The 72089-nt window shown below is 35.4% G+C and overlaps 1 protein-coding gene across 1 annotated transcript; it reads right to left on the reverse strand.

Moving 5' to 3' along the window:
* Nucleotides 1-32515: 32515 nt before the first annotated feature.
* LOC108466504 (cyclin-D4-1-like) lies at nt 32516-35533 on the reverse strand. Its single transcript, XM_017766872.2, has 6 exons — nt 34853-35533; nt 34279-34365; nt 34054-34152; nt 33727-33928; nt 33493-33614; nt 32516-33340 (listed from the first exon to the last, which is right to left on the reverse strand). Exons 1-6 carry the CDS (start codon nt 35201-35203, stop codon nt 33062-33064), a joined length of 1140 nt encoding a protein of 379 aa, XP_017622361.1. The 5' UTR covers nt 35204-35533; the 3' UTR covers nt 32516-33061.
* Nucleotides 35534-72089: the final 36556 nt, after the last annotated feature.

Consider the following 72089-nt stretch of genomic DNA (forward strand, 5'->3'; position numbering starts at 1 on the left):
TAATCACACAAATTAAGCATGCACCTTTCAATTATAGTGTCCAATAATTGTCATCTGGCTAGGATTGGTCAACTAATTCTAGTGCATTCAATCACATTTTCATGAATGAAATACATGCATGATTTTAATTGAAAACATGATTGATTTAAGCACAGAACATCATGAACATAAATCAAATGAAATTCATCAAATTAATGTAATCATTTTAGTTAAACAAAATTAGGCTGTCATTATTAGTGAAAACATAACAAAGAAAATTGCAAACATGTTGAAAACAATAAAGATTAAGGAAGAAGAAACTCTAAAATAATTTTAGCAATCCCCCAGAATTTGATTGTATGACTGTAGTGGCTTCTTTTGATCCTTGTAATTGCTCCTTCAAAAGATGCTCCTCAAGATGGCCAGCCAAGAGAATTTTCTCAAGGAATTACTAGCTAAAATGGAAGGGAAATGGATGGTTTATGCGTGAGAGGGAAAGGAAAGATGTAAGAGAGGGATGAAGAGATTATAGAATGATGAGGGATGAATGAATGGGGAGTAAAGGGTGGTATTTATAGTAGAGGGATGGCTAGGGAGTTTACTAAAAATAGCTTGAATATCCCTTAGGTTTCTCCTTTGTTTTGGTCGGCTATGAATTTTAGAGATCGGAGGTTGTTGGTTGCTTAATTCATGCTTGATTTCATGCATGAATCAAGCGAGGAGGTGGACGGTTTCTTGGGTAAAAGTTGAGTGTTGCTTTTTAATTATTTTAAAAATGAAAGGACCTATAAATAAATCTCCCAAAAGCTGATTTTGGCCTGCTCATATGCCCTTGCTGAATTGGGCTTCTTTCCTCTTTACTTGGACGGTTTTGTGACTCAATTACTTCTCAGACTTGTTTTTCAATTAAACCAACTTTAACTGGAACAAAGTAACCTTCTCTTGACCCAATTTGCTTACCTTTTGTCATTTATCTAAGGTAGAATAAAGCTCATGTCCATATATTATTAAAATAAGCTTCACAAATTATTAACTCCATATCCTACTGCAACAATTAAATACAAGAAATTATTATGTAGCATGAAATAATTAAATTATGTACAAATTTAATACATAAAATTGCATACTTTACTAAATCATGCCCATTATCTCAATATAAACAAAATTCACCCCATTAACTATCAAATATTTGGGATTAACATAATTTTTTAAGTAAAAAGGTGCTATAAACAACTATAAAAACTCTATATAATTTAGAGTTTACAAAGATGCCCTAACTTAGATGTTTGTATTATTTTTTAAGTAGTTGTGTTTGTAGAATAATCTGCAGTTTCGTCATTTGAATTTCTATGCATAGTTGAATGATCCACCATCTATTAGTCTTCAACATATTAGCCATGCATGTTAAAAGTATGTCAATGTTTTGAGTTTCACATGGTAACCTCCTGTAGCTCAAGTCCGACGACCAGGCCGTGCAAGGGGTGTTACATTTAGTGGAATCATAGCTATGATTCAGTCAATTCTAGGACTGAAACATAGTGTGTATGAGTCTGGAAATACATGCCACTTGTAACCAGTGATAGTGTGGTTAAAGATGTATACTAAATTTAATCATGCTACACCACATAAAGTAGAAAGTAATGTTTCAGCTCCTAAGTAAGGAGCTACTCAAGGTGCGCCCGCAGCTCAAGGGTCTAAAAGTAAGGCACGTTGTGTCTTCTTTCAAATGATGAACGAATGGAATTCTGAGTTCTGACGAACTCATCTAGTGGCTCCGCAACCTCCACCCCTTAATATGCCTCTCCTAGAAACGTCACACCTTCAAGCCTAAAACATGATAAATGTTCATAGACCTTTGATCGATAAAATTTGAAAATGTGAAGTTGAAAAATTTTGAGGGAAACGAGATGATCCAACTAAAGCTGAGTATTGGCTAGAAAATACGCAACGGGTTCTTGATGAGTGATGTGTCCATCAAATTATTGTTTAAGGTGTGCCATCTCATTTAAAAGAAGAGGCATATCAATGGTGGACTATGCTAACCACAGTGGTTTCAAAGGAAAGAGTAGATTGAGAATTCTTCCAAACTAGATTTAGGAATAAATATATTAGTTTGTGGTATCTAGAAAAGAAGAAAAGAGAGTTTCTCAAAATAAAAAATAAAAAAACATGTCAATGCAAAGTATGAGAGGGAATTTGTTTGACTCGATAAATATGCTAGAGAGATAGTTCCCACAAAAGCTGAAATGTGCACTCGCTTTGAATGGGGATTGAATGAAGAAATTCAGAAATTAGTTGGAGCTTCTGAAACTAAGTTGTTTGTTACTTTAGCAGATAGAGCACAAAAAATGGAGAATATATGTAATACCTAGAATTGAGTTGAAATGAAACAACGAGATTTAGGCAAGTAAAGAAAATCTAAATCCTTTCCCCCTCCACCAAAAAAGGTCAAATATGTTTCGAATAGGTTCACGCCTCATTCTGGATATTCGAGGAGAGATCAATCTCAACATAAAATTTCAAGACCCCAGGCTACATCAGTTTCTAGTGCGAGTAGTGTTCGTAACTTGAATAAGTCAATATGTTATCATTGCGATAAAATCCATTTTGGTGAATGTCGACTAAATAGTTGAGTCTATTTTTTATGTGGATTAGCAGAGCATTTTCTAAATGATTGTCCACATAAAATTGAAATTAGCTTCGAGCATATCACTAAACCATCAACCACCCTACAGAGGCGTAGAAAACAAGGATCTGGAAGTAACGCAGGAATTAGCCACAACACCATACATGAGGTGACTATGAAGTCTGAAGGTCAAGCACCGGCCAGAGCATATGCTATCTTGGCTAGAGAAGAGGTCACTTCCCCTGATGTGATTATTGGTACATTCTCTCTTTTTGATGTTAGTTTTTATGCTTTAATCGATCTTGGATCAACACATTTGTATATATGCACTGTATTAGTAATTGAGAAAAATATGCTAACCGAATTTGATGTTAGAGTATCGAACCCTCTAGAACAGTGTGTTGTGGTTAATAAGATATGTAGGAACCATTTGATGAGTTTGATGTCATTCTTAGTATGGATTGGTTGACCGTAGATGATGCCATTGTTAACTGTAGACAGAAGAGGATTGTGTTTAAGTGTTCAAATGGTGAGTTAGTTGATGTTAAAGCTAAACGGGTAGATTTATTACCAATGTGATAACAACTTTGACAACTCAAAAATTGATCAAAAAAGGATGTAAACCATATTTAGATTATGTGTTGGACACAAGAGTAACATATTAGTAATTCAAAACGTTTTGACTAAGCAAGAATTTGTAGATGTATTTCCAAAAGAATTACTAAGGTTGTCGTCGAAAACAAAAGTGGAATTTACAATTGAATTAGTGTCTAGAACTGCTCCAATTTCAATTACTCCGTACAAAATGGCTTTGACAGAATTGAAAGAGTTGAAAGCTCAGTTGAAAGAACTAATTAATCGCGGATTCATCAGACCAAGTTTATCATCATGGAGTGTACAAATTTTATTTGTTAAAAAGGAGGATGGGTTGATGAGATTATGTATCAATTACCGACAGTTGAACAAGGTCACCATAAAGAATAAATACATGTTGCTGCACATTGATGACTTATTTAATCAATTGAAAATGGATCATAGTATTCTTGAAAATTAATCTCCAATCGAGATATTATTAGTTGCGAGTCAAAGGATCAGATGTATCACAAACTGCTTTTCGAACTCAGTATGGACACTATAAATTCTTGGTAATGCCACTTGGTTTTACTAATACCCCTGCAGTGTTTATGGATCTCATGAACAGGGTGTTTCAGTCATACTTAGATCAATTTGTGGCTGTGTTTATTGATGATATTTTAATTTATTCTAGAAATGAAGCTAAACACGTCCAACACCCGCGAACTGTGTTGCAAACAGAACCAAGTTCGGCAAATGTGAATTTTGGCTCTGCGAAGTAGGATTTATTGATCATGTAATCTTTGCGAATGGTATCTACATCAATCCAAGCAAGATTTCCACAATATTGTCTTGGAAATCACCGAGAAATGTTTCTGAGGTGCGTAATTTTCTAGGCTTGGTAGGGTATTACAGAAGATCTATTAAAAGCTTCTCGATGATTGCTTTGCCTTTGATATAAATCTTATAGAAAAACGTGCTTTTGAATTGTTAGAATAGTGTCAACAGAATTTTGATCTATTCAAATTAATGCTAATTGAAGCCCCAATGTTGATGCAACCAAAATTTGAAAAAAAAAATTCATTGTGTACAGTGATGCTTCGCTTAGTGGTCTAGGTAAGTAGATTGGTTGAAATATATATATATATAGAAGAAATATCGAATTATGTATGAAGGAATGTGAACGAAATTACAGAATGCAGTGTCCCAGTGAACTTAGTAAAAGACTAATACGCATGATTACATGTTATTTCCTTATGATTTCGAGATTCAGCATTTCTTGCGAAGTCGAAGATACATGTGACACAAATTTAGTCTGAACTAGTAACTTTACATGTATATATAATATTGGCTAGGCTTTCATTGTGCCGATAAAGGTTTAGCCTGGACAAATAACATGACACCTATATATGTAGCTTGAATGAGCCTCTGATGTGAAGTGTACCATGTGTTTTAAGTTCTTTTACAATGTTCATGAGGTAATATAAAGTGTAACAGCCCGATTTTGGGCCTAGTCAAAACAGTGGTTTTAAAACCACTAACCTGAGGTCAGAGAAAGTATTTTTAATATAATTTTATACGTTATAGCATGTTTATATGAGTGCATGAAAATTTTGGTGAAATAATTTTAGCGATTGCATGCTTAATTGCAAAAAAGGACTAAATCGCATAAAGAGCCAAAGTTTTGTTTTTCTAGAAAATGGAGAGAATCATAATTAGGGGTCTTTAAAGGGCAAATAGACCCATTTCAATAGGGTGGTAGGCCATAGTGACAAGAGGAGTCAAAAAGTCAAAAATTTAGTAGGGTTGGTATTTGATGACATTAGCTAATTGAAAAAAAAATCAAAAGGGGTCATCTTTCTTCTCCATCTTTTCCACCGAAAATTGAAGTGAAAAAAAAACCCCATGGGAGCTTGAAAATTTTTAGCACAATAAACCCTTACATGTAAGTCATTTTGAAGGTTATTTTTGTTGATTTTTGTACTTTGAGACTCTTATAGCTTAATTTAGCTAATGGAGGGACTATTTTGCAAAATGGTTGAAAGTCTAGGGTTTTTTCCATGAGATTTTTCATGTTTTTTGCTGAATTTTTATGGAAGAAAATGAATCTTAGTTGCAAAACAAACAACTTTTGTGAAGTAGTTTTCATGAAAACCCTAACTAAGGACCATTTTGCATAAGTTATAAATTATGTGGTAAATGTGTGAAATAATGGGAATTGTGGGCTGCTTCTAGTGTAAAAAGAATTCAGCTAGGCTTGGTTAGTGAGAAAATTCGATAAAAATCGATTTACGAGCCTAAAGGTAAAATAGTAATTTTGTGAAAGTCTAAGGACAAATGGTCATTTTGCTAAAATATGAATTATGAAATGCATTGATTAATACGATGGTTAAATTAGTGAATTTTCATCATTTTAGATCAAGAAATACGAAATTCAGACCTAGACTGGGGAAAGGCCAAGCAAGTAGACTAAATCCAACTAGTCGCCAACTTTTTGTATACCGAGGTAAGTTGTACGTAAGTAAGGTAAATTTATCATTATTATGTGTTGAATGTTTTATTTTGCATAATATGGTTGAATATGATTATGAATAAGGCATGATGAAATTAATGCCGTAAATTCCCAGTTGAACCTAGGAAATGATTGGATATCCATGCCATGACATTTAGGTGATATGTTGTGACACCCCTAAAGTGACCCTAGTCGGAAAGTGGTTTCGGGACCACAAAACCGAGTCATAAAAAAATAATTAACCATTATATTTGATGCTTATTATATGTATATAGGCATGTGTGAAAATTTCATGTTTGAATTTTGTTAATTGTAAGTGAATTTTGCTAAATAGGATTTGTGTGAGAAAATTTAGAAATGTGCTAGGCAAATGTTAAAGTGGCCTATTGATGCATCTTAGAAAATGTTGTCCTTGCATGTCAAAATACCCAAAAGATGAACTAGTGGCCGGCCATGCTATGGGATTAACCATATTATAAACACTTGTGTTAATGTGGTATATAGGAAATAATAAAATAAAAGGTTAGTAATAAAGAAATGAAAAGGGAGGGGTGATGAAAACAAAGTTGTCTCATCCATGTTCCCCCCCCCCTCCATTGCCGTGAGTTGAAGAAAGATAACAAAAAGGAAACAAAAAAATGCATGCTCATCCTTCTTCTTGATTGCCGAATGTGGGAAAGGGAATATTGAAGAGGAAAAACCAAGGTAGTCGGCCATGGCTATCCTAGTTTAAGGTATGCATTGTGATTTTCTTTTTAATTGACTATGAGATTAGATTGACAAGTGCATAGCTTATTTAACCCATGGTTTAATTTCATGCATCAATAGACAAATGTCCATTCGGCAAGTGCTAAATTGGTGTCATTTTGATAAGTTTTTTTTTTAAAGATGTTAATTAATTGTTAAGTGGCTTAAATGATGTTTGAATGAGTAGAGTTCATGGTTGAAAAGTATAAATTGAAATTTTCCGTGTGAGTGTATATACATTTTAGAAAGAAAGATGTTGTTGTTTAGTTGAATTTTCATTTGATAAATGTTCATTCGGTCAAATGGGAGAAGAATGAGATGAATTTAAATGTTGTGGTTTATTATATTTTAGTTGCTAAATGAAGAAAAATCGGCTAACAAGGGAGTACTAAGGCCGAATATGATTTTGAATATTAGTGGTTTAGTTGCCGAATTTGAACTATGAAGTTATTGAGTAATGTGTGTGTTTTAAGTGATAGAATTGAGTGAATGCTCGGAATGTGATATGTATGAATTATGTGTTAAATTAAGGTTTGCTAAGCTAGCTATTAAGATGAAGTGCAAATGTTAGTAATTGATTGCTAGTGTATATATGTGTACTAGTCGAGCTTTGAATTTAAATAATGGTTGGAGCACCATGTGTTGTAATGAGATTATTTGAGTGAAATCATAGATATTTATATGATGAATTCGATTGTGGATATACATGCTTAAATAAGATGCACACATGAATGAATAGATAGCTTGGTGTTGCATGTATTCGGTCATAAAGGTGCACATGAGGAAATGTTAGATTAATTGTATTAAATTGCTCAATGTGATTAAAAATGCGTATGACCATTTCGTGTTTGAGCTAAAGGTGGCCATATGACCTATCAAACTCCTTGTTATACTCAGCCATAAGCTAGCATAATGAGACTTTAATAAGTTAAATTTGTTTGAATTAGCTCAAGAGCTTAGAGGACCAAAGTTGGATAAGGGAAGGGAAAAAGTGATCGAATAGCCGCCGAAATCGTTCGACCACATCCGAGGTAAGTTTTAAGTGATTAAATGTTGAGTAAATTCAATTTTAATAGGACATAATGAGTTGATTTAATAAGATATGATGTGGCCATGATATGTCTTAAACTCAAACGGTAAGTTCCTAAGTGTTTGGACTTGGATATTTAAGAGCAAATTGTAATAATTTGCTCAGGACAGCAGCAGTAACGTGATTTTAGAAAATCACTATAAATGTTTGGTGTGGAATTATAGGCTGAATAAAATATGAAATCAAAGCTTAATTAGTCTAGTTTCTTATAAAAGAGACCGTGTAAGCAAAGAAATCTCCTATAAAGAGATATTTAAAGTTGTGTGAGACAGTGTCAGGATGACTCTGAAATCCCCTGTTCTGTTTTAAAAAAATCACTATAATTTGTACAAAAATGGTTACAAGATAAAATTTATATGCTTAGACTCCTTAATGAGTGTAGTTTCAAATGAAATCAAATAGAACATACTTTGAATTCTGTACAATGAGAAGTTTGATTCATAGTGAAGACTGGTCAGATTAGTCAAACAGTGAAACAGGGGAAACTTTAAGAAAAATCTGGTATTGATTGGCCAAACCTAAAATTCTAAAAAATTTATGGATGGAAGATATACGAGTCTATATTCAGGGAAAATTAACGGCAAGTGATTTGGAGCCTTGTAGCTCCGGTTATAAATAATTTAGTGACCATTGCTCAGGAAAACAGCTCGTAGTGAATATGTGATTTTGTTGTAAACATGGATAAAACTTGTTTTAGTTGCTCATAAGCTATCGATTAAACCCATACTTGAATTCTAATTCGTGATATTGTAAAATGATATATGAGTGTTAGATGGATCTTTGATATTAAAATTTGTGAAATTGTAAGTTTATGAGTATTCGAATATGAAATGATAGTATGGCGTGAAATTGAATTATTCATTGGAAAATGATTGATGTAGATTCGGCCAAGACCAAGTCTATACATGATAGTATATGTGGTATGTGAAGTATATTTGAATAATTGTGATGTGAATACATGAAAATTTATATTTTGATTTAGGATTTTATACGATGAATGTGAATGTGTATATATATGAGATAAGGCCGAATGGCCGATGTGATGAATGTGAAAGCGTATATATATGTGATAAGGCCTAATGGCCGATGTGATGAATGTGAAAGCGTATACATATGTGATAAGGCCTAATGGCCGATGTGATGAATGTGAAAGTGTGTATATATGTGATAAGGCCTAATGGCCGATGTGATGAATGTGAAAGCGTATACATATGTGATAAGGCCTAATGGCCGATGTGATGAATGTGAAAGTGTATATATATGTGATAAGGCCTAATGGCCGATGTGATGAATGTGAAGGTGTATATATATGTGATAAGGCCTAATGGCCGATGTGATGAATGTGAAGGTGTATATATGTGATAAGGCCGAATGGCCAATGTGATGAATGTGAAAGTGTATATATGTGATAGGTAGGTGGCCAACGTGATGGATGTGAAAGTGTATAAATGTGATAAGTCCCGAAGGCATTTGTGTCAAGATTATATCCGGTTAAAACCCCGCAGCTTTATGTGAGAATATTATCATCGATTAATGACCGTGAGGCTTCGTGCTCGTATTATATCCGAGCTCTAAAGACCCGATGACTACGTGTGGAGATTTTGTCCGGGTAAGCCCCGAACTAAAGATTTTGCTGAAGATTCAAGTAAAGCGTAAGATTATGCGACTTCACAGTGACAATTGGTAATAAATACGTTCAATGCGTTAAGTTGGTCAGGTATGTATTTTGAGATTATATTTAAGTTTGATCTAGACTAAATCACAAGGTCGTTATGTGATGCACATGTGAGTAAAGCAATAAGATTGTTCTATGATTATTGTGCATTTGGTCAATGTGGAAAGTCAGGTAAAAATATGTAATGTACCTATGATCATAAGAGGTCACTATCAAATGAGAATTTATCTGCCTATTATATATGATGAGATGTGCATATTCGGAAAAGGGATGGTATGCCAGAAGGAAGAGTGAAATAAAAATACGGACAACTATGTTATAATTTGATTGTTATCTGTTGACACTGCTTAAAACTTACTAAGCATTGTAATGCTTACTCCGTGTACCTTGTTTCCTCTGTTTTATAGATCTCATTTGGAAGCTACAGGCTCGGGGATCGTCATAAACTAGTCACACTATCACTATCCACTGTTTGGTACTGCTATGTTTTGGAATATCTTATGGCATGTATAGAATAGACTAGTAGTGAGAGGATATTTTGGTTAATGTATATAAGCCATGCGAAAATGGCATCTTTTGAATGTGTACTTATAGAAGTTTAAATTGTATCCTCGATCGTCTTTAGTACTTATCTAAAGGAATGTTCAAAAAAAAATTCTATGCTCGATATGAGTTTCAAGTCCGGTAATGCCCTTTATCTATTCCTGACGGATCTTGGATTGGGGTGTTACATTTTATTGGTATCGAGCTACGGTTTAGTCGATTCTAGGACTAACGTAGCACGCGTGAGTCTATTTATACATGCCATAAAGTGATAAAATGATAGTGTGATGATTTTTGACTATTAAAATGTGGTTGTTGTATTGTAATGAATCTTGATCCCGATCGAGTCAGTAGCAAGCTTCGACTATGAGAATTTGCGATATATCTTCACTTAGATATGCCTAAATTATTAAGTTGATCAGGTACGTATCATGTATTCGTATTTGAATTTCGATTTGGATTGAATTATAAGGGTATAAGTGATGCAATTTTGAAAAAGTGTTATGACTATAAATGTGATTTTTGTATGTGGCTATGGAACTGGAAGTTGAATGGTCGATAAGCATGTTTTGTTTGTATTCAAGTAATGTAAATGATATACTAATGTGTATTGCTATATGTGTATATGTACATGAGAATTGAGAGTGATATATCCGGGCTAAATCCCGAAGAGCATTCGTGCTAGTGATGTATCCGGACTAAGTTTCGAAGAGCATTCGTGCTAGTGATGTATCCGGACTAAGTTCCGAAGAGCATTCGTGCTAGTGATGTAACCAGACTAAGTCCCGAAGAGCATTCGTGCTAGTGATGTATCCGGGCAAGGTCTCGAAGAGCAATCATGCTGGTGACGTGTATTCGGGCCTTCGTGCCTAGTAGGCTTCGTGCCGGTAATTTGAGCAAAGTTTAAGTGTTCATTACTATACGAATTCAAATTTAAATGAGATGATATGTTTAAAAGTGTACATACATGATGTTTATCGACTTGGTTAAGTCATTTCAATGTGTAATAACGAATGAATAAGAGCATTATGTGTGTGAATGATTAGAAGCACTGTGTGTGTGCGAATTCCTTTAACCGGGCACTATGAGTGCGAGATCGGTCAGTGGGCACTAAGTGTGTGAAGTGGAATTCATGTAAGACCTCGTCTGGGACGAAGGCATTGATTTGAGATAGTGTGTAAGACCATGTCTGGGACATGGCATCGGTTCGATATGTGAGAATATGTAAGACCATATCTAGGATATGGCATTGTAAGAGCTATATGTGCTTAATGAGTACCCGTAATGATTTCGAATGATTCAACGGGTATATTTAAGATGATAAATAAAGTAAGATCGTAATAAGTGATACGGGTATGTACGGAAGGTATGTGAAAATCAAATGAAAGTAAAATTTGTGAGTTCATATTATATTATGTTATGTATACTAAGTAAGTGAATACGTAAAAAAGATGGTGGATATGTTGTTAAGAAATGAATTCATGTTATAAATGTGTTACTGGATTTAGTCTATGGGATGTTTGAGTATATGTGTACTTTCGGTCAAGTTACTGACTTATACATGGATGAAAATGTGGGTTACAAATATGTGGGTTGATGATGTGAATTATACATGTTAATATGTGCTTAATATGTGTTTGAAATGCATTTGTGAATTAAATTAAGTGATTATTGCTTATGAAATCAAGAAAATGAGATATATGTGCATACTTATAGAAATGTTTATGTATTTGTTTTAAGATAAGAAAATGATTTTATAGATCGATGCGAAATCAATAATGAATTACAATTGCTATCGATGAGCTAATGTTTATATGAATATAATTCAATAAGAGGACGTTATCCTAAACTATGCATTGGTAGAAGTTTTCGGGGACGAAAATCCCTAAAGGGGGGGGAGAGTTGTGACACCCCTAAAGTGACCCTAGTCGGAAAGTGGTTTCGGGACCACAAAACCGAGTCATAAAAAAATAATTAACCATTATATTTGATGCTTATTATATGTATATAGGCATGTGTGAAAATTTCATGTTTGAATTTTGTTAATTGTAAGTGAATTTTGCTAAATAGGATTTGTGTGAGAAAATTTGGAAATGTGCTAGGCAAATGTTAAAGTGGCCTATTGATGCATCTTAGAAAATGTTGTCCTTGCATGTCAAAATACCCAAAAGATGAACTAGTGGCCGGCCATGCTATGGGATTAACCATATTATAAACACTTGTGTTAATGTAGTATGTAGGAAACAATAAAATAAAAGGTGAGTAATAAAGAAATGAAAAGGGAGGGGTGATGAAAACAAAGTTGTCTCATCCATGTCCCCCCCCCCCTCCATTGCCGTGAGTTGAAGAAAGATAACAAAAAGGAAACAAAAAAATGCCTGCTCATCCTTCTTCTTGATTGCCGAATGTGGGAAAGGGAATATTGAAGAGGAAAAACCAAGGTAGTCGGCCATGGCTATCCTAGTTTAAGGTATGCATTGTGATTTTCTTTTTAATTGACTATGAGATTAGATTGATAAGTGCATAGCTTATTTAACCCATGGTTTAATTTCATGCATCAATAGACAAATGTCCATTCGCAAGTGCTAAATTGGTGTCATTTTGATAAGTTTTTTTGAAAGATGTTAATTAATTGTTAAGTGGCTTAAATGATGTTTGAATGAGTAGAGTTCATGGTTGAAAAGTATAAATTGAAAGTTGCCGTGTGAGTGTATATACATTTTAGAAAGAAAGATGTTGTTGTTTAGTTGAATTTTCATTTGATAAATGTTCATTCGGTCAAATGGGAGAAGAATGAGATGAATTTAAATGTTGTGGTTTATTATATTTTAGTTGCTAAATGAAGAAAAATCGGCTAACAAGGGAGTACTAAGGCCGAATATGATTTTGAATATTAGTGGTTTAGTTGCCGAATTTGAACTATGAAGTTATTAAGTAATGTGTGTGTTTTAAGTGATAGAATTGAGTGAATGCTTGGAATGTGATATGTATGAATTATGTGTTAAATTAAGGTTTGCTAAGCTAGCTATTAAGATGAAGTGCAAATGTTAGTAATTGATTGCTAGTGTATATATGTGTACTAGCCGAGCTTTGAATTTAAATAATGGTTGGAGCACCATGTGTTGTAATGAGATTATTTGAGTGAAATCATAGATATTTATATGATGAATTCGATTGTGGATATACATGCTTAAATAAGATGCACACATGAATGAATAGATAGCTTGGAGTTGCATGTATTCGGTCATAAAGGTGCACATGAGGAAATGTTAGATTAATTGTATTAAATTGCTCAATGTGATTAAAAATGCGTATGACCATTTCGTGTTTGAGCTAAAGGTGGCCATACGACCTATCAAACTCCTTGTCATATTCGGCCGTAAGCTAGCATAATGAGACTTTAATAAGTTAAATTTGTTTGAATTAGCTCAAGAGCTTAGAGGACCAAAGTTGGATAAGGGAAGGAAAAAGTGATCGAATAGCCATGAAATCGCTTCGACCACATCCGAGGTAAGTTTTAAGTGATTAAATGTTGAGTAAATTCAATTATAATAGGACATAATGAGTTGATTTAATAAGATATGATGTGGCCATGATATGTCTTAAACTCAAACGGTAAGTTCCTAAGTGTTTGGACTTGATATTTAAGAGCAAATTGTAATAATTTGCTCAGACAACAGCAGTAACGTGATTTTAGAAAATCACTATAAATGTTTGTGTGGAATTATAGGCTGAATAAAATATGAAATCAAAGCTTAATTAGTCTAGTTTCTTATAAAAGAGACCGTAAGCAAAGAAATCTCCTATAAAGAGATATTTAAAGTTGTGTGAGACAGTGTCAGGATGACTCAAATCCCTGTTCTGTATTAAGAAAATCACTATAATTTGTACAAAAATGGTTACAAGATAAAATTTATATGCTTAGACTCCTTAATGAGTGTAGTTTCAAATGAAATCAAATAGAACATACTTTGAATTCTGTACAATGAGAATTTTGATTCGTAGTGAAGACTGGTCAGATTAGTCAAACAGTGAAACAGGGGAAACTTTAAGAAAAATCTGGTATTGATTGGCCAAACCTAAAATTCTGAAAAATTTATGGATGGAAGATATACGAGTCTATATTCAGGGAAAATTAACAGCAAGTGATTTGGAGCCTTGAAGCTCCGGTTATAAATAATTTAGTGACCATTGCTCAGGAAAACAGCTCGTAGTGAATATGTGATTTTGTTGTAAACATGGATAAAACTTGTTTTAGTTGCTCATAAGCTATCGATTAAACCCATACTTGAATTCTAATTGTGATATTGTAAAATGATATATGAGTGTTAGATGGATCTTTGATATTAAAATTTGTGAAATTGTAAGTTTATGAGTATTCAATATGAAATGATAGTATGGCGTGAAATTGAATTATTCATTGGAAAATGATTGATGTAGATTCGCCAAGACCAAGTCTGTACATGATAGTATATGTGGTATGTGAAGTATATTTGAATAATTGTGATGTGAATACATGAAAATTTATATTTTGATTTAGGATTTTATGCGATGAATGTGAATGTGTATATATATGAGATAAGGCCGAATGGCCGATGTGATGAATGTGAAAATGTATATATATGTGATAAGGCCTAATGGCCGATGTGATGAATGTGAAAGCGTATACATATGTGATAAGGCCTAATGGCCGATGTGATGAATGTGAAAGTGTGTATATATGTGATAACGCCTAATGGCCGATGTGATGAATGTGAAAGTGTATATATATGTGATAAGGCCTAATGGCCGATGTGATGAATGTGAAGGTGTATATATGTGATAAGGCCGAATGGCCAATGTGATGAATGTGAAAGTGTATATATGTGATAGGGCCGAGTGGCCAACGTGATGGATGTGAAAGTGTATAAATGTGATAAGTCCCGAAGGGCATTTGTGTCAGTACTATATCCGGGTTAAAACCCCGCAAGCTTTATGCGAGAATATTATCACTGATTAATGACCGTAGGCTTCGTGCTCGTACTATATCCGAGTTCTAAAGACTCGATGACTACGTGTGGAGATTTTGTCCGGGTAAGCCCCGAACTAAAGGTTTTGCTGAAGATTCAAGTAAAGCGTAAGATTATGCGACTTCACAGTGACAATTGGTAATAAATACGTTCAATGCGTTAAGTTGGTCAGGTATGTATTTTGAGATTATATTTAAGTTTGATTTAGACTAAATCACAAGGTCGTTATGTGATGCACATATGAGTAAAGCAATAAAACTGTTCTATGATTATTGTGCATTTGGTCAATGTGGAAAGTCAGGTAAAAATATGTAATGTACCTATGATCATAAGAGGTCACTATCAAATGAGAATTTATCTGCCTATTATATATGATGAGATGTGCATATTCGGAAAAGGGATGGTATGCCCGAAGGAAGAGTGAAATAAAAATACGAACAACTATGTTATAATTTGATTGTTATCTGTTGACACTCCTTAAAACTTACTAAGCATTGTAATGCTTACTCCGTGTACCTTGTTTCCTCTGTTTTATAGATCTCATTTGGAAGCTATAGGCTCGGGGATCGTCAGCAACTAGTCACATTATCACTATCCATTGTTTGGTACTGCTATGTTTTGGAATATCTTATGGCATGTATAGAATAGACTAGTAGTGAGAGGATGTTTTGGTTAATGTATATAAGCCATGCGAAAATGGCATCTTTTGAATGTGTACTTATAGAAGTTTAAATTGTATCCCTGACTGTCTTTAGTACTTATCTAAAGGAATGTTCAAAAAAAAAATTTTACTGTTCTGATATGAGTTTCAAGTCTGGTAATGCCCCTTTATCTATTCCGGCGACGGATACGGGATTGCGGTGTTACATATGTGCGCTAGTGTAAGACCATGTCTGGGACATGGCATCGGTCACAATATGAAAGCCAGTGTAAGACCATGTTTGGAACATGGCATCGACGATGTTGTGAGAGCCAGTGTAAGACCATGTTTGGGACATGGCATCGACATTGATATGTGTGCTAGTGTAAGACCATGTCTGGGACATGGCATCAGCCACGATATTAGAGCCAGTGTAAGACCATGTTTGGAACATGGCATCGACAATATTGTGAGAGCCAGTGTAAGGCCATGTCTGGGACATGGATCGGCATTGATATGTGCACTAGTGTAAGACTATGTCTAGGACATGGCATCGGCCACATTATGAGAGCCAGTATAAAACCATGTCTGGGACTTGGCATCGGCATTGATATGTGCGCTAGTGTAAGACCATGTCTGGGACATGGAATTAGCCTCGACATGTGAGCTAGTGCAAGACCATGTTTGGAACATGGCATCAGTAATTCACCCTCTTGTGTAAAGCTTGTCAGATATCCTTTAGTATTCCAAATGGTTTCACGGGTTATTTTAAAAGCTTATGACAATGATGGAATGATATAATCATGTTGTGAGTGGTACAATTTCTTATTCGAAACTCATGAGATAAGAGTCTAGTTATGTTGCCTTGATGGTAAGAATGACATGAGTAAGTTCTAACTATGAAAATGATCTTAGGACGATAATGAAATCTTTGGTTAATACTTGAGGTATATATAAGCATGTAGTGATATTTACCTATGTTCACTCAAGAATGCTGTATGGATTTATAATATGCATGGCTGATGTTGTTACTTATTTATATGCAACTTACTAAGCTTTATGCTTACTCCTTCTCCTTTCCATTTTCTTATAGTGCTACCAAGCTAGTAACAGCGATCAAGGGACATCGGAGGCATCGATCACACTATCACATGAAGCTTTGGTATAGCTAGTTTAACATTTTTTGTAACACCCCTTACCTGTATCCGATGCTAGGACAGGGTTCGAGGCATTACCAGACTTAAACATTCACAAACATGCAAAACCGGGCCACAAAATTTTGTCCAAATTAAAACTTTTCAAATACATGCATATCGTCCCTTATACGGGCCTTCGAGACCAAAAACATACATTGGGGTGGTTCGTGACTAAACAGGAACTTTCGATAAATTTTGGACAACTTAACAAATTTTCTTGCTTTGGAGAGTCACACGCCCGTGTGGGTTGAGCCGTGTATGACCACACGCCCATGTGGCTTGGGACACACTCGTGTCCTCAGCCAGTGTAACTCTCTGTTTGTAATGTCAGCAAATAATTTGAACCACATAGCTAGGTTGTAACACCCCTATAACCCGTATTCGTCACCGGAGAGGGTTATGAAGAGTTACCAATCCAAAACACTACATTTGTACATTCACATATACATAATTTCATTAGCAATTATATGCATAGTCAAACACAATCAAAGATCAAAATTCAAACTTATACCGACATTCAAAAGTTGCCATATTCGCATGGCTTATATACAACAACATCTCAAAATATCATTCACTTAAGTCTATTCTATACATGCCATACTAGCTCCAAAACATAGTAGTACCAAAATGATAGATAATGTGACGAGTTGCTGACGATCCCTCCCCGAGCAGGTAACTGAAGTCAACAATCTATAAAACAGCGAAACGTAACAAACGGAGTAAGCTTTCATAAGCTTAGTAAGTTTTAAGCAATGCAAACAAATAAACTCAATTATACATAAATTATTCAATTTCTCAAGAGGCCATTTTCTAAATATATTGTCATTTGGCCGAATATACACAAGCACATAATGCACATTTAGAATTCTTATTTCACTTAATCTGAATTCATATAGCATAAATAAATCAAATACTTTCGCATACTTTTACACCTTGACCGAATGTATCATGATCGTAGATATAGATATAACATTTATTCACATATGTATCACATTATACACTTATGATTCAATTCAAATCATACTCAGATATAAGTACATAATACGTACCTGGCCAACTTAACGTATTGAATGTATTCATTTGTCGTTCTAACACGAGGTATCTTAGTCTTAGACTTTTATCAAATCATCGGCATTCAGCCTGCTAGGTTTTAAACCCGAATTCATTCACCGACATTTCGCCTGCTAGGCTCGAAGCCCGATATCATTTCACCGGTATTATAGCCTGCTAGGCTTGAAGGCCCGAATAGTATCTCACCGGTATTATAGCCTGCTAGGCTCAAAGGTCCGAATAGTATCTCACCGGCACTATAGCCTGCTAGGCTCAAAGGCCCGAATAGTCTTGCATTTATATTCAAATCAACAAGTTTCATATAATGTAATCACACCAAATTAGGTACAAGCATCATTCAATATATCATCCTACATTTTTATTCACTTTTATTTCATTTCATCACTCACATTTATCATTTAATAGATTACACATAATATCTTACTCATATTCATCTAACACTATCATTTGATCATAAAAGCATATCACATTTTACTTCCATTACAATTGTCATTCGGCTATATACATATATGACAAGTAATACTTAATTCTCATAATCTGTCATGTCATTATCGAATATTATTTATATTTAACTACTTAAAACTTACCTCGAATATTTTCGAACAGTCTCGAATCGGCTATTCAACTACTTTCTCTTTTCCCCTGTCCAACCTTGGTTCCCTATGCTCTTGAGCTAATTCAAACAAAATTTAACTTATTAAAGTCCCATCATGCTAGCTTATGGCCGAATATGACAAGAAATTTAACAGGTCATATAGCTACTTTTAGCTCAAATACAAAATGGTCATACACATTTTTAATCACATTAAGCAATTTAATACAATTAATTTAACATTTCCTCATATACACCTTTATGACCGAATACATATATCAAATAAGTAACTTGCCTTAACACATAACTCACATAGCCAAAGTACATATAACCCTAATGATCGAATATGTACATTACCAAAATTCCTATGACTTAACCTATAACCTTCATAGCCGAATATTCATTGTATACTTAGTTCACATACACAAACACAAAACTCATATGGCTTATCATATTTTCATATACATATCTTTACCATATAGCTGACTATATATATAGCTCATCAAATAGGTATTTATTTACGTTTCCCTTTTAACACATATTAATCAACTAGTCCATGCATTAGCCTTTGGCACATTCGGTCATTAAAGCAATAACCTAATTAACATTCAAGCATTTTATACCAAAATTTCTCCTAAGGCCGGATTCATTTACAACCTTTAATACTTATACAAAGTTTATATTTTAAATAATTTAAACACACACCATTAACTTAGTATCAATTATCTAAGTACTTTAACAATTTTCTTTAACTATGAAACTCATTCGGCAATGATAAGGACAAATTTAACAAGCTTTAAATTCAACTTATAATTGTGCATATCTCATCAAAGCATCCACACCAATTTATTATCCAATCATCCATAGCCGAATACACATATTTCTTTCATTCATTCTCAACAAAATTTTATCAAGCTTAAATCTCCATTCCATCATTTTAAAACACAAGCATTACTCAAATGTTATCTAAATTCACATTTGGCAACTACACATACACACAAGCCGATTTTCCCGATCATCTAAACCACCTATATGAACATTTAACTAGCTCAAACTTCACCTATCTACCATTACTCATAAAAAGAACATGAAACAACAACCATTTCCTTCAATTCAATTCATGACCGAATGCTCAAAACGCTTAAATTTTCAAAATTTAAACATGGGTTAACTAAGCAATGCTTTAGCCATGCTAATTTCGCAAGAATATCAAGAAAATACGTGGAAAATACCTTTGAATCATGTAGTAAATGATCGAATGTTGCTTGAGCTTTTTCCTCTCCTAATTTCGGCTATGAAGAACAAAGATGAACAAGCTTTGTCCTTTTCCTCATTTTGTTATTTTATTTATCTTTATTTTATAATAATAAAGCCATTAAATTTTATAATGCTAATTTAAAATGCATATATATTGTTTATCATCATCATTATGGTCGGACACTTCAAATTAAAGTGGGAAATTTGACATGCAAGTCCACCTATTTTAAACCATAAAATATTTGGCCACTACAAATTAACCTATCATATTTTCAAAATTTCTCACATAAGTCCTATTTAATAATTTCACATACAAATGGAAAAATCAAAGCATGAAATTTTCACACATGCACTTTCACATATAATAAGCATAGAATATAACATTTAATTATTTTTGTGACTCGATTTTGTGGTCCCGAAACCACTTTCCAACTAGAGTCAAATTAGGGCTGTCACATAGGCCACACACCCGTGTACTAGGCCGTGTCCTCCACACGGCTGAGACACATGACAGTGTCTTTACCTATATGGCCAACACTTAGGCTATTTTCCAAGCCTTCTGTTACCATTAATACCTCACATATTTAAATACATTATAGACACATATATTGTAGCATCAAGTAGATAATTAAACATCCTCCATTAAGACTCAATTGTAATATTCATATGTCATCATACATATGTTTTCTTACTCATTTTATACCAAGTCTAAACATACCAATTTACAATCAATTGAACATGTCATTTTGATTATCACTTATACATTTATACCATGCTTGACATTATTTCACATTTACAAATGACATGCTTGCCTAAGTCATTCCACACCAATTTTGTTTTCCAGTATTATTGAGTTATTGCCATATCACACTTTTATTCTCTAATTATGGCCACTTCGTTTGGTCATAAGACATTCATCAAGCATACATACTGTAACACTAACCATTCATATCAAACAAATATAATCACATGAACACATCGCAAAGCATCAATACATAGCTTGGTTAAATAGGCTTACAAGCCCTCACCCATATAAGCCACATCTCATGGCTAAACACAACGAATCAATTTAAGCCAACATCTTAACCAAATCAGAAGAATACACATCATAATAACTAAGTCCCTATACATGCCACTCACTCAAATACACCTAAGGTTTATCAATACCCCAACGGTAATAGCTTGATAGTGTGATGCTGTCTCCGACGAACTCCAACCCCGAGCCGACCTGACAACACTAAAGAAATAAAAAAGAGGGAGTAAGCTTTACACTTAGTAACTCCATATGAAAATAATAAGCAATACGCCAACATGCTTCTCAAGGTAATACGACTATAATTACACATTTACTTATTTTCTAGTCATGCTGTTTTTATTGAGTCATAGTTACTAATTTATTTATATCGGGAGCTAAAGAACTCCAAATTAAAATCTACTAATTTTCCCTAAAACTAAACTCACGTATCTTCTTACCATAAAATTTTTATAATTTTTAGTCTAGCCAATAAGTACAGTTTATTCTTTAAAGTGACCCCTTTTTTGTTGTCTGATAGTTCTGACCCCTCTTCACTAAAAATTAATTATCTCATAATACGGGAATCGGATGATGTTCTCATCTATTTTTATTGAAAATAGACTCATTTAGGATAAATAATATAAATTATAACCAATAACTATTTTTTACAATTTTTAATTTTCTCAAATCATAACAGGGGATTTCGAAATCATTCTGACTTTATCTCACAATAATTTAAATATCTCATAATCTAATATTCATTTTCTTACACCATTTCTTCTATGTGAAACTAGACTCAATAAGATTTAATTTCATATTTTATTCAGCCTCAAATTCAATTTCCACAAATTTTGGTGAATTTTCAAATTTGAACTACAGCTATTATCCAAAACAGTTTTAGTACAAAAATGATGATGACTAAGTTCATCACACCTTCATTTCTTTTAAATTAGAAATCTATGCATTTATAAACATATATATTAGTCCACAAAATTAGCACAACATCATTTCATAATACTCATAGACTTACCATTCATGGATTTCATCAATTGAGTTTTTGTACATACCTGTACTTATTCGTAACATAACTCAAATTTGTTCTCACCAATGACATACCTCATTGGGACCATCATCAAATCCTTTCTTGAATTACCTGTTGAACACTAGGAGCACTAATGGATACACGGAAACTTGCACATAGTGCCATATAGGCAGCTAGAACCAACTCATAGCGCATAACGTGTGTAGCTAAAGCTACCACATATTATGTAATGCTCGCATTTGAGCTACTCACAGGTCTGTACACAAAATTAGCACTCGAACCTCAAAGCATTAACATGATATGCTTGCTCGGTGAGTTACTCACGGGCCTGATCACATAGTCAGCACCCAGACCCACATTACATATATCACTTATCTATGAACTCAGACTCAACTCATGAGTTCAGACCACTCAATTTCTCATGACTTACCTTTTGTATCCTATACTATTTATGAGGTTCAAACAGGGTTTCTTGTCTAACTCAATGTCATCACACTTGCTCATAATGTCATTTATTATTCCATCATACATTTCATACTTTCATGATAGTAATAAAACATTTAAATGTACATATTATCAAAGCATTAAAATATGCTACAACATCACATTATTTGCTTATGTACTTGTCGAATCTTCATTAAGAATATCTGTATAATCAATCATACAATTTATATAATAATAACAATGAAGCATTTAATATTCAATTATAACCTTGCATTGTTATTATCACACAAACTTACCTCGAATGAAAATTTTGGCCAATTATTTCATTTTAGTCCATAACCTCGTGCTTTCCGATTTAAGCTCAAATTTCGGTTTTCTTGATCTATAATGATAAAATCCACTATTTTAATCATCATATTAACCAATACATTTCATAATTTATACTTTGGCAAAATAACCATTTTGCCCTTAGACTTTCACAAATTTAAGATTTTACCCTAAGACTCGTAAATCGATTTTTATCGAATTTCTTCACTACCCAAGCCTAGCTGAATTATTTTTATACTAGGAGCAGCCCACAATTCTCATTATTACTCATACTTATCACTCATTTTGCCATCTTTACAAAATGGTCCATTTTAAGTGTTTTCATGAAAATCTTTTCACAAAAGTTGTTTATTACACAACCATAACTCATTTTCTTCCATAAAAATTCAGCAAACAACATAAATACTCACATGAAAAAACCCTAAACTTTTAACCATTTTGCAAAATAATCCCCCCATTAGCTAGCTTATGCTATAAGGGTCCCAAAAAACACAAAAATCAACAAAAATGACCATCAAAATGACTTACTAGTAAGGGTTGCAAGTGGCTGAAAATTTCAAGCTTCCATGGAGGTTTCTCCTTCAATATTTCGACAGAGAAAGGAAATGGAGAAGAGAAATGACCACTTGTTTTATTTTATTAGTATTTGCTTTTTTCATCAAATACCAAACCATTACCAACTTTGACTATTTTGTCAATTCTTGTCCCCTATGGCTGGCCACCACTAATTTAAAAGCTTATTTGCACTTTAAAGACCCCCCAATTATGGTTCTCTAGCTATTTAACACATTTGGCTAGCAAAACAAAACTTTTGACCCTTATGCGATTTACTCTTTTTTTGTAATTAAGCTCACAATCGCTAAAATTAATTAACCAAAATTTTTATGTACTTTTATAATCATGCTATGACACATAAAATAATATAAAAAAATAATTTCTCTGACCTCAAAATAGTCCACTGTCCCGACTAGGCCAAAAATCAGGATGTTACATTTTGATTTTGGCTTGTATAGGGACTTAAATATTTTGTTTAGTGTCTTGTTAGTTTAACCACAAGGGTTGGCTCATATGATGGATGTGATATTCATTTTGTATAGGTTATTACTGTTGGCTAATATTGATTATTGTTAAATGCATTTGATGCAAATTTCTCATGGTTGTGGTTGTTTTGGTTGTATGTGTTATGCTTGGATTGGTTTGGTTGATGTTGTGTAGGTTGGTGTAAGTAAGGGTGGCAAAAAGGCTTGGTAAATAGCCTTGTTTTTGTCCACACGGACGGACACACGAGTATGTGTCTAGACTGTGTGTGACACACGGCTTGCCCCATGGGCGTGTAGTAAGGCCGTGGGTCCCCTGCACCTCAATTTTACAAGTCAATATGTAGGATAATAAACACACGGGTAGAGACACGGCCGTGTGTCTCAACCGTGTGGAGGACACGGCCTAACACACGGGCGTGTGCCTTGGCCGTGTGCCCTTAATTGGTTGATGACGTTAGAAACAGAATGTCAACATTTTTATACACGGGCTGAGACACGGGCGTGTCATGGCTGTGTGAAGGACACGGGCCATAGACGCGGGCATGTGCTAGGCCGTGTGAAAACCCCTGTAGGTTCGAATCGAAAAATAAATCCACACGAGTTAGGGACATGAGCGTGTCCAGATTGCCCAGGCCATGTGAGCTACACGGGCATTCAGCACAATTATGTTAAAATGACAAACGGGCATGTCATTGTTCCACACAGGCGTGTGCCCTGTTTACTTTGAAATTTTTCAAAGTTTTCTAAAGTACTCAGTTAAGTCTCGAATCTTTTTCGAAGTGTGTTTTGGGCCTCGCGGGCTCGTATTAGGGACCTTATGTTCGGTTTTTAAAAATTTTTAATTTAGACAAAAATTTATGGCACGGAAATATTTGTAAGCATGTGTTTAAGTACGGTAACACCTCGTATCCTGTTCCGGCGTTAAACTCGGGTAAGGGGTGTTACATAAAGTATGTGAAATATGAAATTGGCAAATTAAGAAATAAGAAAATATGAAATAATTAACAACTACAATGGCAGTTTGCATCAATAATAGGTTTGAGATTAAATTTGGATATGAAGAATGGCATTGTGTCGTGTTGCTTACTCGATATACTTTACATAATGAAATACCAGCACTCACTTTGTTGGCGAATAGGTTAAATGTATTTGCATATTAAATTATCATAATATTATTATGTCAAGTAAGTAACTATTGAGTTTGTATGAGCTTACTAAGTATTCTAAATATTTATTCCTAGACTGCTTTTGTCTTGTAAATTTTGAAACGTTTAGAGCTCGTTGATTGGATCAACAAGAAGTTCACACTATCTGTCGGACATTGTAGTAGACTCCTAATTTTTTTGTTTGGTCTAAGTGGCATGTATATAATCATTTGGTTTATTGTAAATAATCTTGGTAAACCTTGAAGGCGATTATTTTAAGTTTCATGATGTATGGTAATAAATTGAAGTTCAATTCTATTATGTACTGCGTTTTAAGTCTGTGGAGCTCATTGCTGTGTGAGGTGTTCGTGGAATAGTCCGCCATTATTTTTTAGTGTCTGCAAGAGATGCCCTAAATTAGACGTTTGCCTTATTTTCAAAATAGTTGTATCTGCAAAATAATCTGCAGTTTCGTCATTTGAATTTCTCTGTATAGTTGAATGATCTGCCATCTATTAGTCCTCGACCTAATCCGCCATGTATGTTAAAAGTACGTAAATGTTTTGAGTTTCGCATGGTAACCTCCTGTAGCTCAGGTTTGACAACCAGATCGAGTAAGGGATGTTACAATATCCATACCACTAAATACAAAAACTCAAGTCTTTGCATTTTATAAGTAGCATAACAAAATATCACATATTCAATGAAACTTAAGCACATATTTAGTATCACCAAAACTTCAAATGTCATGAAACGCAAATCATCATAAACATCACATTCTCCCATTATATTTTTTATTTCTATTAAGCTATAACACATAAACAAATTATGGAAATAGAAGCAATGAAACAACAAATTTGGACTTAATAGTTATTGAGTTGTGCTTAGAACTCCTTTGCTTGTCAAGAATGTTTTTTGAAAACCTCACTCGCTCTCAAACTCCCTAAATATCTATCCTACAATAAGAAAAGCGTGTTATCGATGACCATTTTAATGAATTTCATAAACATTAAGTAATAGATAAAAAAAATAGCACCTCAATGTTTTTCCAGGTATTTATTGTCGATGAAGCAATATGATGTGTACAGTTAATGCGTTTTGGGGAACAACTGTCCAGCGAACCACGCACAACGGTTTGGCAAACAACAATAAGACATACAAATGCAATGAAAAAATGATGGGGAATGGGGTGGGCTCGACTATGAAGAACACGACGAGGAAGAGTGTTCAGAGATGAAGAAAATGACGGGGAAGAGGGGTTTGAAGATGAAGAAATCGATGGGGAAGGGGGTTTGACGATGAAGAAATCAACGGGAAAATGTAGGTTTAGGGCTAGGAAAATTGACAAGGAAGAGGGTTCGGGGATGGGATAACAGACGGGGAAAGGGGTTTCGAGATATGGAAATCGATAGGGAAAGCGGTTAGACGATGAGGAAACCAACGAGGAAGGATCCGAAAACAATAAGGAACGCCCCTATCCGTTGATGAAGAAACGTAGGCGATGATTAAGGTTTGAACCGACCGACGATGAAGGGGCAAAAAACGATAAGAAAAACGGTCGAAAATGATGAGGAATGTTGTCAATTACTGATGAATAATCGCAGACGACGAGAGCGGCGACTAGTGTCACGGGGCTAGACCTTTCGTTTCGCAATCCGTGCGGCCTTAGGCGATTTGCTCGTCCAAACTCGCCCAAGTCAGCCTTTACTCGAATGAGGATTCCTTAAGAACTCCTCCAAGGCACCAACTCATATAGCGGAAGCAAACTTATGCCAAAAGAACCTTAAAAGAACAACAGAAAGCCACAGAAAAGATCGCACACAAGGTGTTTGAGTAAATGCTCTCAGAACTCTATTACTTTTAAGAATTCTCAAATACAATGGATGATTTACAAGTGAGGGGGAGGCTCTCTATTTATACTTGAGCTCTCCCAAAACCGACGGACAAGATACATTTACATCGACGGATGAGATTAACCATATCCCATGATTTAAGGGATTTACAAGATATTGCCAAATCAAATCCTATCTAATCTTACAAGATATGATTCTCTCTATCTTTGAAGATTAGTTACCAAAGTTGCCTAAGTTGCCATATCTTCGCTATCGGGCCAACCAGGCTTCAATTTGACAGGCTTCTCTATCAGTTCCTTGAATCGGGCCAGCTCTCGTGGGCTAAATGATCCCCATCTTATCGACAGACCTCCATGGGGTGCATCTTGTGCCATGGTCACGGGCCTTGCACTCTGACCTGTGACATTCTCCCCCACCCATTCTCGCAACGCCTTCGTTGCGACTTCCGAATGGCACTGACTTGATTCACCTTGGGTCCCTCTCGTTGCCTTGGCTTCCTCTCGACTCGCTTCCCAATCGGGTTGTCCCTTCTTCTGGACTTTTTGCCTCGGCTTCCGTCTCCTCTTATCTTGAATCATCGTACTCGTTGGTACATCTCGTTGGCAAGAAGTTTCCGTACTAACTTGCCCCAATTTTGACTTGTTCCCTTTTGAACCGTCTTGATTCTCACACCTTGGCTTCGTGTTGCCCATAGTCCCTCGGCTTCCTTGCTTATGAACTTTGAAAGGGCCCTTACGACCTTGCTAAGCCAACAAGTCAGAATTTAAAACACTATCAAGGTGTTCGCAATGTACCTTACTCACAGCATTTACTTGTCCCGACTGTTTCTGCATCGCTTCTTTTCCCTCGAAGTTCGATGTACCACCCACCTTTCCCATAGGTGTCGGCTCCACAGTCGAATCTGCAGGCTTCATATCAATCATTTGCGCCACTAACACTTCCGAATGGCTTTTCATAACATCCCGTTCTATCGAGTCAATGTTCCTCCCATACGAAACATCCTCGACTAGTTGGATTGACGACAAAACCTTTGTCCCAACCTTCATATCTCGATACACTGGCACAAAAATCTTAGATAATGGACTAGTGACAATATGAATTTGATCGGCCCATGGATACAGAACCGTCTGAATCTTGTCAAGGAAGTTTAAGCCAAGCACATAATCATAATCATCTAGTTGGATTACCTCGAATTCTTCATTGCCCTTCCATTCACCGATTTGTAGTTCTACCTCACGAACTACTCCCACAGTTGGGCCCTCCTCAGAATTTATCGTCTTGATCTTCCTATTCGATTTCTTAATCGAGGGACCAAGTTTCTTCGCAGCTTTCTCCGATATGAATAAATCAGATGCTCCCGTATCAATCAGAGCACTCCCATTTCGACCTGCAATGTTGATGTCTACGAACATCAACCCTTCCCTACCATTCCTTTTCTTCGGGAAGAGAATCATCGAATTGACCCTCGATGCCTTTTTCTCAATAGGCTTTTCCTCTTCCGGCTTATCACTTTTCTTGATAGCCGTAAACGTAGATACTTTTGGGTAGTCCCTCTTCATGTGCGGTCCATTACAAAAGTAGCACCTCAACTTTCCCCTCTTTTCTTTCGGGCTATTGGGTCTTCTTTTCCCATTTCGTGGTTTCCTACTACCACCATCGTTGCCACTACTGCTGCCATAATAGATACGTCCCTCTTCATCTTCCTCATGGTGCCCACCATTGCCCCTCCCATTGGGCTTGGAAGATTCGAACCTATCTTTTCTTGGAACCAGTTCCACTAAGGACTCTGCCACCAGCATGGCAGTGGTTAGTTCTTGAACTCCACGATGTTGCAATTCTTGCTTCGCCCATGGTTTAAGCCCATCCGTAAAAAAGAAAAATGCCTCCTTTTCGCTCAAATCTGAAATTTGAAGCATAAGTTCACTGAACTCCCGCACATACTCCCTAACCGTGCCTCGTTGCGTAAGCCGTCGCAACTTTGCTCGAGCTTCATTCTCAGCATATTCGGGGTAAAACTGTGCCTTAAACTCCTTTTGGAACTCCTCCCAAGTCCCAATCTCGATCCCACCACGTTTCACATCAGTGGACCTACGTCGCCACCATAACAAAGCAACGTCAGTAAAATACATAGCAACAATGTTTACCTTTGCGACATCATCCTCGATGCCCATCGCACGGAAGTATTGCTCCATGGCCCAAAGAAAATTGTCCACCTCACTTGCGGACCTTGCCCCTTTAAACGCTTTCGGTTTGGGCACATCCATTGCTTGTTGCTTTGGCTTCGAAGCCAACATCCCACTACCTATGGCAGCCTTGAAAACCTTGAGCTCCCCCTTAAGCTCATTGATCATCTCGAGCTACCCCTTAAGCTCGCTGATCTCCTCCTTCAACGCTGTTACCATAGCCTCGAGAGCATCATCCTTCCTAGCCAGCTTAATTTCCGAGGAACCGATAGTATCCAACACATATTCCTTAAGCTGCTCTTGCATAGTTTGCAACCCATCATGAACACTATCACCGACATCATCAATCCTCTCTTTGACATCCCCCATGGATTCCTCGAGAGTGACGACTCGATCCTCCAAAGCCGACAACAAGTCCCTTGATCGACTTACTTTCCTGGCCCTTCCTCGGGTCTCCATTGGCTCATTCTGCCCAACGACTTCTTTCGACATCCCAACACTTGGTTCGAACCCTAGCTCGGATACCACTTGGTTCGAACCCTAGCTCGGATACCACTTGTCACTGGGCTAGACCTTTCGTTTCGCAATCCGTGCGGCCTTAGGCTATTTGCTCGTCCAAACTCGCCCAAGTCAGCCTTTACTCGAATGAGGATTCCTTAAGAACTCCTCCAAGGCACCAACTCGTATAGCGGAAGCAAACTTATGCCAAAAGAAGCTTAAAAGAACAACAGAAAGCCACAGAAAAGATCGCACACAAGGTGTTTGAGTAAATGCTCTCAGAACTCTATTACTTTTAAGAATTCTCAAATACAATGGATGATTTACAAGTGAGGGGGAGGCTCTCTATTTATACTTGAGCTCTCCCAAAACCGACGGACAAGATACATTTACATCGACGGATGAGATTAACCATATCCCATGATTTAAGGGATTTACAAGATATTGCCAAATCAAATCCTATCTAATCTTACAAGATATGATTCTCTCTATCTTTGAAGATTAGTTACCAAAGTTGCCTAAGTTGCTATATCTTCGCTATCGGGCCAACCAGGCTTCAATTTGACAGGCTTCTCTATCAGTTCCTTGAATTGGGCCAACTCTCATGGGCTAAATGATCCCCATCTTATCGACAGACCTCTATGGGGCGCATCTTGTGCCATGGTCACGGGCCTTCCACTCTGACCCGTGACACTAGCCTATTATTTAAATGGAAGAAGAAACAACGGGGAATGGCAGTGGGGGGTCAGCGATGATGATCGACAAGAGGGGATTTAGTGTTCTTTTTCTTGCTTAAGGTGTTTTTTCACCGATTTCAGAGTCTGTGCTATTTTGAGGATCGGTAACCAGGTAATGCTGATTTCCTATTTTTTAAACTTTTTTTATTCAAAAGTTGGGATTACATTGCTACATAATGTAACAGCTCACATTTTTGGAGCTTTTCCAAAGCTTATATTAACTTCTTTTTTTTTAAGAGCTTATGGTAGAATTTCTCCCATATTGAAAAATAGCGTTGTTTATACCATTGGGATCCCTTCCCTTAATGGCATTGTCAGTTGCAAATTTAGGGAAGTTTTTGTTTGCTTAACATAAACATAATTGATCATGCTTAGCTGTAGTTAATCGGTCAAAGCTTACTTTATTTTACCCTTTTATGCTCTGTTGCTTTTAATGGCGACAGCTTTTTGAGTTTCAGTTTTAAGTTAAAGGGTGCACTCATTGGATGGAAAATTCATTATATTTCTCCCGATAAAAGTACAACAGAATCTGAGTGGATACTTTTTGGAGTTCTTGATATTTTCCCTATTATTTTTTCTACTAAAACCCATTTTAATCCTGCCATAAAGCACATGGAGAGTACTGGTATCACTTCTGTTTGTGTGATATAGGAATTATATATATATATATATATATATATACACACATGTATAAAGACAAACCTTAGTGATTCCTTTTTCCATCCTATGAATAATATATAGATAGATAGCTTTTCATATTCTCCTACATATTCAATCGGTACTATATTACAATATTAGATCATTTCAAAAATATTTGGGTTAAAAGAGATCTAGGAAAAGATATTTCTTTTGTCAAGTTTGATAAAAACGTTTTAAAATTTAAATCTCAAATCTGTTGATAACTATATACATTATTTTGATTTAAAATTTATGCGTACAATTTAATTACTAACATGCTAAAAGCAAATTTTGAATGCAACAAATCAATATGTCAGAGCATGTTATTAATTAATAGCTCAAGAATAAAACTTGAAAAGATCCATATTTTGTCTTTAACAAATACATTGTCATTAGGTAATATTCCCGTCAAGGAGAGAAAATTTCTCTCATTTATTAAATATTACATATAAAAATATGTACCATATTTTTTAAAAAAATTTATAAGTATTTGTTTGAACAATCACAAAGTATAAAATTAAATCATTATTGTATAGATAAAATAAAAATTGAAAAAAATATATAATCAAATAATTACTGTTCAAATTAAAATAATTTAAATTAAAATTAATTAACATAACTAAAATTCACACATAGTAACAATATATCATAAAATTCAAAAACTCACATGTATAATTACAAATAATGGATCTTGAATCTTTACTAGCTGTCCCAAAGAGTCATTAAATGCAAATAGTTTGCGAAGGAAAAAGGCTTTTTAATCTTATCCATTAACGGCTTTCGTTTATCTGATGATTAGTTAGCTTTAATAAATTATGTGGCTTTTCTGCTGAGAGAAAAACTTAACGGAACCTGAGAAATTGATTATGAAGATGACAAAAGGCATATGTGACTGAAATATTCAGAATTAGTTAGAATTAAATTTTGAGCTCAATTGATAAAATTAATTAGTATAATATCTAATAGCGTTTTTTATTATTATCTATATATTTTACCAATATAATATATTAAATTTTGGTTTCACAAATTAAAAATATACCATAGCTAATTTGTTTTAAACATACTTGTACAACTCCAATATTATTTCTGTTTCTTTCCTCTACTTTCATCATTATTTCGTAATACTAGATTAATGACATATTCATAAAAATTATTTAATAAATATATTTAATAAAAATTCACATAAAATTAATTAAAAATAATTATTTATCATGCATTATATTTTGAGTTCAAATTTTATTATCATCATATCTTTATTAATCATTATATAAAAGGACAAAATTCTTCTAAAAATATAAAGTAAATTATATATATAATATTTTATAATTTTTATAATTGAGATGATGTAGAATTATGATATCAGTTCACTAAAACACAAATATTTTTAGGGTAAATTTATCATTAGCCACTAAACTATGAATTTTTTTTTGTTTTAGTCACTTAACTAAAAAAGTTATAATTTGGTCATTGAACTATTCAATATTAAATTATTGGGCTGTTAAAATTAATACTATATAACTTTCTTTATTCACAAAGCATACACCAATCGAAAGCTCTCTTTTCCCTTCTCTTCTGCAATTTAATTTTTTTCATAAAATAGCTTTAGATGTCACAGATATTATGCAAATCAAATTTCAAACAGCTTTTTTTTAATCTCCAACAATTGCAGTCAAATCAACTTGAATTTAAGTTATGTTATTTTATTTGTTGATGTGTATTAATCTATCGTATCAATCGTTAAATCGTCACTTGAAGCTCGTAGGCAAAACTTAAAAAAAAAAATTTAACAATCCAATAACTTAAATAAATTTTTTTGAGTAGTTTAATAACTTAAATAAAAATTTTCTAATTGTTTTATGATTAAATTACAAGTAATCTCTTAATTAAATCACCATAATCCGAACTTACATATAATTTAATAAATATAAATAAACACAACTCCAAGAAACCAAAGAAAAAATGTTGTCTGGGCCCCACCTACCTGTTGACACACTAAGGGGCCTATTTCGATCCCGATACCAACCAAACATCGACACGGTCTCGTGTTTGAGGTCAGCATTTTGATTTCGTTCGTAAATTCAGTTACACTCAATTATCATCTGAATTACAAAAAATAATAACTCATTAAACAGAACTTATATATTCTTAATCCACTTCCAAATCTTTTATCTTCGACTTAATCTTTTCGAAATTCGTCCTTACTTTACTCAACAACAAATAATAGTAATTAGAAAAAAGCTATAATATTTCCTTTTAATTTTTTTGAACTAAATAATATTTCCTTGTTAAAGACTAAAACAACACCGTTCACTTCTGCCTGTGATACCTATAGCTGTAATTTGAGGGAGCTTGATTTATATAGACAGCTGGTGACAACCATTGTTTCCCCTCTTCTTAAATTAGTTCACGCTTTTAGCATTGAAGAACTTGGAAATCATTTTCAACTTTTTTTTTTCCTTCTGTATTTTCCCATTTCTCACTCTTCTCTTTGAGCTCCAAAACCACACCAAAGTTCCAACTCAACCAAATTGATTTTGCACTAATTTTTTTTTTCTTAAAAGTGTGAAAAAGGAAGGGTAAATTCGCATGTCATGACTTGAAACCGTGTTCGGAAGCTTTGTTGTTGTTATCGTCGTGGTCTTGTTTCCTCCTCCTAATGTCTGGACTAGAATGTGATGAATTTGCAGATGAGCCAACTGTTATTTCATCACTTTTATAGCTCAGGCATGCAGCAGCATCCAACACCCCAATGGGGCTTTGGGGCACAGTGGAAGCTGAGTGTTGAGTTGCCACATTAGCAGTTTTAGCAGCAGCCCCATTAATGAATGTCAAATCTTTCATCAGTTCAACACACTTCAAAACTCTACCCTGCAAAAACCAATAATAATAATAATAATAATAATAATAATAATAATAATAATAATAATAATAACAAAAGCGCACATATTTTCACTGCGTCGTAATAGTAAAAGTGGATCAAAAACCAATATCTTCTACTTGTTTACTTGTTATTTTTTTACCTTTCCTACAAAGGCGAAAGATGAAACTGCCTTGTCAATGGATAATGTTTGCATATCTCCTGAAACAGAAATAGCTATTCCTGCAGCAATTTCAGAAGGCCTGAATTCCAAGAAGTCAATACCTGCATCCATTTCCCAACAAAACACTGCCTCATTTTCAGACCCCCATTAATCCTCAAACAATGAAAATGCAACAACAAAAAAATAACATAAATTGAACACTGAGATAGAAACCTTTGATTGTGCTCAATATCAGTTGCAATGATCTGGATATTGACATTGACGATGGATATTGATCATTACAAATTTTACTCAGAAAGTAGTCAATGAAGGAACAAGGAGTGATCACTTGCGTTTTCCACTTCAATGTGCTTAAAACCAAGACTTCCATTCTGTATATCGTTTTAGCTTCAAACACAAACTTTGGTTCTACCACCTGCACACCAAATCAACAAAATCAATAACTTCATACTGACGGGGAGGGGGGGGGGAGGAAGAGAGCAAGTGATCAACATTCATAGCCAAATCAAATCAAATCTAATCTAAAATGTTATAAACCACCTGCAAATCTACAGATAGAGGCACTTTTGTCTCCTCCATTTTGGCTGCAATTGATAAACAAGCAACAGCAAGCAATTGCACGGTCCATGTTTTACCTCTCTGTGTCATGTTAGCCCGAAACATAGAGAAACAAATCCAAGGATATAAAACAAACAAAGAATAATTAGCTATGATGATGATGTAAGAAAAGAAAGAATCAAAGTTGATGCTAAGTTGTGAACTTACAGGTAAGTCATAAACTGAAAGGAACCGATCCAAGTAGTTAATGGATAGGCAAAGACTCAAAGGTCCAAAACCGTAATAAGCAGAGGCCTGTTGATCAAAAATGAAAGATCAAGTCAAAGATAATTTTACTTTTTTTCATAATCATCTGTGAGATCATCATTCATGACACATTATCACTGAGGATTAAGCCAAACACAGAGTCCAGTTTAGTACTATGAAAAATACAGAATGAAAAGGGAAAACAGAGAAAGATAACACAATTCGATTTATGGTTTCAATTAATGAAGAAAAAAAGTAAAGAAAGAACTAAGAATAAACTTTAGAACAAAATTCCAAGATGGCTTGGAAATTGATTGATCCAAAAATAAAACTGAACATAAAAAAAAAAAAACACACACACACACACACAATGTGATAGTTTTAATGAGAAAAGACTATTCTGCCGTGAAACCAGTTAAACATTTAAGTAATGCTCAGGAGAAAAAAACAATGATCAAATGGATCAAACAAGGGGAAAAAAACCCAATAATTTTATTTGAATAAAAACTGATTAAATTAAAAAAAAAAAAGGGACCTTCCAAATCCAATCAAGAGCCTCTTTCCTAACACTCAAGTCCAAATCCCCACTTCTCAGTCTCTTGAGATAATCATCTTCAGGCAAATGCTCCACCTCCTTTTCAACCATCTCTTTGATTCGATCATCACTTTGTATTGCAAAACGAGAACTACCCATCAAATAAGTTGATCTGTTGTTTATGAAAAAAGGGTCTTGTTGATTAAAGATTTGGTTTTTAAGGTGGTGGTCACAATCAGGGGAAACCCCAAACTCCTTTATGGCATTACAATCAAGATCATCATCAAAGCAAGAACTTGCGTTCTCCGAACATAGAAGATTTGAGGCTGAACAATCAAGATTTTCTTCCATTTTCAAGAGAGGTGCCTAAAAGGTGAGGTATATTATAAAACCTCGGAAAAAAAACTACTTAATTCATCAAGGTAAAAGCTTTGTGTACAAAAGGGTTTATCAGTGGCTTGTGGGGAAGTGCATTTTGTTCATTATACGATAAAGCCAAAAAGAGAGAGTGAAAGAGAGTGGGGCTTAAGAGAGACTGTTTTAATGAGAGAAGCTGGGGAAGACAACTTGTATTTAGTGTAAAAGGAGAAATCAGTGTAAGAGGAGAGGGCTGCCATAACAATGAAAAGATATACAAAGGAAAACCATATAATTAAATGAAAAAATACAATAAATAATTAAATATGTAAGGAACTTACAATGATAAACCATGTTTATATGGCTAAGCTTGTATTTTTCTCTTTTAGTTAAGCTTGTAGTTTGATGTAAACATTGGTTATTTAATTAATTTAAAATATCATTATTAGTGTAAAAAAATTATTACCTTTTTCATTATAATATAATTACACTTTTTTTAAAAAAAAAGGAAAGACATTTCATTTTTTGCGCATTACCCACCAAGCTGAAATGCTGAGACAGTGGAAATAATTGTATTTCAATGGACAACAAGAATTTGTGTCTACTCTTAAACATGTTATATTAACTGCATTTAGATAATTATATTATATTAACTGCATTTAGATAATTATATTTATACATATTATATCATTTGTTTAAATATCATATTTATATATTCTCCTGTGGTTGCTAAATTCGGTGAAAATAGCAAGACAATGACAAGGAAAACAGCAATTTCAATGGACAAATAGAATTTGTGTTAGTGTAAATTGGCCGTGGTACTTTTGCCACTATTTTATTTTTGATAATGTACAATCCACATCATATTATAGATGATGAAAATATTTTACTACATTAAGATCCAAAGATTAAGAATATGTTTCTATGTGTCTAAAAAATGTCTTTTAGTTATTTGAAATTAATATATTTTTCAAACAAAAATTGACGTTGCTAATAACAGAATAACAATCATGATAATCTTAAAACATATCTCTTTAACGTTTAAGAGACAATTACGTTAAAAAACGTTTAAAAGACAATTATCTATAATAATTAAAAAAATGATAGAATTTTTTAAAAAATTTAATATATATTTTAATTTTAAAATAGGAAAGGGATTGGGGAATAGCCATGGACGTATAGGGCAGTGGACCACGGCAAAATTCATGTTGAATTAATAGTATATTACTTATGAATCAAATTTAACTAATAAAATTTAATTTTTTAAATTTGAAAAATATATTTTATCGTTTAAAATATATATGTATAGTTAAATAATAATAAAAATGGAACTAGAATATTTTAGACTTAAATGGCAGTAAATTTAATTAATCGAATGAAGAATCCTATCTTAATTAAATTCACAACAACCCTAATGATATTCCAGCCAAATTTAAAAATTTCTTCCCATAAATTTCATTCTCACACTTGTGTTTTTATACTTCAAACCCCATTAAAAGAGAGAGGAAGAAAGAGTTACAAAAAGAGAAAAAAAAAAAGAAAAAAAAAAGACAAAGAAAAGAGCATGCTTCCCAAGTTGCAGATTCAGTAAAGAGTAAATGTGGAAGAAATGGGAGAATGAAACAGCCCATGCATTGAGTTTAATTTCATAATATTTATTTAATTAATAAATATTATATTATAATTATACATAATAAAGGCCAGCTTTCATCAAATGCTTTAAGCATCCCTCGGTTCCCCTCAATCATTGTACTAAAAAAGACATGCAAAAATAGCAAATGTCCTTGAATTCAAGCCCTAATGGTTTCCATCTTGAATTCTGATATAAAAAATATCTATGGAATTGTGGAAAGTTGTTAGATCATCATAACATTATGGTAGTGTACATGCTGTGTATGTATAGTTATTGCGTAATAATTGAATTTAAAATATTTTATATTTATACGAATTTTGAAATATTAATAATTTGTATTACATAAAATTTAAAATTTAGTATCATGTTATTGTTTCATTTCGGACCCTATTTTACTCTTTCACGTCATGTGTTTTAATTATTTTCTATATATATATATATATATATATATATATATATATAATTTGTATCGTGTAACTATATTAAATCTAATATTACCAATTTATTCATCTATTCATTTTCTACTTAATTTGGATTCTATTTTTCTCTACCGCGCAATTTTTATTCCTTCTCCTCTCATAATTTAAATAATTGAATTTGTTCAACTTTATATTAAATTAGTATGAATAGCTTTGCGTTGTGTTAATTATTTATTATTAATTATTTTTAGGTTAAATTATAAAGTAAGTATTTGAATATTAAAATAAACTTTGAGAGTACTTTTTATATTTAATATTTAAAATTTTATTTTATTTTTAGAAATTTAATCCTCTATTTTTAAATTTAAAATTCATATTCAATTGTTAACACCATTTCACTAGCGTAGCATTTTTGAATTTTAAAAATTCACTTAATAATTATGTAATAAAAAAGGCATTGCAAGAGACTTGAATTTAATAAATAATTTTAATGGTATTAATAACTCTTAAAAGTTAGATTAGCATTTTAATCAAAACAAAGTATTTGAGCTAATCAATAACATAATAAAAAATTGAGGCACCAAATTATGTTAAAAAGTTGAAAGTATAAAGATTGAATCTTAAATTTGAGTGTAACACAGAAATCAAAATTGAAATTTGACTATTATTATATAATATAATATTTGAGTGTACGATAAGGACTAAAATTAGAATTTCACCATTTTCTATAAAATGCAAAAAAAAAAATGAGATGTTATTCCACGTGTTAGCATGAGGAAGGTCCTCTTATGTCACGAGACTAGAACTTTAATCTCGCAATCTATGTGGCATTAGGTGATTTCTTGGATTCAAATCTGCCTAAGCCAGCCAAACTCCCGCAAAGTAAGAATTCTCTATAGAAATTCTTCAAGGCACTGAAAATATTGTGGAAGCAAATCAAAACGAAAGAGAAACGAAAGAACAGAAAATACATAAGAAAGCAAAGCATGCGAAATGTTTGAGTAAATGCTCTCATAGTATTCTATTACTCTAGAAATAATACAAAGAATAAGATGGTTACAAATTTACAGTTGAGCTCCCCCGAAAACAACGATACAGATTGAGTTACATCGACGATTGAGATTAAAGCTCATCTATAATTGAGATTTTTAAAGGATTGACTCAATCTTTTAAGATTCAATCCCTTAAGATTACAAAATCAAATCTTATTAGATTACATACCTTCTAAGATTAATTTTCCTATTTACCATGGCAGCCCTAATTTTCCATAAGTGTTTTACTTGGCCACCAAGGATTAAAGTAAAGGGGCTTCTCTTCATATTCCACGAATTGAGCCAGTTCAAGTGGGTTGAATGAGCCTCATTTTATCAATTGACGTCCATGAGGCACTCTGTGCATATTCGTCGTGAGCTTTGATCCATATCTTGTGACATTCTCTGTAACACCCTGATTTTGGGCCTTGTCGGAACAGTGGTTTCGGGACCACAAATCCGACGATGAAAATTTTATTTTTATTATATTTTTATGGTCTATGATTTCACAGAATAATTTTGTGAAAATTTCGTTTGAAAATGTTGACATTCGGGCACTTAATTTAGCCAAAAGGACTAAATCGTAAAAAGTGAAAAAGTTGAGTTCTACATACCAGAGGTGTCCAATTGTTATGAAATTTTAAATTTAGGGTCCTTAAATGGTAATTAGACCATTGGTTAATTTCTGGAAAAAAATAGACATGAAATGGGTCTAATAAAATATTTTTAATTTAGGGGTATTTTGGTAAACTAATAATTAAAAGAATTAAAAAGGAAAATAAGCCAAATTAGCTATCATCTTCTTCATTCAGTCATTTCTACCAGCAGAAGCCATGGTTAAGGTTTGTTCAAACTCCCAAGCTCGATTGTAAGTGCTCCTTAGCCCCGTTTTTAAAGTTCTTTACATTTTTTAAATCCCGGTAACTTGGTTAAGCTTATTCTAGCAATAATTTAACCTAGGGTTTATATTTGGAAAAATACCCATATGTAAAATGTGTTTATTTTGATGTTTTATGGTAGAATATGAAGCTTGAAATTGTGTTAAACAACTTTTACTAAGCGATTTTACGTGAAAACGAGTAAAGCAACATAATCGGTAAAAATACCTAATGTTCATAAGTACATGTTAGAGTGTGAATTTGATGTTGCTATAGAAGGGAAAAATGATCAGCGTGTCATAAAACATAAGAAAATAGAATGAAGTGTAATTTACGAGCCTAGGGGAAAAAATGTAATTTTGACAAAGTTTAGGGGAAAAATTATATGATTTTGGGTCAATTTGAATAATTTGAGTCCTAATTAGGCTATATTTGTAATGATAGAGCAAGGAAAATTAAAATTCGGGCTAAAATCGGCAAAATACCAACTTGTGGACAAAATGGTAAAAATGGCCATTTTCGTATACGAGGTAAGTTCGTGTGTTAATAATAATGCAATACCATACTTGAATTGTAATTTTCTATTGTTATGGCATAAATTGTATGATTTAATATGTTTAGGAGAAGTTGGTGGATGGTGTATATGATATGGAAAATGTGATGATTGTTGTGTCATGTGAAATTGAATGGCAAATTATTGTTACATGAATTGAATGTTAAATTACTATTACGTGGGTTGTATGAATTGCTACACGGTTGTACCTGATGAGATTTCGACAAGTTTGTACGTAAATAATTTATCAATTCTTTTTATTTTATTTTATTTTGTTATCATATGAAATGTGGCAGCATATAGAATGATTATTTGTTGTAAATTACAAATTGAAAAAGGACTATGAATAAATTTGTAACATGTTGGCAAGTGAGGAATTTCCCGGTTGAGCCTTCAGAATAGAAACGATACGAATGATCTATTGTGAGGTTACGTGTGTAGTACTAAGTGCAGGCTACTACGTGTATCGGATAATTGGTCGTATGTGTAGTACTAAGTGCTGGCTACGATGCGTACCCGATAACTTCGATCACGTGTGTAGTACTAAGTGCAGGATACTACGTGTACCGTATAATTTGTCGCATGTGTAGTACTAAGTGCAGGCTACTATGCGTACCAGATAACCCTGTCTACAAGTGTGAAAATATGTGCAGGCAACTGAGTATCAGTTATTATTCCGAAGAGTTCAACGGGAAAATCGATTAAGTAAAAATACATATGAACATGATCATATGATGAATAAGTGCAGGTATATGTTTATGAAAATTATGAGCAATGTGCTCGATATTTGAGTGAACTTCGATAAGACAAAATGGATTAAGTGAAATTATGTAAGAGTGAATTTTAGTAGTAAAATAATGTTGGACAGTAGCAGTTGCGTGACTTTGAAAATTCACTAAAAATTGTGTAAGTTGGATTAAATTTCAAAAAATTGAATTAAAGATTAATGAGTCTATTTTCATATAAAAGAAATAGGGGGAGCAAAAGAGTTCTATATTATGTGATATTCTAATTTTTGTGAGACAGTGTCAGAATGAATTCTAGATCCCCTATTTTGACTTGGAAAAATCATTAAAAATTGCAAAAAAATAATTATGGGTTATAATTTATATTAATATAACCCTCAATGAGTCTACTTTCAGGAGGAATGGATAGGAACATCATCCGAGTCCCGAAATATGAGATAAATAATTTTTAGTTATGAGAGGTCAGAACTGTTGGACAGCAAAACAGGGAATATTTAATAAATAAACTGTACTAATTGGCTAAACCAAAAATTATGGAAATTTTATGGGAGAAAGATATATGAGTCTATTTCCAAGGAAAATTAACGAAACTAAATTTGGAGTTTTGCAGCTCCAGATATGAATGATTTAGTAACTGTAACTTGATAAAACAACTTAACCTGAACATGTGTAATTGTACAATTATAGTGTTTTATCTTGAAAAGCATGTTAGTGATTGCTTATTAATTTCATATGGACTTACTAAGCATAAAGCTTACCCATCCTCTCTATTTCTTTAGTATTGGCAAGTCGGCTCGGGGTTGGAGTTCGTCGGAGGCAAAATCACACTATCAAACTATCAATTTTGGGAGAATTAATTCAAATATTAGAAATATCAAGTGAGTGGCATGTATAGGAAGTTGGTTTGTTATATTTATTATTATTATGACTTTGAACATACGTATTAGTCTGCATTGAGTTATCGTATATGATCATGAGATGTGGTCCTTATCCATTATGGTTTATAATGTAACACCCTAAACCCGGCCTAGACGTTATGACCGGATCCGGTGCGCCACATCGATGCGTTCAAAACGTTCCGTATTACTTAGGTTGGAAAACTTAGTTGGTGTTGCAAAAGATACTTTTAAAAGTAGGTTAAAGTGATTAGAAACTGTGCACCAGGTAGAAAACCAAGAAAAGAGGAGGTGAGTCCGTCGGACTGCTTAAGTACCAAGCTCCCTTCGGATCCAATCCTAGACATGCACACCACCATTGCCACACCTTAACGACTCGTATTATTTTGAGAAAACCGTCTAGTTATGTCTATCTTAAGAAAATGATTAAGTTTGAAAACGTTTGCTTAGCGAAAGTCTTATTTGTAATCGTGTTATTTTGAAATCCCTTAATGTTTTTGAAAACGCGTCCTAAAGCTAACCCATTTTCCTTAGTTATCATAGTTTTTTCATCAGAATAAAATAAAATAATAAAAGTAAAACAAAACCATAAAAATAAGTAAGCGGCCTTATTACACTTAAAACCCAAAACCATAAATGAAATTAAAAGGACGTCCAGTTTACCAGAAAGAAACCAGTTCAGAGAAACATGTGGCGATCCGAATCCTCACGGCTCCAAGCCTCATGGTTGAGGATTACCTACGAGGATGAAAATAAGGGGTGAGTTTTGGGAAACTCAGTGTGTAATTCAACCCAACCATAGCCTAAATCAGTTCAAACCACAGAGACAGAATAAGTTGGCCTCAGCCCAGAACAGATATCAAAATAAAGCCCATAGGCTCAGAACAGATCAGAACAGATATATCATGCTTATGCAGAAACCCAACCATATCCAACCACATACACCCCCATACCATCCTTTCGCCATGTGGGGAGACTACTCGACCCACCCAACCGCTACACGCCACAGAAATATGCAGCATGGCTACCAGATACAGAAAATGTGACTGAGTCACCAGATACAGATATGTTGTGGCAGTGCCACCAGAACAGATATATGTGGCAGGGCCACCAGAACAGATAGTTTGTGGCATAGCCACCAAGACGCTTCCTCCATAATATAACCCATGTCCCCATGCAACAGATATACATTCATGGCATACATCATATAGATTTAATTCATCATGCTTTTCAGACAAAATTAACCCTAGGGGTATAGAGGTTATTTTGCATACATAGGGGTATAATGGTAATTTTGCATACATAGGGGTATAATGGTAATTTTGCATACATAGGGGTACTCTAGTACATCTAACTATTTCTAAGGTTTTCATGCATATCGTAGCCATTACGTTTAGCCAGAAACACTTACCGAGTGTTCTTCTTAAATCGGGCCGTTGGCCCATTAACCCAGTTTTGGCCCATTAAGCCCAAAATATATCAAAACGCACGAAATATAGCGTACTGCAGTTTTATCACTTTTGATTACCAGTAATAATTACCCATACGTCTTACGAGCATTCGCACACTCGCAAGTGCCCAAAATAACGGCTTTTCGGCATTTTTCATTTGACTTTTTCGCTTTTTGCCGATCTAGCCTATGAGAGGTGTCGATTACACACTGTTTTGGGGATTTCCTCGACGAGATCTACACACGAACTGCCTACAATCGAATCACTTAATATTACTCCAAATATCAAAATAAAATTGAGTATATAGTCTCTTACCACATTCGGCCAAACATGCCTAAAACCCTAATTGCTCTTACCTTACTGCCGAACTATGGTTAACTCCAAAGATCCGATCGTTCCACCTGTCCAAGCCCTTGATCAACCACCTCTAAATCATGTTATTACCAAAACAAAATAGTTATTACGACCCCTCAGGATTACAAGTCCAAATCGACAACCTCCCTAACTTTTAGAGATTTCGGCTTTTCCTAAAATATGTAAGAAGACTAAGTTTTGGAGAAGACTTACCACCGATTCCTTAGTGAATGATTCCAATGAGTTTCCCACTCAATCCCGATGTAGATCTAAGGCCTCAGATGATAACAAAAGTCGATCTTTCAGTGACTTCAGTATTCGGCCAAGTCCCTTTTAATGTGGGGTTTTTGGCTTTTTGCAACTTGTGTTTAGAAAGGTAAAACGAGAGGGTTTTGCTATGGTCTTGTCGTCAAAACTTGAGGTTTTAGAGGGCTGGTGAATCGGCCACAAATGATGAAGAGAAGAGATGTGGTTTTGGTTATCTGAAATCGGCACAAAAGAATCAAGCTTTGGGATTTGACTTTTTATGGCCAAAGGCTATGAAGGTTTTGAAACGGTTGAAGGAAAAATGGAGATGAACAAGATGGTAGGAAGGTTCGGTAATGGAGGAAAGAAGAAGGAAGATAGATGGAGAGAAAAAGAAAAGAAAAGAAAGGAAAAGAAGGAAGAATGGTCAGAAAAGAAAAAAACGGCACAACACTTCCAAATGCCGAATTTATACCTAGCTTTTGACCTAGCCGAAATTTTCCCCCTAAAGAAACCCTTGGCCGGCCAACTCTTGCTCCTCAAGAGTCCACTATTCGGTTAACACCATCCTCCTTGATCAGCTCCTAAATCTTCTCCCTTATCCCCTCCTTACTCAATCTCCTGAGCAATTCAAACTCCTCTGACAGACTTTTACTTGGTTCCATTACTTACCTTTTACATTCATAAAAATTAATCCCTTGATTTGTTATTCTCGTGGCTTGAACACAGGTCCTCCTAGCTTCCACTCACCACTTATAGCCTTCCTGTGGCGTCACATGCCACTTCACCACTTGTTTCTTTGTGATCTATTTTACACAATTAATTCCTCAAAGCCTAATTTACCAGAACCCCTTTCTCTTATGGAATTAAAATTAATTAAAACTATCGGGTTTTATCCTAAGCTTGGGCCTTCTAAAGGCCCACTATCACAATTAACCCTACACTTAACAAGCAGAACACAGAATTTTTAATTTTACAAACTTTTTTCTGAATTCCCAAAAATTTGGGGCGTTACATATAAGTTTAATTAATCATGCCATGTCCTATGTTTTGATGTGATGACATATTTAACTTTGTTTGTTATACATGATTGGTAATACATCAGGTAAGTTAAATGCAGGCCAGTGGATTATGAATTAAATGGAAATGAGTAATGTTGCCTTGAATATGGATGTTTAATGGACAAATTGGTAACTACATTATGATGGTATAAAATGAGAATAAGATTTAGCATGTCTAGTTCTAGTTAATGTAAGAATGTATATTATATACAGGATGTTAAGCAAATATGTTTAAATTGAATGACATGTTATTGCATGATTATGGATGTGTAAGTGCTCATTTATGCCACGTTATGTCTTTAAATATGAGTCTATGCATGTGTTCGAAAAGTTTTGAATTAAATGAAATTTTATGGCCCGGTTTTCGTCTATGTGTATGGTTAAGTTTGGTAATGCCTCGTACCCTGTTCCGGCCTTGGATACGGGTAAGGGGTGTTATATTCTACCTTACCTATTGTCACAATGCCCTTGTTGTGTCCTCAGAATAGCACCAGTTTACCTCACCTCAAAACTTTCTTGATTCCTCGGTCGGTTTCTGACTAGCCTCTCTATTAGGTTGTCCCTCCCCTTAGAACACTTTACCTTGACTTCCATAGTCTCCTAACTTGAACTATTTCTATCTTCTTTGGTACATGATGTTTGCAAGAGCCTATCACTCTTAGTTGCCAACATTGTGACTTACCTCAATCGGTATCCCCTTGATCCACACAAATAAGCTTTGACGTACCTACATTGAACACTAGGTTAACCTTGAGTTTTCCTTCCAACTCTGGTTTGTAAGCCTTTCTACTTTCCTACTTGAAAACTCTGAAAGGGCCATTGTGTCCTTGCCAAGCCAACATTAAGTCAAAAATGAAAAAAAAAACTAGATAAGTGTTAGAGAGTACCTCGCTCATTATATTTACTCATTTCAATTGCCCAGTTTGCATCACCATTTTTCCCTCAAAGTTTGATGTACAATCCATCTTTCTCATAGGTGGTAGCCCTACAGATAATTCAACAGGATTCATATCGGTTTGTCGCCTCTTTAGCATTTTCAAGGGGACCTTTATAACACTTCGATCTACTGAGTCAATGTTCTTCCCACAATGAACATCCTCGGCTAGCTGAATCACCAACAGTACCTTGGCTCCAACCCTCATGTCTTAACTTACTAGCACAACACATCGTGGTTGTCACTCAAGGAAGTTCAAGCCAAGCATGAAGTCATAATCATCTTAATAAATTACATCAAAATCTTATTTGCCTTTTCATTCGCTGATTTTTTACTCAACTCCTTGTGCTAACCCCACAATTGGGACCTTTTTAGAATTTATCGTCTCGATCATCTTAGTCGATTTGCTAACCAAGAGACTATGTTTACCCATGGCTTTCTTTGATATGAACAAGTCTGATACCCCTATATCAACAAGAGCACTCCTCCTCCTTCCTGCATTGCTGATGTCTACAACCATCAACCCTTCCTGCTTGTGATCCTTTTTGCTGTGGTAGGTAAGGTGGTGAAAGGGAAATGTGGCAGATTATAGAGCTCAACAAAGAAATCAAGTTGAGAGAATTTTAGAGAGAACTTTGAGAGCTGGAATGCTAAAGTGCCAAAAGTCCTTCACTAGTTGTAAAAGGCTTTTATATATAACATTTCAAGAATAAGAGTTACAAATCTAGCAATTAATGACAATAATAACTAATATTTGTTCGTTACAAAGGCGTTAATGGTTATTTTTTATTATGGAATAATTTTGTTGGTGATGGTGAATTGTGAATAAGAATTCACTATGTTTCTAAAAGAATGGTGAAGCACTCAATGTTTAATGTTATACTTTGATTGATTTGATGAATAAGAATCTTATGAAGATGAATCTTTAAGGTGGTAACGCTTTAGAGGCCCAAGTTTGGAGGTTCATTTTCTTTGTAGATGTAACACCCTTTACTTGACTCGATCACCAGGTCTGAGCAACAGGATACTACATTCATTGCTAAAGCAACTACAATCAATAATACTGTGACAGCCCAAAATTGACCCTAGTCGGAAGGTGGTCTCGGGACCACAAAACCGAGGCATAAAAATAATTTAAAATTTATTTCGATGTCTATAATATGTGTGTATTCATGTATGACATTTTTTTGATGATTGATTTAGTGTTATAAAGGTGAATTTCACTAGAAAGGACCTAGTAGTGAACTTTGAAAGTATGATGGGGAAATGTGTGATGACTAATTAAAGCATGCATGCAAAATAATGGACTTGCATGTCAAATTCCCCTTTGTACAAGTGATGGCCGGCCATGACAAAGAGATATGGGCTAAACATGTCATGAAACATGTTTTGTTGGGCATTAGGGAGAAATAATAAACAAATAAGCATGGGTAAGAAAAGAATGAAAAAAAATGTGTGTGAGTGTGGTAATCCCCCTTGCCGTGAGTTGAGAAAGAAGGAAGAAAAAATTTGTTGTGTTCATCCTTTCTCATCTTTTGGCCGAAAATCATAAGGAGGAAGAAAGAGGATTTTTGCTTCATGCTTGGTTTAGAAGAGATCTAGAAGGTGATTTGGCTAAATTGGCATCAAGATTAAGGTATGTATGAGGTTGTGTTAGGAGTTTCATGCATGTTTTGGTTGCTAACTTGATGTGCATGTTAGCCATGGCTCAAATCTTTGTTATGCCATGGAAATGGTATTTGGCCAAAGTTGTTATGGTGATAAAGCCATTGCATGCTAAGTGTGAAGCTTGATGATGATGCATGCAATGATGGATTGTCTACTCATGAGTAAGATTTTGAGTTTTCTTTTTGTTTAACCATGATTGAAGTTGAAAAGGGGAATGATTGTCATATTCAGCCATGATGCATTCATGAGCATGGTTCATGCTTCTTGCATGTTAGTTAAAATTTGTGTTTTGGATGGCTATGGACACCTTGAAATTGCCATGCTCATATATGTATATATATGTTTGCACATGATGTTTTGGTTGTGAACTAAGTGATGAATATGTTTGTTTAAAGAAGAAGATGTTGAAGAATGATTGTGAAATTGCAAGCACATTCGGCCTAGCACACATATGAGTGCTTGATGCTATAATATAAGTTTTGAGCTACAATATGCAAAGCATTAACTAGTAAAATGCATGCTGTTTTTGTGAGGTATTAAGTGCATAATTGGCCTCAACATGGACATGAATATTCGCCTTGGGTAGCCTATTGAAGGCCTTAGCTTTTCCTTGATGCTCGAATGAATTGTATTGAATTGCTTGATGTAGTATAAAATGTGCATGACCATTGTGTATTCAAGCTAAAGGGTGGCCATATGACCATTTAAACTCCTTGTCATATTCGACCATAAGCTAGCACAATGAGGTTTTAATAAATTGAATTTGTTTGAATTAGCTCAAGAGCTTAGAGGGCCACAATTGGACAAGGGAAGGAAAAAGTGATCGAATAGCCGTAAAAGCCGTTCGACAACATCCGAGGTAAGTCCTCAAGAAGTGACCTTAATTGAATTATGTGGAATGAAATATGGATGTATTGATTATTGATTTATGTGTGTATGAGTATTGAATGATACCCGGGCTAAGTCCCGAAGCGATTATGCTAATGATTATAATTGTGTTTGAGCCTTAGTAACGAAAATGAAATATGTATGTCCAATGATTATTGATGTATGTGTGCATTAGAAATTGAATGATATCCGGCTAAGCCCAAAGACAATTATGCTGGAAATTATAATCGGGTTAAGACCGAAGGCAATGGTGCTAGTGGCTATATCCGGGCTAAGACCAAGGCATTCGTGCGAGTCATTCTATCCGGGCTAAGACCAAGGCATTTGTGCAATCGTGATATCCGGGTTAAGTCCGTAGGCCTTGGTGCGGGTTACCATATCCGGCTATGTCCCGGCGTTTGAACAGTAGCTATATCCGGTTAAGCTCAAAGGTATGTGATTTGAAAATTATAAGCTTGCTGGAAAATTTCAGCTAATACACTTGTGAAATTTCCTAATAACAAGGTAAGTGTGGTGTGTGCTTTGCGCTAGGAGTAAGAGCGTATGCATATCCGCTCCTATGATGGAACGAGTTATCGGCCTTAACGAAGCCGTTATTTGTGTATGAACCTAAGAGTTGGGATGGTGAAGTAAGTATGATTATGTGAATGTGTATTAGTGAAATGATGTATTTGGTTATGAGAATGTAATGCTTTAATTAAAGCTGATTTTATTCCTTGAGACTTACTAAGCATAAAAATGCTTACCCGTTGCTTTGGCTCTCGGTTTTATAGATTTTGCTCGATGGCAATCGGATTCGGGATCATTAAGGTCAAGTCATCTACACTATCAAAGCCTCCATCTTGGTATAATTTTGGTTGGAATTTGAAATGGCATGTATAGGACTACCCTTGTTGGTTTAAAATGTGGTGATGTATATGTATACGGCCATGCGAAAATGGCTCGTAAAAGGAAGCATGAACGTAGACTATTTTTGGGTTGTATGTATATATATGGTGTCATGATGTGATTATGGATTGGAAATGGGAGTGTTGGTCACATGATCAGCCATTGGTATGGTTAAAATGATCATATATGAACCTATGTATGGCAAGACTAGTTGGTTCATGGAGACTACAAAATAGGTAAGACCTACCTTAAAACAGATGCTGCCAGCTGCAGTGACGTGAATGTGAAAAATCACCAAAATTTGTAGAAATGGTATTAAATAGTGAATAAGCTATGTAAATTAACCTTGATGAGTCTATTTTCATATGGAAGAAACGAAATGGTCATAGGAGTTACATGTTAAGAGATATTAAAGCTATTGTGAGACAGGGCCAGAACGGTTTCTGGGTCCCCTGTCGAAACTTTAAAAATTTTCTATAAATTGTACAGAAAGAATTAGGAGTCATGCCTTATATGTACAGATTCCATTTTGAGTCTAGTTTCATTAGAAACAAACGGTACCAGTATTAAATTCCTGTACAGTGAGATATTCAAGTTGTAACGCGCGAAGGTCAGAGCAGTCGATCCCTGTAACATGGGTGACTTTAACTAATAAACTGTACCAATTGGCCCGACCAAAAATTCTAGGAATAAATCCATGGATGGATATATGAGTCTAAATTCAGGAAAAATTTACGAAACCAGTTTCCGAGTTTTGAAACTCGAGATATGATTTTTAAGGCGACGGTGACGCAGTTTTCCAGCCTGACTGGAAATGTCAAATTGGTGGGCAAATAGGTGGACTTGGCTTGTTAACCCCTCGTGTCCGACACCGGCAACGGTCTCGGGTTCGGGTGTTACAATTTATTGGTATCGAGCCACGGTTTAGTCGATTCTAGGACTACCGTGAGGTGTTTGGGGTCTAGCTATACATGCCATTAAATGATGAATCGATAGTGTGGTGATTTCGACAATTTGACTTTGAGTTTGTTTATAGCAATGGATCCCGATCCCAACCGAGCAATAGCTGATGATGGAGAGAGTGTGCGCTGCTCCCGCACAAGGGACAGCGGCGGACTCTCAACCTATGGCCAGCAATCCGAATGATGAGGCTAGGCAAGCCTTTTATAATGTGATGAACGAATGGTTTAACCAATACATTCGAACTAACACGGCTGTTCCACAACCTCCATTCCTGACAAATGCAACCCCGCACCTACAATACCTCCGTGAATCGACCAAATAAGGTCAAGTAAGCCCCAATCGATAGGATTCAAAACATGGGGCCACTGAATTTAAAGCTACGGATGATGATGATGTCGAACGAGCTGAATTTTGGTTGGACAACACTATTCGGGTGCTCGATGAGCTATCTTGTACACCCGATGAGTGCTTAAAGTGTACCATCTCCTTGCTACGTGATTCCGCCTACTATTGGTGGAGTACTCGACTTCGTGGTGCCTAGAGAGCAAGTGACTTGGGAATTCTTTCAAACCGAGTTCAAAAAAAAAAGTATATCGATCGAGATTCATCGACCAAAAGCGAAGGAATTTCTTGATCTTAAGCAAGGTTCTATGTCGGTTACCGACTATGAACGAAAATTTGTGAGGCTTAGCCGACACGCACAAGAATGCATTTCGTCCGAAGCTATTATGTAAACGCTTGAGGATGGGCTGAATGATGATATAAGGATGTTCGTTGGCATTCTCGAAATACGAGAGTTCGTAGTACTTGTTGAGCGAGCTTGTAAAGTCAAGAGCTTAGGAAGGAGAAACAAAAAGCTGATGTGGGAACCGGAGAATTCGAAAGAGGTCCTCGGAAAGTCTCTTCAACAGCATCGAAGAGATTTGAGATGATGTGAACCGGTCTAGAGGCGCTTTGGGCTTTTCTAGACGAGGACGCGATCGACCCCTGTGACCACACGAGTCACTTGATCGCCATGGTGGAAATGATCGCCGAGAGAGGCGGAGTGTCAACATTGTGGCAAATGGCATTTGGGGTGCTGTTGGTTTCGTGATCACTCCTGCTATAAGTGTGGATCGGCCGACCACTTTATGAAGGATTGCCCGAGGATGCTTGAATGAATGTGAGTCGAGTGGAAACCCGGGTGCTACCATCGCCGAGGTAGGCCACCTAGAAATATGGGCAATGTCGTTGGCGGTCGAGAGAGGATTTAGAGATGCTACCATCGATCCGAGGCTCGTGCTCTGCGAGGACTTATGCCATCTGCGCCGCCGCGAGGATCTGCCTCTCCGGATGTCATTACGGTGCTTTCACTTTTTCAATACTAATGTGATTGCTTTGATTGACCCCGGTTCTACTCAATCTTATATATGTGAAACCTTAGCATCCAAAGAAGACTTTGCCTATTGAGTCTCATCGAGTTTGTAATTCGGTGTCAAACCCTTGGGTCATTACGTGCTTGTCAACAAAGTGTGCAAGAAAAGTCCCCTAGTGTTCGAGGTTCTTGTTTCCGGTGGACTTGATGCTTTTGCCGTTCGATGAATTGACGTTATTCTTGGTTTGGATGGGTTGACCATGCACGATGCGGTCGTAAATTGCAAAAACAAGACTATCGATTTGAGGTGCGCGAATAACGAGATAATCCGGTCGAGTCTACGGACTTAAAGGGTTGCCACCGTAATATCGCAATGTTGGCCCGGAAATATGTAAGAAAAGGGTGAAGCGTACCTTGCGTATGTGCTCGATGACAAGGAATCGAAAGGAAACCCGAATCTCTGCCCGTGGTTTGTGAATACCCGGATGTTTTCCCTGAAGAATTGTTGGATTTACCACCTGTTCGGGAAATAGAATTTGGCATCGAATTGGTACCGGTACCACTCCAATTTCGATAGCTCCGTATCGTATGGCACCAACGAATTAAAGGAGTTGAAAGCTCGGTTGCAAGAATTGGTGGATAGAGGTTTTGCTCGCCGAGTTTCTCGCCTTTGGGTGCGCCAGTGTTGTTCGTGAAGAAGAAGGATGGAACCATACGGCTGTGCATCGACTATCGTCAGCTTAATAAAGCGACGATAAAGAACAAATATCCGTTACCACGTATCGATGACTTGTTCGATCAACTGAAGGAGCCTCGGTGTTCTCGAAAATAGATTTGAGAACGGGCTATTATCAATTGCGAATCCGAGATTGAGGCGTACCCAAGACGCCTTGAGCGAGATATGGTCACTATGAGTTCCTAGTGATGCCGTTTGGGCTCACTAATGCCCTACGGTATTTATGGATTTAATGAATCGGATCTTGAGACCATATTTGGATCGATTCGTAGTCGTGTTCATTGATGACATCTTGGTCTATTCAAGAAATGAGATCGAACATGCTGAACACTGCGGTTAGTCTGCAAATTTTACGGATAAGCAATTATATGCTAAGTTCACAAGGGTGAGTTCGTTAAGAGAGGTTAGCTTCTTGGGTCATGTGGTATTCAGATCGGGTATTCGAGTCGACCGAATAAAATTTCAGCCATACTTAATTGGAAGCCTCAGAAATATTACTTGAGGTTCGAGCTTTTGGGGCTTGCGGGTTATTACCGACGATTTGTAAAGGTTTCTCAACGATAGCCACGCCGATGACGGCTTACTCCAAAAAGGATGTTAAGTTCGAATGGACGGAGAAATGCCAAAAAGTTTCGATCAATCAAGACTTATTTGATGAAGCCCCAATTCTAATGCAACCCGAATCGCAAAGAGTTTGTCATCTATAGTGACGCCTCCTCCTTGGGTTAGGTTGCGTATTGATGCAAGAAGGTCGAGTTGTGGCCTATCGCGTCGAGGCAATTGAAGCCACACGAGAAAAAATTATCCGACCCATGATCTCGAATTGGCAGCCATCGTGTTCGCCTTAAAGATTTGGCGACATTACTTATTTGGTGAAAGGTGCCATGTGTACTCGGATCACAAAAGTCTCAAATATTTGATGACCCGAGAGACTTAAATCTGCAACAAAGACGTTGGCTTGAACTGTTAAAGGATTATGAGCTGGTCATTGACTATCACCCGGAAAGGCGAATGTGGTTGCGGATGCCTTGAGTCGTAAATCATTATTCGCTTCGAGCGATGAACGTGCACTTGTGCATTCGATCCGATAGTGTGTTAGTAGCTGAATTGAAAGCCAAACCACTATTGATACCTCAAATTCGAGAAGCTCGAAAAGTCGACGACGAGTTGGTCGCAAAACGGGCCGAGTGTGTTCGAACAAGGACTCGGAATTTCAAATCGATGATGACGATTGTTGGAGGTTCAAAAGTCATCTGTGTGTTCCAAAGAATTCGGAACTCATTTCGATAATTCTGAATGAAGCCCATTGTAGCCGAATGGCAATCCACCCGGGAGTACGAAGATGTACAATGATTTGAAACGTCGATTTTGGTGGCATGGTATGAAGCGAGACATCTCCGACTTTGTTTCGAGATGTTTAATATGTCAACAAGTGAAAGCGGAACATCAGGTGCCTTCAGGATTACTTCACCAATCACGATACCCGAGTGGAAATGGGATCGAGTCACAATGGACTTTGTATCCGGATTGCCATTGTCGTGAGTAAGAAGGATGCGGTTTGGGTCGTGGTAGATCGATTGACTAAGTCCGCTCACTTTGTCCCCATACGCACGGATTTTTCAATGGACAAATTAGCCGAATCGTGCGTTTCTCGAGTTGTGAGATTACACGGGTGCCTATTTCCATCGTGTCGAATAGAGATCCGAGATTTACCTCGCAATTTTGGAAAAAGTTGCAAGAAGTTTTGGGTACCAAGTTGCATTTCAGCACCGCCTTTCACCCCCAAACCGATGGTCAATCCGAGTGGATAATTCGGATACTTGAGGATATGTTAAGATGTTGCGTCCTCGAGTTTAGTGGTTCATGGGAACGGTATTTGCCGTTGATTGAATTCGCTTACAACAACAGCTTTCAATCAAGTATTAAGATGGCACCCTACGAGGCCTTGTACGGTCGTAAATGCCGTACACCATTGATTTGGACTGAGCTTGGTGAAAGCAAGATTTTCGGTGGATTTGATTAGAGATCTTTGAATGAAAGTGAAAGTAATCCGTGAAAGTCGAAGATAGCCTCCGATCGTCGAAGTCGTGACGCGGACTGAAGCGTAAGGATATCGAGTATCACGTGGGTGATAAAGTGTTTCTCAAGGTATCGCCTTGGAAAAGATACTCGAGATTCTACCGTAAGGGCAAGTTGAGCCCGAGGTTCGTTGGGCCATATGAGATATCCGAGCGAGTCGGTCCGATGGCATATCGTTTGATTTTGCCCCCTGAACTCGAAAAGGTTCATGATGTCTTTCACGTTTCGATGCTTCGACGCTATAGATCCGATCCATCGCACGTGATTAGTCCATCAGAAATCAAAATTCAAGCTAATATGAGTTATGAGGAAGAACCGATTCGTATCCTATCACGAGAAGTGAAAGAGTTGCGAAACAAGCGGGTTCCGCTAGTAAAAGTGTTATGGCTCAAGCACGGGATAGAAGAAGCTACTTGGGAGATCGAGAACTCTATGAAAGAGCGATATCCAAACCTATTTACCGGTAAGATTTTCGGGGACGAAAATTTCTTAAGTGGGGGAGAGTTGTGACAGCCCAAAATTGACCCTAGTCGGAAGGTGGTCTCGGGACCACAAAACCGAGGCATAAAAATAATTTAAAATTTATTTCGATGCCTATAATATGTGTGTATTCATGTATGACATTTTTTGATGATTGATTTAGTGTTATAAAGGTGAATTTCACTAGAAAGGACCTAGTAGTGAACTTTGAAAGTATGATGGGGAAATGTGTGATGACTAATTAAAGCATGCATGCAAAATAATGGACTTGCATGTCAAATTCCCCTTTGTACAAGTGATGGCCGGCCATGACAAAGAGATATGGGCTAAACATGTCATGAAACATGTTTTGTTGGGCATTAGGGAGAAATAATAAACAAATAAGCATGGGTAAGAAAAGAATGAAAAAAAAAATGTGTGTGAGTGTGGTAATCCCCCCCTTGCCGTGAGTTGAGAAAGAAGGAAGAAAAAATTTGTTGTGTTCATCCTTTCTCATCTTTTTGGCCGAAAATCATAAGGAGGAAGAAAGAGGATTTTTGCTTCATGCTTGGTTTAGAAGAGATCTAGAAGGTGATTTGGCTAAATTGGCATCAAGATTAAGGTATGTATGAGGTTGTGTTAGGAGTTTCATGCATGTTTTGGTTGCTAACTTGATGTGCATGTTAGCCATGGCTCAAATCTTTGTTATGCCATGGAAATGGTATTTGGCCAAAGTTGTTATGGTGATAAAGCCATTGCATGCTAAGTGTGAAGCTTGATGATGATGCATGCAATGATGGATTGTCTACTCATGAGTAAGATTTTGAGTTTTCTTTTGTTTAACCATGATTGAAGTTGAAAAGGGCATGATTGTCATATTCGCCATGATGCATTCATGAGCATGGTTCATGCTTCTTGCATGTTAGTTAAAATTTGTGTTTTGGATGGCTATGGACACCTTGAAATTCGGCCATGCTCATATATGTATATATATGTTTGCACATGATGTTTTGGTTGTGAACTAAGTGATGAATATGTTTGTTTAAAGAAGAAGATGTTGAAGAATGATTGTGAAATTGCAAGCACATTCGGCCTAGCACACATATGAGTGCTTGATGCTATAATATAAGTTTTGAGCTACAATATGCAAAGCATTAACTAGTAAAATGCATGCTGTTTTTGTGAGGTATTAAGTGCATAATTGGCCTCAACATGGACATGAATATTCGGCCTTGGGTAGCCTATTGAAGGCCTTAGCTTTTCCTTGATGCTCGAATGAATTGTATTGAATTGCTTGATGTAGTATAAAATGTGCATGACCATTGTGTATTCAAGCTAAAGGGTGGCCATATGACCATTTAAACTCCTTGTCATATTCGCCATAAGCTAGCACAATGAGGTTTTAATAAATTGAATTTGTTTGAATTAGCTCAAGAGCTTAGAGGGCCACAATTGGACAAGGGAAGGAAAAAAGTGATCGAATAGCCGTAAAGCCGTTCGACAACATCCGAGGTAAGTCCTCAAGAAGTGACCTTAATTGAATTATGTGGAATGAAATATGGATGTATTGATTATTGATTTATGTGTGTATGAGTATTCGAATGATACCCGGCTAAGTCCCGGGCGATTATGCTAATGATTATAATTGTGTTTGAGCCTTAGTAACGAAAATGAAATATGTATGTCCAATGATTATTGATGTATGTGTGCATTAGAAATTGAATGATATCCGGGCTAAGCCCCAAGACAATTATGCTGGAAATTATAACCGGGTTAAGACCAAGGCAATGGTGCTAGTGGCTATATCCGGGCTAAGACCAAGGCATTCGTATGCGAGTCATTCTATCCGGGCTAAGACCAAGGCATTTGTGCAATCGTGATATCCGGGTTAAGTCCCGTAGGCCTTGGTGCGGGTTACCATATCCGGGCTATGTCCCGGCGTTTGAACAGTAGCTATATCCGGTTAAGCTCAAGGTATGTGATTTGAAAATTATAAGCTTGCTGGAAAATTTCAGCTAATACACTTGTGAAATTTCCCAATAACAAGGTAAGTGTGGTGTGTGCTTTGCTGCTAGGAGTAAGAGCGTATGCATATCCGCTCCTATGATGGAACGAGTTATCGGCCTTAACGAAGCCGTTATTTGTGTATGAACCTAAGAGTTGGGATGGTGAAGTAAGTATGATTATGTGAATGTGTATTAGTGAAATGATGTATTTGGTTATGAGAATGTAATGCTTTAATTAAAGCTGATTTTATTCCTTGAGACTTACTAAGCATAAAATGCTTACCCGTTGCTTTGGCTCTCGCTTTATAGATTTTGCTCGATGGCAATCGGATTCGGGATCATTAAGGTCAAGTCATCTACAATATCAAAGCCTCCATCTTGGTATAATTTTGGTTGGAATTTGAAATGGCATGTATAGGACTACCCTTGTTGGTTTAAAATGTGGTGATGTATATGTATACGGCCATGCGAAAATGGCTCGTAAAAGGAAGCATGAACGTAGACTATTTTTGGGTTGTATGTATATATATGGTGTCATGATGTGATTATGGATTGGAAATGGGAGTGTTGGTCACATGATCAGCCATTGGTATGGTTAAAATGATCATATATGAACCTATGTATGGCAAGACTAGTTGGTTCATGGAGACTACAAAATAGGTAAGACCTACCTTAAAAACAGATGCTGCCAGCTGCAGTGACGTGAATGTGAAAAATCACCAAAATTTGTAGAAATGGTATTAAATAGTGAATAAGCTATGTAAATTAACCTTGATGAGTCTATTTTCATATGGAAGAAACGAAATGGTCATAGGAGTTACATGTTAAGAGATATTAAAGCTATTGTGAGACAGGGCCAGAACGGTTTCTGGGTCCCTGTCGAAACTTTAAAAATTTGCTATAAATTATACAGAAAGAATTAGGAGTCATGCCTTATATGTACAGATTCCATTTTGAGTCTAGTTTCATTAGAAACAAACGGCACCAGTATTAAAGTCCTGTACAGTGAGATATTCAAGTTGTAACGCGTGAAGGTCAGAGCAGTCGATCCCTGTAACATGGGTGACTTTAACTAATAAACTGTACCAATTGGCCCGACCAAAAATTCTAGAAATAAATCCATGGATGGATATATGAGTCTAAATTCAGGGAAAATTTACGAAACCAGTTTCCGAGTTTTGAAACTCAAGATATGATTTTTAAGGCGACGGTGACGCAGTTTTCCATCCTGACTGGAAATGTCAAATTGGTGGGCAAATAGGTGGACTTGGCTTGTTAACCCCTCGTGTCCGACACCGGCAACGGTCTCGGGTTCGGGGTGTTACAAATACAATAAAATAATCATTCAAACATACAAACATGTCATAAATACATTTACAATATGATACATTTACAATATGATATAATATGATACATGTTATAAATACATTTACAATATGATACATAATGAAATATGACCAAATTGCAAAATTTTTAAAATTTCAGGTCAGGTATTGTGTAACAGCCCTGTTTAGACCATAGTCGAAATAGTGGTTTTGGTACCACAAATCCGAGTTAAAAAAATTTTAATATTATTTTATGTGTTTATAATATGTGAGTTGATATCTGTGAAAGTTTCGTGTGAAAATTTTATCTTTTGTGTGCTGATTTGATAAAAAGGACTTAATCAAGTAAATTGTAAAAGTGGCAACTATTTGTTAAAAGTGCTCAATTGCTATGGTTTATTAAAGGTAAGGTCCTTATGTTGTAAATGGACCATTGGTTTAATGAATGGACAAGTATGGACAATAATTAGTGGGATTTTAATGAAATTAAAAAGGTTAAATATGGTATTTGTTAATTAAGTTAATGTTTAATAAAAACAAAAAAATTAAATTTATATTTCATTCATCTTGTTTTAACAGATTGAAAGAAAAGAAAATAAGGGCTTTGAGCTTCCATACATTCAGCCTTGGTTCAAGCTTGATTAAAGGTTCGTTTTTGTTCGGTTTTTGATAATTTCTACGTTTTTGTAATCGTTGCTCTGTATACTATCAAGCCCATGTCTGAATTTTGGAAATTGTTGATGATTTTGAGTTGAACCATTGTTGATAATGTGAGTTTTATGAAGTTTGATGATAGTATATGAAAGATATGTGTTAGATTATCATGTTTTGTAATGAAATTTTTGATGAATTGGAGTAATTTAGACTAAATTGTGAAAATGAGAAATTGAGGGGCTAAAATATGAAATAAATGGAATGTGTGGGCTTATATGAGCTAGGGTAAAATTTGGCTAGGCAATGGTATAAAGAAATTTTGTGATTTTGTGAATTAGGGACTAAATTGTCAAAATGTGTAAATGTTAGGGCTAATTTGTAAAATGCCCTAAGTATATGTATATGGATTGAATTGAATGTTGTTTTGATTAAATGAGTTAATTTTGAATACATATAGATCAAGAAAGGAGAAACTCAGACCTAGATCGATGCAAAAACAAAGTGCTAGATTGATCGACTAATATCGCCGTTTTTACGTTTGAGGTAAGTTTGTGTGTAATACATATTGTTTATATAATGTTTATATGTGATGAAAGAAATAGAAATGAAATTGAGAAGTTGGAGTATGTGAAATGTGAATTGAATTTGAGGCACTAAGTGTGCAAGAAATGAAATAGCTACGGCTATTAAAAATGGCACTGAGTGTTTGAGATTATATCAGCGATGACTGAATAAATGGCACTATGTGTGCGATACCAATATAAGTTCGGTTTAATGAAATGGCACTAAGTGTGCGATAATATTATAGCTTCGGCTAATTAATTGGCACTAAGTGTGTGAGTTCAAAGAATGTCTAAAGATGATTGAAAGACATTGTGTATCGAACATTGAAGGGATAAATGTGATAGGTAAGAATGTAATGGTGCAGGTGATACGATCTGCCTCGGGGTGAGTCGAGTCGTATGCTAGTTTGCCTGATCGTCTATGAGAAAGTATCGTTCAGCTCTTTTAAAGAAGATGTTTTTAGGTTAAATAATGCGGAAGCTTTTTAAAAAGGGTTTGAAGATGGGTTTGAAATATGAATATTAAAGGTTCAGTTTTAAAAGAAACAAAAGAATGAAAATAGATTGAAGGTAGTTTAATAAATGATGGTTATGGAATATGGTGAACTTAAAAGCAATTAAGAACCAATATTAGGAAATATTGACCCAAGTACTTATATGCTTTCAAGGTGAAAATGAAAATGATAGAACCTCGACCCACTATTTAACAAAGTAGGAACCTCGGTATATGGGTGAACGCCACACTATTTGATAGTGATAAGTTCGGGATAGTGAAGAACAGGGTTGACGCCACTAGGCTTCCTAGATAAGCCAACAAAGTCCTCAACAAAATATGAGAGAAAGAAATCTCACAAATTCCATGAAAGTTTAACAAAGTTTCATTAAGTGAAAAGTCTAACCTCTTACAAATGAAATAACATATATTTATAGCCTAAATAAAAGTAGCCGAAAGGACAAGCTTAGAAGCTAAGAAATTCAGCCATAAACACTTAGATAATTCTAGAAGAAAAATCATGAATATCCATGAATGTGCAGCCCTTTAATGTTCCATCATCCCCCTTGGCCGAATGAAGCTTTAATGCACCTTGAATACTTGAATGGTTAGCTTGAAAATGCATGGATCATGCATGAAACGTCCCAATGTATGTTCCTCCATAAATTCGGTCCATGAACCTTCAAAAACATGAACATTAAATAGCCTCTACTTGCATGAACGTCTCCAATACATGTACTCCCTTAAATGCCATCCATTGAACCTCAATTCTACATGCACCTCTTCATACATTGCACCAAGCCCTACATGAACTTGCATTAATTTCCTTCCATGCATGAATGTGTGCCATCCAAAGGGATTGGATCTTCTAGATACATTCATGCATGAATCTTCATCATTCATGTAACCGAATGTGCATTTGAACCCAGACATTCATGTATTTTGTGCATTCATGTATTTGACAAAAACATGAACTTGTAAACACCTTGAATCTGGTCATGCATGCACCTAATTAAATGTTGTTCATTCATGCATGTGGGATGTCCAAAAGAGATGTTTTTTCAAGCATTCATTGCGCCGTCCATGAGCATTGCACCTACAACAAATAAAACAATTCATAAGACATCATGTGAACACACATAAATTTAGCACAATGTGAACACATTTAAGATATGTGATATCTATGAAATATTAATAACAAATATTAATATAAAAAAATTAATGCTTAAATAAATATATTTCAATTTTATTTAATCTATTAAAGTCAAAAATTGGGTTTAAGCTAAAATGAGCTAAGCTTTAGCCCTTGAGCTAAAGTTGAGCTGAGGTTAAACTCCTAAGCTGAAGTTGAGCTAAGGTTTAGCTCGTGAGTTGAAAATGAGCTAGGAGTAAGCTCGGTTTAGCTCAAGCAACTAGATTACGCTCGAATGAGCTGGATTTGAGCTGGATGGAGCTCGTGGAGCTAGAAACGAGCTGGGATCAGCTTGCCAACATGTCACGGCTCTATTAGGGAGACTTGTTCGAAGAGGTTCGCTGGGCGCGCTCACATCAACAGGAATGTACAGAACCTATGTGGTTGATGATATTGTGTATGATATAGATGAGAGGCTATGTAAATGAATGATGAGATGAGTTGCACTATATGGCATTGTGAATGCTTATCATATGCTTAAAGATGTAGTATGATAGTAAGATATAACTTTGAATAATTATGAGTAATGTGATGAGTAATATTAAATGTTAGTTAAGAGATTGAATTAGTAGATTGATGAGTTAAATGTATTATATCATGAACTTACTAAGCTGTAAAGCTTACTGTGTGAAATGTTCTCTGTTTTACAGTGTTATAAAGCTATGTAACATCCAGAAATAGGGCCCATCAGAATAGTGGTTTCGGGACCACAAATCCGATGTTAAAATAATTATTTCATGGTCATTATGAGGTCTAGGATATGAAAATAAGCATGTGTTAAGGTTTCATGAAGAAATTCTATGTGTAAGGTGTCCAATTGGAAATTAAGGACCAAATTGAATAAATTACAAAAGTTGGATTCTAGAAGCAGTTTGTATGAAATTATTTTGGAATTTTAATTAGAGGTCCTTAAAGAGCAATTTGCCCAATTTCTAAGTTTTTGGACAAAAATGGGCATGCATGGAAAAATTTGAAAGTTAAGTAAGGAAGACATTTTGGTCATTTGGTAATAAAATTAATAAAAAGGGGAAAAGGAACCAAAATTCAGCCACTTCTTCTCCATGGCTGCCGAAAATTAAATGGTCTCCATAGCTGGGGTTTTCAACATTTTCAAGCTCAATAGTAAGTGCTTTCTAGCCCCGTTTTTAACGTTCTTCGTATTTTTGAGATCCTCATAACATGTTCCCTCAATTTCTACCCAAACTTCAAGCTAGGGTTCATGTTAAAAAATTTACCCATGCATGAGATGTTTGTGTTTTGATAATTTATGGAGGAATATGAGCATTTAAAGGATAGTAAACAACTTTTACTAGGTAGTTTTTCATGGAAATGCCTTAAGGGACCATTTTGTAAAAGTTGTGAAAATGGGTAGAAAAATGTGAAATGAAAGAAAATGTAAGCTGCTATAGGCAAGAAAAATATTCGGTTAGGCTTGGGTAACTTAGAAATTTCATGCATTTCATTATATGAGCCTTAGGATTAAATTGTAAAAGTGTGAAAGGTTAGGGGCAAATTGGTCATTTTGCCTAAGGTGAGTCTTACGCCGAACACAAACAATGGGAGGTATTAATAATTTATTTTTACTGATATAGACCCTGAGAAACCAATTTCGAAGGTCAACTATGGAAAACGAAAGGTTTCGGAATAACCGAGACTCGAATCCGAAACGACTACCAGGTAAGTTCGTATAACCCGAAGTAAACTCTTAATCTACTTAAATATGCATGTTCTTGAATGTACATAAATTTAGATATTCATTGCATGATAATCCACGAAATGTGCTAGTGTAAATGAAAGATGATAAATGTCTCAGTTGAAATAGAAAGGGAAATCCGATGGAAAAATTATGGCTTACATAACATGAGATCCTGCATGTGTTGCAGAAAAGGATTTAGCCCGGACGAGTGATCTGATGATCTCAAAATAGAAAGGATCTAGCCCGGATAGGTGTTCCTTGAGTGATTGAGCCTCCCGAAGAATATGGGTGCATTAAGGATTTAGCCCGGATGGGTAATTCGATTGAGGACTAAATTTAGCTTGGACTGGCAATTCAGATCTGAGTTTATGAGAGCAATTTTCATTAAAAGGGATTTAGCCTGGACTGGTAATCCCGACATTGCTCTATGGGTTATTACTACGGGGGAATTAGCCTGGACTGGTAATCCCGCCGTAAGATGTACAGTTTGCGGGGGTCCGTACTTGAGATGATCACTTGTGTGATTTGACGGTAATTTGGGCTATCCATCGAGATTTTCGATAAATTCAATAGGATTAACATGAGAAATAGAGAAGGAAATATTGAGTTGATGAGCTCATCTAAGACTAATGACATGATGTATTGTTATGAGACTAACTTGATGATTGAGTGCATGTGATATGGAAACTATTTCACGCTTGTTGGAATTATTACCTAAATATGGTTGTATGCTAATTAACTGGTAAGTTTACTTTCTAGTTATCCTGACTTACTAAGCATATAAATGCTTACCCCTTCTCTTTTCCCTGTCTTACAGAGCTCGTGGACTAGTGAAGATTGGGAGATGGTTGGAGAATCAACACACTATCAACTTGTTCTGCTTTGGTACATTGATACTTTTATTTTGTTTAATGGCATGTATAAGGTTTTTGGTTATTTTGTTATATGTGTCATTTGGCTAGCCAATGTAAGGGCTAAATGGTATACTTATTCTTTTGTATATGGCCATGAGATATGGCTCATATTGATATAGGTTGTAAACCTACTAATGATGCATGTTTATGTTTAAATGTTTTATGAGGTATGATAATGAGGTTTATCATGGATGGATGCATGAAATGGACCTAATAACTTGAGAGTGGATATAGCTTATAATGGTATATGGTTATAACATGGCCTAAGTGTAAAGTATAAAATGTGCTATGTTAATTCCTAATATGAAAAGGATAATTTAGCATGTACTAAATTGATGAGATGAGGTTAACACGCAATGATTTGTGCCAAGGTTGTTTACGAGTATAATTAGGCCATGTTAAATACCATTGAAATCTATAAGTTTGTATGGTTGTTAGAGGGTGACCAAAGGCTTGGAAAATAGCCCTAAAAAGGTCCACACGGGTAGACACATGGGCATGTGCCTAGGCCGTGTGTGACACACGGTCAACCCCCATGGGCGTGTTGCCTAGACGTGTGTCCCCTGTACATAAAATTTTAGGTTAGTTTGCATGGTAATAAACACACAGGCAAAGACATGGCCATGCGTCTCAACCATGAGGTGGACACGGCTTAAGCACACGGGCATGTGCCTCAAAATGAATGATGATGTCATAAACAAAATGTCTGGGTTTTTGGACACGGGTGATGACACAGGCATGTCTAGGCTGTGTGAAGGACACAAGCCAGGGACATGGGTGTGTGCTTGGCCGTGTAAAAATCGCTGTACGTTTGAAATGAAAAATAAATTCAAATAATTCAACACGGGCGAGGGACACGGGCGTGTCCCTAAGCACATGAGCGTGTGCTTTGCCTCCACGCGGGCATGTGAGGCATAACATTAGGAATTTTACTAAAATTTTCAATAGTTCTTGGTTTAGTCCCGGATAGATTTTAATGTATGTTTTGGACCTTGTAGGTCCATAATAGGGACACTATGATGTTGTTTGATCAATTTTAAATTAGAATGAAATTTCATAACCCGTATTTTTTGGAATGTCTGAGTATGTGTTTGATAATGCCTCGTACCTTGTCTCGATCTCGGGTACGAGTAAGGGGTGTTACACTCGGATCTGGGGATAGTCAGCGACATCAATCACACTATCGGACATCTATTTTTGTACCATTTTGAGAGTTGTATATATGGTATATGGCATGTATAGGCTAGAAGTATTTAGTATTATTTGTGATGTGAATATCTAGCCATGAGATTTGGCTTGTAAATGTTGGTATGTATCGCCTTTTAAGTTGGCCTAAATGATGTGTTTAATAGGTAAGTTATATGATAAATATAATGTTTATGTGATGGTTTGAATATGGAATGTTGAGTTGGTAAGTTTTGTGGTATGAAGTATGTGTTAAAATGATGAGTTTATGTATTTGGAACTTATGCAAGTTGTGATAATTTTAGTACATTGATTTGGTATGTTGGTTGTGAAATTGAGTTGTGAATTGGATGGTAATTGAATGGTATGAAATATATATATATAAATTGGTTGATTTGGTTACCTATGAATGTATGCAAATAATGTTAAAATGTTGTGGTTTTGGAATGCTTGAGATAGGTGGGAAATGTGGCTTAAACCAAGCCTAATTTCATCCCACATAGTTGAGCACACAGGCATGTGTGCTCAACTGTATGTCTGTTGTAATTTAGCTATTCAAGTCAATCTCGAGGATGACCTAGACACACGGGCATGTTTGGTGGCCGTGTGTGGCACACAACCTTGGTACATGGGCGTGTGTGGCCATTTTGAAGGGTACATGGGCTAGACACACGGGCGTGTGGTCGGTCGTGTGATCCAAGTTAGTTTCAACCACGACCAAGGTACACGGGCGTGTCTTGTAGCCGTGTGGTGAAGTCAGTATGTATGCCCTGTTTTGCCACAGCTTTGACACATGGGCATATCTAAGGCCGTCTATATTGCCTATTCACATGGGTGTGTGACCTTTATAACTTAGAAAAATGTTTAATTTTTAGAAAAATTTGTATGTGCTCGGTTTAGTCCCAACTCATTTTTAAACTATGTTTAAGGTCTCATTGACCCAAGTAAGGGACTTATTATTGATGTTTTTATTATGATTTGAGAATGATGTATATGAATTGTTGTAAAATATTTTGATTTGTCCGGTAACGCCTTTAACCCTAATCCAGCAATGGATACGGATTAGGGGTGTTACATATCGATACCCCTATCAAGTACCAATACCATTTTAGACTTTGATGTTTAGAAAAAATTGAATTAAAACCAAATGTATTGATACCAGTCATAAAGTATTGATACCTTCCTCAAGGTATTGATACCTTACCTCTGTATCGATACTATTTTAAGGTTCGATGATTTGAAAATTTGCAAAAAGAATTACTAAAGTACCGATACCTTTTCTAAAGTTTTGACACCTCAAGGAAAAATGACAATTTATACATTTGGTACCTTTTACATGACAACCATTTAAACTTATCATTTGGTGCAATTTTTACACAACTTTGTCTGGACAAAACAAATCCCAAGATATACCAAAACATAGTATTTAACCAATTCTGTTGTAACACCCCTAACCCATGTCCATCGCCGAAACAAGATTATGGAGCATTACTAGATAATTCATAACATTTACGGATAATTCATCATAATTACTATTCATTTTTCGAGATTATTCAGAACGTCCCTTAAATGGACCCTTGAGGCCCAATATGAGTATTAGAATCAAGTCGAGACTAAATCGGGAACTCAGATAATTTTTTGCACAATTTCTAAAATTTTCCTAGATACAGGGCACACACGCCCGTGTGGTCCAGGGACACGCCCGTGCTGCAGTTCGTGTTTGACCCAGTGTAACTCTCTTATTTGTACCACACGGCCAGCCACATGCCCGTGTGAGTAGACCGTGTGATCAATTTAATTTTTAAAAATTAGGTGTAAGGTTCACACGGCCAAGACACACACCCATGTTCCAGGCCGTGTAGCACACACGGCTAAGACACACGCCCATGTCTTTGCTCGTGTACTCAATTTTGAACATTCTGTTTCTCAAATTTAAGATGCAGGGGACACACGGCCTAACCACATGCCCATGTACCAGGCTGTGTGTCACACATGGTTTAGACACATGCTCGTGTGGACAAAATAAAGCCATTTCTAGCTTCATTTCTCACCCAAAATTTTACCAATATCCTGCACCAAAACTTACATCCAAATACCAACCAATTCAAGCATTAATTTCAAGCAAATTCTATCATCTAATCTTAAACATCACTTGATCATCCATACTTAACATATATGTATTTATCATTACATAATGCTTTATAAGTACTAAAACAAACCATTACTAACTATTTCTGTAACAGCCCATTTATCAGTGAAAACCGGAACAGTGGTTTCGGGACCACAAATTCGATCCAAAAATAAAATTTTTTTATTTTATTACATGTTCTGTAATATGTTGGAAATGTCATTTGAAAATCCCGATAAGAAAATTTTATCGATTATATGTTTAATTAGGGAAAGGACTAAATCGTATAAAATGCAAAAGTTGAATTCTAGTAGCTAGAAGGATTAAATAGCTATGGAATTCAAAACTTGAGGTCCTTATATGGTAATTAGAACATTAAAGCCAAGTATGTAGATATTTTGGTGACTCATCCATGGAAATTTAGAAAAAGGGTTAGGACTAAATTGGAAATTAAAATAATTTAATTAATTAAAAAGATGATAAAGGAAAATATCATCATATTTACTCATCTTCTTCCCAAAAAATACATGAAAACCCTAGGAGAGAGAGAAGAAACTTTCATGGCTTAATTGGGTAAGTTTTATTGTCCCGTTTTTAGTAATTTTGATATTTTTGAAAGCGAAATAGCTTAATCTATCTCTTTGGGGGATCAATTTGAAGAATTATCAAAGTATGAAAATTAGGTCATAGATGTATATGTTGAAAATTTGAAATTTATGGTAGAAAATTAAAGGTTGTTGATAGATAAACAACTTTTACAAAGTGATTTTTGATGAAAACATGATTTAGGGATTAAAATGTAAAGTAGTGAAAATTGATGAAAAATTTTGAAATTTAGAGAAAATATGTGCTGTAAATTTTATGTTGAAATTTTGGTTAGGCTTGGAATAGGGAATAAATTGCATGAATTTCATTTTTGGAGCCTAAGGACGAAATTAGAATTTCTGAAAAAGTTAGGGGCAAAATGATAATTTTTCCTAGGACGTAAATTGAGTCCAATTGAATATAAAATGTGTGAAATTGATGATTAAAGTTATTTATATAGATCCAGACAACACAAATTCGAGGTTAGATCGAGGAAAAGAAAATATTTCGGATTAGTAGATTTTATATGCGAACCAGTGTCGAGGTAAGTTCGTGTAACTTAATCGAGCATGTAAATATGTTAACTTGAATGTTATGATTATATGCAATATGATTTGTATTTATGTGAATAATATAATGTGTGAAATGATTACATGTTCAGAAATGTTGGAAAAAGGGTAAAGTCTCGTTGAATATTGAATTTCAATTAATATATATGCCTTTCCAAAGTGAATGAGGTCCTGCATTTATTGCTGATGAGATTTAGTTCGGACGTGTAACGCCCCGTACCCGAGACCGTTGCTGGAGTCGAACACGAGGTGTTAACGGACTTAATTCATTACTTAAACAGCTCAAACAATTTATTTTTAAAATTTTTAGTCAAGCTAGCAATCTGCGTCACAGTCGCTTAAAAATTCATATCTCGAGTTCCAAAACTTGAAATCCAATTCTGTAAATTTTTACTTAAACTAGACTCATATATCTATCTACAAATTTTTTTATAGAATTTTTGGTCAGGCCAATTAGTACAGTTTATTAGTTAAAGTCTCCCCTGTTTCAGGGTTTGACTACTCTGACCTCTGTGTATTTCGAATCAGATATCTCCCTGTACAGAGCTTCAATGACTATGCCATTTGTCTCTAATAAAACTAGACTCAATAAGAAATCTGTACATATAAATCATGAATTCTAATTATCTTTGTAAAATTTATGGTGAATTTCAAAATTCAGAACAGGGGATCCAGAAATCGCTCTGGCTCTGTTTCACAAAAATTTAAACATTTCATAAAATATAGCTCATATACCTGTTTCACTTCTTCCATATGAAAATAGACTCATCAAGATTCGATTCCATAACTTAGTCATTATTTAATTCCATTTCTACTATTTTTAGTGATTTTTCAAATTCACGTCACTACTGCTGTCTGAATCTATTTTATGGTAAATTTTACCTATTTCATGGTTTCCATGGATTAGCTAGCAATTTGACATACATAACACCAAATATGATCATGATTAGCCATTCCAATGGCTAATCATTACCAAGCATTTCCATACCACTCAATAACCATATCATAAGACCATATATACAAAATGATTATAATGCTATACATGCCATACTCAAAATATACAAGCCATTATGTCAAGATGGTATACGGATAGTGTGAGTGTGCCTCTGACCGTTCCCGATTTCCGAGCTGGCTTGTCAAAACTACAAGGAATGAAAAGGAGGGAGTAAGCATAAATGCTTAGTAAGCTCACATGCAAATAACAAGTAACACAACTATATACGCAAACATAAAACATCATTTGCATAATCATCACCGAGACATTCATATCACATTTTCATTTATCATCTTACCATATTGTTGTTATATCGAGTTTTCAACCCGAGGGTTAAGTACATACCTGTTCAAAGTACCCATTTCAAAACACTTACCAATACGTCCCTTTCATCTTGAGTATTCCTCCATTTCAGTAGAACTTTACCCGTTGAACACATCGGAATATAATTCGGATACATGGAAAGTTTGCACATAAATGCCACATATGTAGCCAAGCTACCATGTAACCTGCCCATAAGTGAACTCGGACTCAACTCAACGAGCTCGGGCGTTCGCATCCATAAGTGAACTCGGACTCAACTCAACGAGCTCGGATGCCTAGTTACATCTCTCGAACTCGGACTCAACTCAACGAGTTCGGACATTTGCATCCATAAGTGAACTCGGACTCAACTCAACGAGTTCGGATGCTCAACCATCCTAGTGACATGTCACTTGTATCCTAATCTATTCCTAAGGTTCAAACGGGCTTTTTTTCCTCGATCTCACATATGCCGTCTTCCATGGAATATCGGGCAAATACTTGGTGATAGTTCATACTCATCAAGTAATTCACATAATTACATATTATTCAACAATAACCACAAAGCATAATATTTCATGATAATAATCAGCATCATATCATACAAACAACATTAAATTGCTTAAAATGACAATTATGTTACTACATTTACACATGAACTTACCTCATATGCGAAAATGGCTACTTTTACCATTTCTTCCACAACTTGGTATTTTCCCCATTTTAGCCCGAATTTTAGTTTTCCTTGCTCTATCATTTAAAATATAGTCTAATTAGGACTAACATTATTCAAATTGACCCAAAATCATATTTTGGAAAAATTACAATTTTGCCCCTAAACTTTTGCATATTTACACTTTTGCCCCAAAGCTCGTAAATTAAACTTCAGCCTATTTTCTTATGTTTTATGACATGCTGATCATTTTTCCCTTCTATGGCAACATCAAATTCTCACTCTAACATGAACTTATGACTATTAGGTATTTTTACCGATTAAGCCCTTTTGCTCGTTTTCACTTAAAACCGAGTAGCACAAGTTGTCTAACATAATTTAAAACCTCATATTCTATCATAAAACACCAAAATACACAAATTTCACCTATGGGTATTTTTCCAAATATAAACCCTAGGTTAAATTATTGCTAGCATAAGCTAAATCGAGCTACGGGACTCCAAAAGCGTAAAAATCATTAAAACGAGGCTAGAACGGACTTACAATCGAGCTTGGAAGCTTGAAAACCCTAGCCATGGTTTCTCCTTGCTATATTCGGCCATGGGGTTGAAGATGAGCAAAATTGGCTTTTAATTTTGTATTTTAATTCATTTTACCCTAAATGACCAAAATGCCCTTACTACTAAACTTTCCAAAATTCCATCCATGTCCAATTTTGTCCATAGACTTAGAAATTGGTAAAATTGCTATTTAAGACCTCTTAATTAATATTTCAAAACAATTTCATACTAGAAACTTCTAGAATACAAGTTTTGCAAATTATTCGATTTAGTCCCTAATTTCAATTTAAGCACTTTATGCATAAAATTTCTTCACGAAATTTTCACACAATCATGCAATCATATCATAGACCTTAAAATAATCATAAAATAATTATTTCTATCTTGAATTTTGTGGTCACGAAACCACTATTCCGACTAGGCCCAAAATCAAGATATTACAACTCTCCCCCCTTCAGGGATTTTCGTCCCCGAAAATCTTACCAGAAAAGTGGTCATCACTTTTAATCTCATATTCGGTGCCGAAGAACTTGCACTTAGACTGTACCTCCAATACATCTATTCAATTTCTCATATGATCTAAAAGCTTACAGTCTCAACTCTCAACTGTTCTTAAACTTTCAACCCTTCTCAGTTTCCCATGATATCATGACATAAAACCCGGATCTCAACTTGATTTAATGGAGACCAGAATTCCAAGAAATCCAACAATCAAAGAGACCTGAAATTCCATGAATCTGATGAGTAGGAATTCATTCAATACAGATATGATTTATAGATCTCGCCAAACATTTAATAATAGGATACATCACATTTTCCTCTTTCCGCCATAGAAATGATTCTGATATGGCCTCAAGAATAATCCTTCTCATTTCCATCCCAATATCAACACTGACAAGGATAATTTTGATAGATCCCAATGCTCGGCTTTAACCCCTTTAACAACTCCGATTTTATGTAACATCAGATGCTCTAAACTATCACATTACCTCACTGTCTTGAAACACATCACAATTCATACAACAATACATTCTTGAAAGTCGAAGTCTTTGCTCAATGTAGACTAGTCTAGTTCGAGACGCTTGATTACCAATATTCTCATCTATCCGAACTCATCAACATGTAATAAACTTTTCAGCTTTCACAAGATGGAAACCTTATCATTCGTAGTGACTTAAACTAATATCCAACTCTTTTCTAATAAATATACACTTCTCGTTCAAACTATTTACTCTTTTATCCGTACAAAATGAAATTCTATTATCAGACTTGGGAAAAATAATCCTGACATAATTGTCACATGAAATCTTTCAAATAAATAATTTACCATACAGACTGAAACTCGCGCTTTTATCACCTATGCCTTTACTGATGTCAAATCCTTACACAGAAATTAGAAAAAATCCCAATACTAAAATCACCACATTACTAAGATCAAATTAGAAGTATAGTCATATTTTACATGATTATCACGAGTTGAAGAACCCACTTCGAACATGTGTCGTAATTGACAAATTATGGAACAAAGATAACAAGAAAACCGAATAAAGAAATCCAAGATAGAGAAACCCGGAATAAAGAAATCCAGAATAAAGAGATCCAGGATAAAGAAACCCAAGATACGATACTATGCCGGAGAATTGAAAACCAAACTCATAGAGAAAATACGGAATACCCGATAATTCTTCAAAGAAAGAAAGTCCGAAGAAAACATCATTTAATCCCATGAAATCAAATATAACAAGATCAATATATCTTCCCATACATATATATCGATGAAGCATCAAGTAGAAGAAACAGAAT

The sequence above is a fragment of the Gossypium arboreum genome, chromosome 12, assembly GCF_025698485.1.
Source record: "Gossypium arboreum isolate Shixiya-1 chromosome 12, ASM2569848v2, whole genome shotgun sequence".
Lineage (NCBI taxonomy): Eukaryota > Viridiplantae > Streptophyta > Magnoliopsida > Malvales > Malvaceae > Gossypium > Gossypium arboreum.

Excerpts from the sequence above, each read along its gene's own strand:
- LOC108466504 (XM_017766872.2), bottom strand. The coding sequence starts at position 35,203 with ATGGAAGAAAATCTTGATTGTTCAGCCTCAAATCTTCTATGTTCGGAG. Across the intron at positions 33,615-33,726 it reads GATATTGAGCACAATCAAAG|GTATTGACTTCTTGGAATTC; the intron begins GTTTCTATCTCA and ends AAATGGATGCAG. Across the intron at positions 33,341-33,492 it reads CTTTCGCCTTTGTAGGAAAG|GGTAGAGTTTTGAAGTGTGT; the intron begins GTAAAAAAATAA and ends TGGTTTTTGCAG.